Source organism: Furipterus horrens, unplaced genomic scaffold, assembly GCF_987537825.1.
Source record: "Furipterus horrens unplaced genomic scaffold, mFurHor1.1.pri manual_scaffold_1, whole genome shotgun sequence".
In the NCBI taxonomy this organism is placed as follows: Eukaryota; Metazoa; Chordata; class Mammalia; order Chiroptera; family Furipteridae; genus Furipterus; species Furipterus horrens.
The window spans coordinates 62,500,823-62,572,911 of NW_028327171.1; the positions used below are offsets into that span (position 1 = coordinate 62,500,823).

General features: G+C 40.5%; 1 protein-coding gene and 1 non-coding gene across 2 annotated transcripts; one reads left to right on the plus strand and one right to left on the minus strand.

Annotated features, from left to right (window-relative positions):
• Window positions 1-12,401: 12,401 nt before the first annotated feature.
• On the minus strand, window positions 12,402-49,457 carry CLRN1 (clarin 1). The gene is made up of 3 exons (XM_090286749.1): window positions 49,205-49,457; window positions 24,931-25,110; window positions 12,402-12,667 (listed from the first exon to the last, which is right to left on the minus strand). The coding sequence occupies exons 1-3, from the start codon at window positions 49,455-49,457 to the stop codon at window positions 12,402-12,404; spliced, it is 699 nt and encodes a 232-aa protein (XP_090142875.1).
• Window positions 49,458-65,996: 16,539 nt separating this feature from the next.
• Window positions 65,997-66,130, plus strand: LOC150021228 (small Cajal body-specific RNA 11). Its single transcript, XR_016513768.1, has one exon.
• The last annotated feature ends 5,959 nt before the right edge of the window (window positions 66,131-72,089 follow it).

Here is a 72,089-nt window from a genome sequence, read left to right on the forward strand (position 1 = left end):
ATCTGTCATAAAATTATTTCTTGGACTTGAAAATAAGTCTGGGCTGACATTGATTGATTGGTAGCTTCTCAATTGTCAGGATCAGTGGCTTCTTCCATTTTGTGCCTCTGCCATCCTACTTGGCTTGCTTCTCAGGGTCCAATAGAGCTGTTTTACTCCCTGCCATTAACTCTGCATTCGAGAGTGTTGGAACGGGAAAAGGGTAAAGGACACTTCATTTAAGAGTCTAACACAGATTTTGCATATGTCACTTCTGCTCACATCCCATAGGCCAGAATCACATGGCCACTAGTTGGAAGGGTGGTTTGAAATGTAGCTCTTAGCTGGGCAGCCATTCATTCTAAGAGTGTTTTTACTTCATTGTAAGGGGAGAATAGCTATTGGGGACAATAAATATCTTCTGTCATGGATGCCTTATAAATATGTTTATGTGTGGATCCCAGGAGCCTCCCTCTTGATCTGTTTCTTGCTTTTCTCTTTCCTCCATCTATATTCTGGTCCTTTTTCCCCTTTCCCTGCCTTCTTGTACAAGTGGTCACATTTCTTGAGTTCTGATGGTTCTGATTCAGACACCCACAAACCTATTATTTATAAATTCCTACACATGTAGTCACTCACCTCTCCCACACCTACACTCACATATTTCATTTTGTAACTGAGGAGACATGCATTTAGGTCCTCTCTCCTGCGCTTAGTCTATCTGTGATCATGGGTAAGTCGGTAAGTCAACAAAGCTTTGTAAGCCTCATCTTCCTTACCTAGAAGAAGGCATCACTGCAGCATAGAAAAGTCTCTGCTTAGCCTACTTTATGTGATAATTGAGGATGCAAAGAGCTGTGGGGAGGTGGTTGGGCTTTATAAAGGGTAAAGCCACTGGCTGGGGAGTCATGTGTGAAGCGAGCCCTGATGCACTGCACTTCCCTCAAACCTGACGCATTGTTCCTCTCACAGTGGGCACAGGTGTGACCCCATCTTAGTCACAGCTGGTTGAGCAAGGCATAGAACCTTATCTCAAACAGGTTTAATGGTCTATTTTGGGAATATGTATTTGGATTCCTGGATCATATGATAATAATAGAATTCTAACATTGGTTGACATCTGTAGGGACCATCTGTACCACTGGGGTCCTGGAGTTTTGCCTGAGCCTTGGAGGTCAACTAGTTCTTGTATTCTGCGAGACCACTTAGTTCTTCAAGATATTCCATTTCTTTGCTCCAATTTGTTAGTTTCTTTTTCTTACAAAAATCTCAACTAAGTAATTCTATTTTTGGCAAATTTGGCAAAGTTTAACATTTGATGCCATCTGTGCCAAAGGGCACAAATCTGTGCTCTTTCCCTCTCTCAAAGTGAAAGGTAAATTGTGGTTTCTTCCTGTTTCCATGTTCTTTTTCAATCAAAATTAGCCAGTAGAAAAGACTCCAACAGCAACCATTGCCATTTTTAAAATAATGCAGATTTATAGGTATATACCTCTTCCAGAGTGCCCATGTAAGCCTTAATTCTTAACTACATAATAAAACTTTTTCTTTTTTTAAAAAATTAAGTTTATTGGGGTAACATTGGCTGATAAAATTGTATAACTTTCAGCTGTTGATAGATATGTAAATTGGTACAGCCAATAAACTTTTTCTTAATAAAACCATCATGTGAATCAGAAAAGAAATGAGGAGGTGAACTTTCTGGACAAAGGTAAGTGATTTCAGCCCTCTCCAACTCCACTTAACATTGTACTGTGAAGGGGGCTACCTCGTTAGCTTGTGTGGATTTCCACACTTGCATATGCCCACACCGCACTCTGCAATCACAGGTGCACTTAGCTCTTCTGGATTGGGAGACAGAAGCCCTGACTTCTCATATTTGCCCAGCTATTTCTCAGTGTCCCTAAGATACCTCCCAAGCATTTAGACCTCTTGCTACAGGTCCCACCTCTGAAGCTCTAGTCCTGCATTCTGTCTTCTCACTCTTCACTCACTTCATAGCATTTAGGTGGCTTGTCTGTTGTGTAAAAGAAAAAGTTCTCCCCAGAGACTTGTTTAAAATGACAAGAAAGATTTTATGCAAAGTATTGCAGTAGGGGAGAGACACTTCAGTATAGAACTGAACTCAATTCTGAATACAGCAGACAGCTATTCTTCACTTTACACATTTGATCAATGACCAAATTCTGACTGCTTTGCCTCACAGATATTTCTGCATCCCTCTACTACCTGAGTCAGACTCTCATCTCCTGGGTGAGTTTCTGTAAAATATTTGTGTTGGTGGACCAGTCTCTGTTCCTATCCCCAACATGGTGTTCTTCTGTCATGTGAGTCTAGCTTTGCCATTTCCCTTCTATGACCTGCTGGGGAAACTTTCAGTACACAGGCTTCTTCCCAGGATCTGTGCTTGCTTCCCTCACGCAGCCTCCAGAGCTGGCCTCCCCAGGACACTGAGCATCTCTCCCTGGCCAGCTTGCCAGGTGAATCTAAATCAACCTTGCATATGCTTTCCTTTGGTCCTGTCAGCTTGCTAAGCCAACAATGTCCTCCCTGCCTTTAACCGGTGCCAGGATGATACCTCGGCTAGAGGCAGTGATTAATTGGACTTGGACTCAGGAGTATTTCCAACTCACAAGGTGCTGAAGATAGGGCTTTGAACTTTCTGAGCATGGAGCAAATTTGGAAAGCCCCCAAGTTTTCCTACATGGAAACTTTTAATTTCCAAAGTGAGCCATTTACAAGATATGATGTAAACCTTTCACTGCTTAAAGAAAAAATGGAAAGTAGTACTAATGCAAAGGAAGATAAATAAAAGGGAATAAACCTCAAATAGTAGATGAGTTAGGAATACCAAGGGCTTAAAATACTGACTGTCCACCTGCTTGTCTCCTTGTTATGCATGGCCGGTCCTGCACAGATTAGACCCCCAAATGCATGTGGTGTAGGGCCCAGGTAGCCTGTGCTCACCCTGCATGGCTGGAGTCAGGGCTCCCAATGCTGCTTGGTAGGACTGTGCTCTTGAGGAAGTACTGAATTCCTTTACTCATAGGCTGTTATAGCCACGATGGATTGTAGAGACCTTTTGGATGGATCATTTTTCACGTAGCAGAAAATCCAGCTGTGGATTAGATCCTGAATCTACAGAAAAGTCTGGGGAACCTTTCTGGATGCATTGATAAGACATTAAGAAGAGCAGATGAGCATGAGGCTTCTCCTTTTGGGCATGAGAAGGAAATTCTGTAGCTGGGTACCTGGAGAGGAGAGGAAAGGGAAAGAGAGGAGAGGAGAGGGATTTGTGACAGAAGAGAATTCAAGCATGTGACATTTGTATCTCGCTCAGCCTGTGGGTCTGTTTCTGAGCTTTCTTGGAAGCTACATGACAAACCAGACACAAACAAGGCTAGCTGAGGGCACAGATGACTAAGAGTGCAACAGACTTGGGGAGGGGCTCTTCTCCATCCTGTTCCCTCTCTGTCATAGACCTCAGTGCATTCTGGAGCCTTAGGGTTGCAAAGCACATCTCAGGGAGCAATTTCTTTGCCTTGAGAAATTGACCCCCTCACAGAAGCCTCAGAGCTATGTAAGCTGTCAGCTGCCTTGGTGTGGACAGACTTGTTCCTAAGGAAACAGGACTTAGAAACTCCCGGAATGAAGTGAGAGGCACTGAGGGAGAGGGCAGGGATTGAAAGCGATGCCTTGGTTCTCAATTTGGCAGAGGGCCATCTATTTAGAGCTATTGAAATTTGGAAATAAAGTAGAGTATGATTGTGATTTATGTTCATCTACTGGGGAAATCTGGGGACATTTAGATTAGTTGCAAATAAGTAAACACAATCAGGAAAAGTTAGGTGATGTCCCAACATCGCAGAACTGGTAAGAGGAAGAGTCTGGGCTTGAATCCAGTCTCTTTTCCACTCCCACAAGCTGGATCAACTTGAATTCACTTACTGAGAAAATAATCCTACATTTTAGTGGCAGTATAGTTTCTGTGATTTTAGGAAACTGATTTAAGTTCTAAGAGCAGGGGCCAGGCCCTATACTTCTCTTTCCTGTAGGACAAGGTTGAAACTTAATCAATATCTTATAAGTCATTTGATTCACTCATTAGAACCAGCATCAGCATTTTCTCTTGAGTGTTGTGGGCAGTTACTGGCAAAGGATTGGGAAGATATGAAAGTACAACAGACCTTATGTCTCAAAATAGTCACCCTCTTCAAAAGGAGGGAGTGAAAGCCCCACTAGGATTATGGGTTGATGGAAACTAAGGAAAAGGGTACATGCAAGATGATAGGAAGGGGACAGAGTTTAGGGACTTCAGCCAAGATCAGAAGAAGTCAGGTCTCTAGGACAGAAAGAAGGATTGAAAATGGCCATAGTCATTCAGCAAATATTTATTGAATGCTTAGCACATGTCAGGCATCGTTCCAGGGACTGGGGATTCAGCAGTGAACCAAACAGAATTAATTTACAGTGAAAGAATTTTGAGGATAGGGTTATATTTTATTTACATCTCTCCTTATGCTCTTGTGAATGAAAATAGGGGGTTCTATGGAAAGTAACCTCCTAAGGTGATCTGATTATAAATTTGTAACTGGACAGATCATGGTGGGCAGTAATGTCCCAGGCCTGTAACTACTTTAGTGAAAGGTTTTAAGTAAGCCCTGTCCATTGTTCTTGGGCATCTAGGTTAACACACCTCTGAAATACTAGAGATAATCACCCCCAAAGGAGATATTAACCCTTAAGAGAACACATAACCTTGTTAACTATCCTATAATCCAAAATATGTCTTGCTTTCTCCGGTCTTCCTTACATTCCCTCCTTAACTTCATAACCATAAAAGGAACTGAAGACCTGTTATTCTGTGGACCACTTTGGATTTTGCTCCCTGGCCTATGTTGTCATGTTACCTAACAGCAATTTTGGGTCCTGCTGACTGCTGCCACTCTCTAGGCAAAATTCCAGAGGCAAAGGTTTGGTGATAAATGAAAGGAGTCTCTATTCAAAAGCAGTCACTTAAGTCTATCCTGTCACAGCTTTAATCACTTAAACTATCAAGCAAGGCTAAACTCTAACACCTGGTTTCTCCTAGCATTCCTCCTATTAGTTTTTAGTTATCTTATTTCTATAGCATTAGTTCACAAAATAAAACAACATAAGATACAAAAGCTACACAATTTTGGAAGAATGGCAGGCTTCTGTCTCAGAGGTCATCCCCTCTAGAACACCCAAAAAAGAATAACCCTGCCACCCTCTGCCAGGCCAGCCCGATCTTAGGCTATGCCTGAAGTTCCTTGCCATCCAAAATGCCATTCACTTGGAAACATGGGCAGCTATAGCACAATCATCTGGGCATCCTCAAGGAAGAAGTGCCTGTGAGTCAAAGAGAGCCCCTCAGTCCAGGAGCCAGAGAACCCATGCCAGCCCGAGAGCCAGAGAGCTAACTAACTCTCTTTTATTTCAAGTCTTCTAGCCCATAATTCCATGGCTCTGGAGACATTCAGTTTCTCAGCCAATCCCATCCTGGACTCTTTACCATGGTCTCCTACTACAGTCCCTCATACTTCAACCCAGTGATAGGAGCATATCTCTCTGTATCAGTCAGTTTGGCTTAAATAAACTCATAAAAGTTCTCTACAGTTTTGAACATTTCTTACATTGAAACCCTTATAGTCCTAGGATGATGGAAAAACTTAGATTTGTAAAATTTATATTCCACCTTGTTTGAAAAAACCTAAAGTGACTTATAAAGTAGTATATAATTCACAAAAAGATTATAAAATAGAAGAACAGGTAGGTAAATAAGTTTTTTAAAATTTGGATAGCATCAACACCCAAAACCAACCCAGGAATAAAGCTAGTTACTAGGTTACAACGTGCACCTTGAAAACCCTAGACATCTCAGCAGGTGGGTCACAGATGTGGCTTTAGGCTTTTCAGTGATTCAAGTAGAGTAGGCAATGGTACCACCCTTGGAAAGAAACAAAAAAACAACGGTTTTTGGAAGAAGAAGAATGTATTTTGATACTCCAATTGGAAAAACATTTGTTTTAAAAATCCTCCAGAAGTAAAACATCCCGTGGGTGTGCTGTAGGACTACATCACAAGCCAAATACCCCTTAGATGAGACTGGGAGAGCTGTCACTTTAAATCCCATGGCTGAGACTTTCTGAGTTCATATCCCTTCTCCGGGCAGTAACTAGAGGCAAGAATGCCCATGGTAAGGCAATCTCTGAAGCTGAATTCAGCAAAGACATGAAACACGGTAAAGGTGTGTTTATTGATCTTGTGTCTCCTGAGATAAAGAACTTAATATGATTCACAGACTAGCTGGAAGCAAGGCAGAAGGGAGATAAGACACGATGTCAGCATTGTGCATAGAAATGTGTGTTTGTAAACATGATCAGAGCAATCTCATTTTAGGCTATTTAGCTCCACTGGCTCTTTCTATCCCTATGGGTTTGGCCATAGGTATGCTGTGATGTGGGTGACAGAAGACCAGGGGAAGAATAGAAACATTGTCATGTTAGAATACAATGAATAAGCCTAGAAATAAAACTGCTTTGCCTATTCAGTAGAAATCATCTAGAGAGCCTTTTTTTTTTTTTAAAGGAAGTTCTGTTCAATTGGACTATTTGTGAATGAGATACACACACTAAAAACAGTTAAGCTGTGATTCCATCTCTTTTTCTCAATGTATCTCAGTATCTTTCTTTCTCTAATTTTAGCAAAAAATAAAACGGGTTAGAAATTGTGAAGGAAATTTGGTCAGTCGTTATAAGGCTAGAAATTGGACCAAAAGATTGCTAGGAGTACAAAACAGAAGTATGAGTAGTTTTTTGGTGGGGGAGGGTGTACCTACCAAACTCACATCTTCTGTGAGAACTCCCCTCACACACACACACACACACACACACACACACACATATACACACTAATCCTCTGTACCCATCCCTGCAGCCATGACTCATCCCTACCTCCTCACTTTAGCTGTGTGGGTGGGGGTGGGCATCTGACCAAGAAGAGCTGATCCACAGGGTGGGCTTCACCATTCTGATTTCTCTCACTTAATCGCAGTCTCTCTCTCTCTCTCTCTCTCCTCTTGCTTTTTGCTTAAGTTGTTTCAAGAAGGTTTTTGTTTCTCTGACCAAGTTATTAAGTAAAATAGAAAGCTTTTCTTTCCTTTAGAGGGTTAAGAATCTTGAAGGATACAGCATAAACAAAGGTGTTTATTTACTCTTCATAAACAAAGGTGTTTATTTACTCTTCAGAGATTTATGCAGAAAATTCACTCTCTGGTCTTCATTTCAGCAGGTTGTGGGCAATATGGCCAGAGGACCACAGCTTCAAGGACAGTGGCACAGACAGCAGCTCAGTGATGGTGGTGGAGGGTATACCTGGCCTTGAGCTACACCTTGAGAGACCCAGAGAAGTGTCTCACTAGCATGAAGCAGAAGAGCTATCCTGGAGAAGAGGACCTGTTGGCTAGGCTATGACAGGCAAAGATGCAGTAACAACCACCCAAACTTTGTGGCTTTACAGAAAGTTCATTTACCACTCTTGTCACACTCCAGTGCAGGTCACAAAGTCTGCCTTTGTTTTGTAGCCTCACCATTGCGATCCCATGACATCCCAGGCTGCAATACCAGGAGCAGATAGAACTGAGGGGTGGCATGGGGTGTCCTTCAGGGCTGGGCTTGGAAGTAGCACAGGTCACTTCAGCCTACATCCCACCAGTCTGTACTTACTCACACAGCCCCATCTGCAAAGGAGGCTGGGAAATGTAGTTTAGCTGTGTACCTAAGAAGAATGTGATAGGGAACACATAGAGTCAATGGGGACAGGATGACAGCAAAGGAGTGCAAGGGATCACTGAAACGGCAACAAATAAAAGGGAATATACCAGCTTCTCTTCGGGTGTCTGGCCTAGGATGTCCAGCAGACACTGTCCTTCACTAAGCTGGGACATACTCTTCATTGTACTTGGTTAAATGGAAGGATAGCAATTCATGAGCTGTGGCATCCCAGAATGTATACCTCAGACAAATACCCTTCTTTTGCCCAGGTTAAAGACATGGCAAATAGGAGATGAGGAAACTGTAGGACAGGTGAGCTGCTTGTGTGCATGGGTTTGAGTTACTTGAGGGGCCCAACCACCCACTCCATGTGCTCCTTACCAACCAGGCTGGAGGAGGCAGGGAATAAAGACTTTTAGGAGTGCCTGAATCTCTTTCCCCCAGATTTAGAGTCATGACCCACAGGGGCAGGAGTGGACTTGGGCCCAGTGAGGGCAAAAGTGCCTCGCTGCTCAATCTGCTCACTCTTGGAAAAGAAACACAAGCCTTTAAGACACTTGCGTTTAATGATGGGGTGGCTTACACAGCACCATACCTGTTCTTCTCTACTGCTCCACCCTTTTCTCAGGTCTGATACTGTCCTTTAGGCCCTGCAGGGAACATTCTCTGGAGATTTCTGACTTGACTCATCCAGTCAGCTCTGGGCTCCTTTGGACTTTCCAAATAACCCAGTGATCTCTGGGTTATGAAACCGTAGGTATGTCCACTGACATAAATGAGTGTGGGCAGGGGGAGTCACAAAGTCTATAAATCAAAGCACAAGTTTATTGAGTTTATATTAGCATTTAGATGAACAGGAAGGCTTTTCCCTGAGGGGGAATTTCATCCCAGAATCTGGGGCCCCAGACTTGCCCAGTCTTTCTCTCTGCCAGTTAGCATGGTTCTGTCCCTTATTGTTACAGAACCCCTGGGCTGCTCCAGTTGAAAACAAACCCACGGGCTCTTTAGTTAGGGGCCCGATTGCCCGCCGCCAAAATTATAACTCTCAATACCAGAGTTTGGTGAAAAGAAAAAGAATTGTTTATTTAACAGTTATATAGATTTAGTTATTTGCGGATTTCTGTTGTTAAGTCTTATGCTCTTTAAAATACCCACAAACACATATCCTTGCCCCCCCCCTTCCAGACCAGGCTAGTTTTAGGAAAGTCAGAGAAACCATTTCCCTACTTTCCAAACACAGTTCAGCTTTACCAGCAGCTGCCAATCATTCAATCTGATTGGGGAGGTCCTTTCTGTGCTGTGGTGCCCTCCAGCTCTCAATGCAGAACCACCTGGATTCTCAGCCTCCTTGCAAACTGCCTTCTTCCTGCAAACCGTGTGGATCTTCTCTCCTTCTCAAAACTGCATGGCAAGAGCCTCTTAAAGCAGCCTGGAGACCCCTTCACCAAGCCACGTGGAGGGAGCACACGAGAGAGCGAGAGCCCGAGAGCTAGAGTGAGAGCCCGAGTCAGAGCGCGAGAGTCTCAGAGTGAGAGCACGAGCGAGAGCCAGAGAGAGTCTCAGAGCGAGAGTCTGAGAGAGTCCGAGTCACAGCGCCAGAGCGAGAGCCAGAGTGCCAGTGAGAGCCAGAGCCCGAACGAGAGCTTGAGAGACCCTGAGCTAAAATGTCTGCAGCTGCTTATATATCCCTGACTGCGTCATCTGACGCAGTGGGCGTTGCAAACAGTTCTGACCATTCACAGAACCTTACGTAGGCTCTGTGTGCTTTCCATACCGTCCCCTGGTTCAAGACTCCTCCCATCTGCCTGAGGCTTTGAATGCATTAAAGCCATTTGCATAAGAAAGACAGTAGCCACCAGCCTCAGGCATGTGGAAGCATTTGAAAAGCTGCTTACTTCTCCCCATCCCCCAGCAGCAAACTCTGGGGATTTTTGGACTCCCCTGTTTCTGTAACATTATCACTTGGAGGAGGGGGCTTATCTGCCCTGGGCCGTGAACAACTGCCGTGGTGATCAAACCATGCTGAGCATCCAAATAGCACAAGCTCCAAATATCTAAGTAGAAGCAATCAGGGTCAGCAGGTAGTTAGGAAACCAGGGCGGGTGGCTTGGGACTGATCTTGAAGCAGCATTTCTATAACAACCATGCTATTTTTACCCATGCTGGATCTCACTGGAAGGGGAAAGGTTGAGGGAAGTTGAGAGAGAGGGTAATTCTTCTATTGTCCACACCCCCTCCCAGTCACCCCTTTGGTTCTTGTTCAGGTGTTGATAGGTAAATGGTTGGGACCAATGTTCCTTCTAACAGCAAGCTGGGGAGCTGGTGCACTCTAATGTGGCTAGTGTGAACCCCCTCTCCCTCCACCTGCTGCCTCTCTCCCTGAAAATGCTCAAAGGGAGAGGAAGGGATGTGCCCTTAGGGTTGTGTAATGTGTGAGCCCAGCCAAACTCATCCACATCAAAAGCTTGTAAAGTTACTTGAGAGGGACTGTTCTGGAGGAGTAGCTGGGACCGCCAGAGCAAAAGACCTTTGTAATCTGTAAAATGCCCCCGTGCTTCTCATTGTAGCCTGTCCTGTCTGCAGTGTAGTTCCGGAGCTTTCTCCCGTTCCAGGGACCGTGTCTTGCTAAGTTCACCGAAGTGTCTATACAGGACTTCAGCCGGCTTTCATAGCTTCCTGCCATTCTTTCGCACCGTATAATAAGCGCTGATGTTCTTGGTGCTGAGGGTGTCTGCCGACCACCTGGAACTGAGCTCCCAAACGTGGCCTTGTGTTTGTGGCCCCAGAGCCAACAGGGGGCCCCCATGTCCCCCGTAAGAATGTGGGAATGGTGGCCGTCACCTGGGTTGGAGATCCGATACAGTGTAATGAATGAATGTACTTCCCCAGCCTTTGATCGTCACCAAGAGAGCCACAAAAGGACATGCTGGCCAGATCCCTCTTCTAAGGGCTACCCTTAGGCCACTGGTGACCACACATTTCATCTGAGAGAAGAGAGGGAGACAACTTACGTGCACTCCTCTGAGGGCCAGATTGTATCTTGTTTTATTTTTCAGGAATCAGCAGCCCAGCCCCTACTTCCCACCAAGGAAATATTTGCTAGTTTGCTTGTTAGGTTCTCATTGCATTTTCAGCTGCTGCTCCAAGTTTTCTCTTTTTACAGAACACAGAGGCTTGTTTTCTAAAGAAGAAACCTTGGTGTGAGAAGTTTTTTAAACTTCTGAGAAAGAGAGAGAGAGGTCAAATGCAACTGTGGGGAATCTGGCCTTTGGGGATCTCAGGCCAAGTACCCACAGGGTGGTGTCTTTATTCTCCTGCCCACTCCTAGCTTCCAAATACTATGTATTTAACCATTTTGACTGAAGGCTTCTGAGTGGGCTTTAGCTCATTACTAACCCAAACATCTCCTTTGTCACTAGATTAATTTGCGGTCTTCTAGAAATTCTCCAGGTATGTCTCCTGAATGAAGAAAGAGGGATTAGCACCTGGAAGCTAAGGGTGTGGCCTCAAATCAGCTCGTGGGCTGTAGGTCACCACCAGTGAAAGTTGTTTCCCAAGAATACGGATGGTCTTTGTTTCTTGTATATTTTTTCAAAAGGGAAAAAGTATTTTAAAAAAAGCACTTTCAAAACCCTTGAATGAGCACTAAGTATTGAGAGACAATGGTGAGTGGCCTGGTGACATGTTCTCTGTCATTCTCTGCTTCTTTTGTGTTTCCTTGAGGACAGCAGGTTGAGGAGAGAGGAAGAGCTCATTTCAGGCTCAGTTGGTCAGCTGCCGATCAACTTCATGGCTAATACTGGGGGACAAAATTGACCTGGGTCATGCTTTGTGACAGCCAGACCAAAAACCAAGAAGACACAGTGCTACCATCATAATCCCAGAATGTAATATAAGAAGTTTCATAATTGAGAATTTAGTGCTTAAGAAACTAAAGTTAGAAGCAACCACACCAATGTGTCCTTTTGTATCAAGTTTACTAGGAAAAATAATTTCTCATGGTTCCTCAGTGGTCCTCGCGGTTATCTCCCTTTTAAGTATTGTGTGAAATGTAGTGGGGTCATAGGCACAGGAGGGAAAATACCCTTAGCTTTGTCTTTTCTTCTTTTTTACTTTTAGAGATTTGCAAATTTAATCAACAGGCATGGATAATAAGATTGCTTTAAATAAACTTCTTTTTTTAAAGCTCATTTAACATACTATCATTTTAAGAAAGTTATTCCAGCTCTGTTTTCTGGTGTCTGTAGCAACACATTTGTGGATATATCAAAAATAGTGTTTATTTCTATTAAAATATATTCCCCATGCCTTCTGATTTCTCCATAATAGAAAAGCATGTTGCACATCGATATGTATATGGACTAACAATTTGTCCATTCTAGTCAACTGCTTTGACAACCGGAGAGAAGCTATTTCCCACCAGGCAACACAGCCTTCCAAATCCTTCCTTCTGCTCCCCTCCCTTACTTTCCAGCCTGAGTCCTTAGTACATAACTTGTAAACATTATCACTGAGAATTTGGGTGCTTTAATTGGGGCATCTAAAAGGATGGACAGAATGAACCATGTCCAAGTGACCAAAGCAAGTCCGCTCACTGCCTTGGAAAACCACAGAAATGTTTGCATCTCAGTACATTAGATCCGCAGCTACATTCGTCGTCTCTGTGTCTTTAGATTTTGCAAAGGGGAACTGGAATCCAGCAAGTCGTATTAGGAGCCCATTCAAAAAATGAACAAAAAAGCAAATGAAAACGACCCAGAATGAGGTGGTGTATTTTTCACTTTGTGTTTTGTAGGCATAAGTCCCTTCTTTATAATTTGCAATTTTTTCTGAGAGGTGGTGAATTTTCACTTCAGAGGCAAACAAAATCATGACAAGACAACCGCAGGAGCCTGCAACAGAAGGAACAAACAACGTGTTAGGACAAATATTTCCTGATTGTAAGGAACAGGGAAGAGGATGGGTGTGCAAACTAAAGAAAGCCTTTTCCCATTACCCTCATTCGCATTTTTCGCAAAAGTATTTAATTCAAATTAGTAGTCAAGAGCTTAATCCCCCACCTGACAGGCAGTAGTGCCTGGGTGATGGCTCTGAGTGGGAAGACTCGTGGGGGTTGGATAGAGCTGATCTTACAAAGGCTGGGAGATGTGATGAGAAGGCTGAGTTGCTGGGCACCTTAAAAGCACAATGGTGCTCAAGAGAGCAAAATTTCTCTGAACAAATTTCTCAAGATACTTCATAGGTCAGAAAGGATAAATGCCAGTCACACAGCATCCCATGGAATGTGGTAGGGCTTCCTTCTGACGGTTACACAACTCCTTCTCCAGCTCCCACCTGGACACAGCTGCCCAGAGGAGTCCTTGAGCAAAACGAACCACCGATAAGATGCTAAGGCAGAGAATGTCTGTTCTCCTTGTTTGTAATGGAATTCAGGATTTTTTTTCTGGGCATGTAGCCTGGAATAAAGACTACATTGTTTGGCTGAGAGTGACTGGGATGTAAGGGCAGAAAGGTCTCCTTGAAGTTGCATGTATTAGGGCCTTCTGCCTTCCTGTAACTGACATAGAGAAGCATTGGCTGGAGCTCCAGCACACATTTTGGACCAGGTGGCCTCAGAATTGGAAGTCATGTGCTGTGACTAAACAAGAAAGGAGGAAACTGGATCCCAGAGGCCTGGAGCCACCAGATCAATCCTGGACTTCTACCTCTAGGATTTTATGTGATAGAAAAATAAGCGCTTATTTTGTTTAATCCACTATTTTCATTTTTCTCTCACCTATCACTCAATGGTAGCCCAATCTAATCCTAACTGCTGCAGCTACCCTCTGAGTGAGACCTCAGCTGGATGGGGCATCTGTACCCATTGGTGCCTGAACACTCTGATAAGGCCCCTCCCCCTGAGGATGGAGAACAGGGGACCCCCAGGTGGATGAATGGCACAGGGGCAGAAGCAAGTGGCAAGGGGAGGCAGGGTCAGGAGCACAGTGGAGGGTGTGTTCCAGACCACCTCAAAGGGGTGCCAGTTAATAGGAGACTTGCTGAGATGGTTTTCTGACATAGGTCAAACCAATTTGGGTTCATAACCTGTGAAATTAAGCAGTTTAAATCACCAAATCTCAATTTCTTTATCTATAAAATGTGGATAATGAGACAATACATGATTAGCATTTGGCGTTAGAACTGACACACATAAATGCTTACCAATTTGTAGCTTTTCCTTTGAGTTTTGTATTACTTTCATCTCAAAAGTTTTTACCATAATTCCTTACCCCACCACACACCAAAAAAACCTAACTACCTCAGGTAGGCGACCTAAAAGAATGTACTACAATGCCTTGTTCCTCCAGATACCCTCCAATTAGGTTTATGACTCCTTGGTAGGGGTAAATGTTTTTGGTTCTTTAATCACAGTTCATTCAAATACACTGAGAGCAGCAACACGGTGGCTTAAGCTCCTATTGATTGATTCACTCATTCATTTATTCAGCTAGATTTATTACATGCCAAGCATGGGAATAGTGATGGAGAATTAAACACTGAGAAAATGCATGTGGTTTCTGCTCTAACAGAGTGTAAAATCAGGCAGGGAACACAGATAAAACAATGATTAAACCACTAGCAATGAGTGTAATAGTAAGGGAGGTACAGGCAAGAGTTACCACTGAGAGGGTGGGCAACATCACGGAAGGTGCCTTACACGTAGCTACAGGAAAAGTCAGCCAAGCAAAGGGAAAGCTGGACTGTGCAGGGAGAGCATCCCAGATGTGGGAGCTACAACGCACGTGAAGGCCCCCATTCCCTTTCCAGAGCCAGGTTTGAGTTGGGGTGGAGGTCCAGGCTGGAGATCATGAGGGGTGGGGGATGGAGGTGAGCCGGAGAGGGGAAATCACATTTCTTTATTAGGATTCACCTAGAATTGGCCCCATCAGCTTGATCATCCTCATTATACCCCCCAAATTAATCAAATGATGTAATTTTCTTCAAATTTCACTTCTCACGAGCCTCAGAGTGGAAGCTGAGAATATTCCTTTGTAAGATTTGTCAGCCTATTTTTGTATTCTGAGCTTAACACCAAAGCTTTCCACTGGCAAAACTGTATTATTCCGTTATTGTTAGATCCAACAAAAAGGCAGCAATGCTGTTTTCTCTTTATCTTTTTATTTGAAAATGGTGGAGAAAATACCTTTGCTTTTACCATAAGAGCCTTCTTTGTCTGAAAAGATGGTGAATTTCAGACAGAAGAGAAACCCTATTTCCTTAGTGCTTGAAAGGAAAATTCAAGCTTGGTTTCCTTTTCAAGTTGTTAAATATTTTAAAGGTACTACTTTGTTAAGGAGACAGTGTCCTAGTGAGACTGCATTTCAAATTCCTACAGTAAAAGTTGCTTGGGGTGTCTTAAGCTCAAAGCCTTTTGCTGTAGCTGATACTTTAAGAGCATAAGCTTTGAAATCAGAACACATGGTCCAGTGGTTGAGAGGATGGTCCAAAATTCTGCTCTGGATTCTGGGCTTGACCAATGTGGTCCACTTCATCATTTCCGAGTCAGTGCCTAGAAGCCCAGCCCGAGTATCTGCCAGCACTGCTCAGGGATGTGAAGGGGAACAACTCAGTGTGAGTTCAGAATACTTTTGCTGTTCTCTGCTGATGGCTCTAAAAGGGACATGAGGCCTAGGATAACTATTTATGACTTATGAAGTGTTTCTTTTGGTGGCCTGCTAGGGACATGGAGAGAGGGTTTGTAAGGGATGTGAATGATGGTGAGAACAGGGCCTAACACATTTCCAGTGTGGCTCCTGGGCTCCAGCAAGGGGGTTCCTGCTTAGGGTCCCACACTCAGAGGGTCTTGCTTTCTCTCTCTCTCTCTCTCTTTTCTGGAGAGCACCCCAGCATGGGGTAAGGAATCCTTGAAGTCAATGGGACTGGCACATCTGGAGTCCCCAGCTCACATTCTAGATATACTTCTGGGATGAGGGAATTCCTTCCCCAAACAGCCTGAGCACTTTCCAGGGTTACATGGGCATTCTCTCTGGGCAGTCCTCCCAGAGCAGACTGTGTGCCTGGTACACAGCCCAGAGTCCAAAGGTGTGCAAAGCACAGCTGTTTGGGGGCATGGTCAGGGCTCAGAGGCACAGTGGAGCGTTCACATGCATATACTAGAGGCCCTTTATGATGTGGATGGAACCAGACTTGGGAAGGAAAAAGGACAGACAGAGGCCAGCCCTCCTCCCATCACTACATTCAAGTGGGGAATTCCCAGGGCTCAAGAATTCTAAATTTGAATCTGGCCTTTCGGGTCCTGTGGAGAGATGTTTGTTAAGGCAGGAGGCTAGAACATGTTTCAGTGAATAGTTTATTAGCTTTTAACTTTTAAATGTTTAAACATAGGGTTTGTGAGCTTTCGTTCATACTTTTGCCCAAGGCCTTGTAAATGTTAAGATCAGGTCTGTATGCTTCCCTCTTCCTTTTCTCAGTTTTCCGTGTACACTAAAAGCCCAAACTCAGCCAGGGCCATTTGGACAGATTCCCTACATGTCTGTTCATCTGACAGGCACTGTTCCTGCTCACAGAAAGGTTAGAGTACACTAGACTTAGAAAAGCCTGCCAAGCCTTGCTCAACCTAGAATTTGGAATAGGACCAGGGAGAGGACCCAGGTTTTGCTGCCCAGTGTTTTACTCAAAAGACTAGCCACTTTTCCTTCATGTGTTTGATTTCTTCACCATCTGGCTGGTATTATAGTGTTGTTGTTGTTGTTTTTTAATGACATTGATTACTGAGTTAATTTCTGACTGAATAGGACTGCTGAGTGATAAGGCTGTCCCACTATAAATTATCAGTCAATTACCAAACGTTTCTAATGTGCTAGACACTGCACACTCATGACTCTTTCTGGCAGCTGTCTGAGAACTGGGCACCTCTCTCCTCCAGTCCTTAAAATATAGTGAACAAAGGTCACAGCCAACAAGAAGACTGCTCCTTTATTGTTGGCTGACTCCTGAGAGTGGCTGTGCTTTTATGGATGGGAACATCCTGCCAGGATCTGGGGGAGTCCAGGGAACCATGGATTTTGGTAGATAAGTGTCTTCAAAGGTAAAACTCTATGGAACAGTCTTTCATTAACATTGAGATTGTATTTTTGGAAATAATACATTAGAATTTCAATCCCATTTAAAGTAATGGCCAACACTTCCAGAAAGCTAACACATCAGCTTTAAACCCTCTTATAGATGACAAATGTTAGAGGTATTTCATTTCCTCTACAGAATGAAAACCTGATAACCTCCTTCTTTAAGGAGTCTTGAAAGATGATAAATGGGGGTGGGAAAGCCACAGCTTTGCAGGTGTAAATGCTAATTTTCTGTGAAATTATGCGACCTCACGAGAAAGCGAGTATTAAAGGTCAGATCGCTAGCAATGATTTGTTCCTGGAATGGAAGTAGTTCTGGCATTCACTGCTTTTGGAGACCAGTGGCTCCCAACCAGAAAAGGGACAGAAGCTAACTAATACTTAAGAGTCAATTTTGAGGTCATAATGGAAAGCAAGTTGCTCATACGGTTCCAAAGAGCATGTCTGGATGAAGGAGTAACACCAGTTAGGCTCAGCTTTTCCTCTTCCTCTTCTGTAATGGAGAGTGAAAGAGGCCACATCTAACTTGAGCTTCACAAATATCATGTTAGTGAGAAGGATGTTTTGTGCAAAGAAGAAATGGTCTAAAAACATACTCTTTTTCTAATTTGAATTGATTTCCAGAAAAGGAGAATGTGATATGTTACCAGGAAATATGCCGGGCTGCGCCTAAATATTTACTGGGTGCTCGCACACTGTTCTGGGCACTGGGGATACAGCACTGAACAAAGCAGACAGAATCCCTATCTTCATGGCTTCTTGAAGCTGGGGATAGTGGAGAGAGAGGCAATGGCAAGATAGATAAGTATATTCTTTAGTTTATTGGAGTGAGATTTGTACTAGGGAAAATAAAATATAGCAGGGAAGGGGGATGGCATAGGGAGTCCCCAGAGAGAAGATATCATTTTAGAGACCCTTGAAGGATGTTAGGGAATAAGAACATAGATTTTTGAAGAGAAGAGCACTTTAGGCTGAGGGAACAGCATGTGCAAAGGAACCAGGTAGTGAGAGCAGAGAGAGGAAGAGAGCCAGGCAGGGAGGTGTAGGAGGTGAGTGCACGCATGAGTGCATGCGTGTGTGGGTGCATGCGTGGGTGCGTGCATGCGTGTTTGTGTTTCTGGGGTAGGCACATCAAGTGGTGTTTTGGAGGTCATAGCAAGGACTTGGGCTTTGACTCTAAATGAAATAGAAGAGTAAACATATGTGCACATTCTGAGCAAGGAAGGGGTCTCTTTGCAATTGTGATAGAACAAGACTGAGCATCTCCTTGCACAAGGTCATGGCTGGGACCTTTGCAGAGCGAGTTGAACAGCCTTTGTCCTGGGTCTTTGGCAGGAGTGACCTGGTGAGCAGTCCTCTCACAGCGCTTCTGCCCCTTCAGGTCTGCCTGCATATCCAAACAATTCCTTGCCCATTGCCATCATGTGGCTGGCTAACTTCTTTTTTCCTGTTGTGGTCTCCTTTCTAAAATCTACGCTGATAAACTGATAGAATATTTTTATTGCTGACTTTTTCTACCCCAGTCCTTATCCTTTCTTAGATCCTGTGGCTTTGAGGCCAGAACATCCTGTATATCTTACACGGACTCTGAACAGCAGCTCCTCCACAAGGATTGAAGTGTAACAAGGTGCGGATAGTTGCAGAATAATGTGTCCTAGACATATTACAGAGGCCAGAACATTAGTGATACTAAAACTGATATATTGTGTAAGCCTTCTTTTATTTTTGTCCTGCTCTTTATTTTCCAGTCTTCATGTTTCATATATGATTGTGCTTATTTATGTTCCCTGCCACAGTAGTAATTACCATAATCAATTAGACCCATATTAGTAGCATCCCCTTTTTAAAGAAAGTCATTTTATTTGTTTGTCTTGCTTGGTATAACTCATAACATGGTGCTCTACGTAAGAGAAGACATAATAAATGCAATCTGCAATAAGGCCACATTTTGGAGTTTTTCATCATCTCCAAAAGGCCTACTTAAGCCAATACATTTTCATATCATCCTCAGAGAGTATTCAATGAACTATCCAGGATGTTCTACCATTGATTCATGGTGAGCCTTCCACCTAGACCACTCTCTTTTACACACAGATCTGAGACTCTACCATCAAGTGGGAAACTTCTAGAATGGAACATATAAATGCATACATTCATATATCAATGCTCTAGTGTGAAACTATGGGTCCAGTTTCTTCTATACTGAGCTCTCTCTCTTTCCTTTTTTGCCTTTCTTCACCTCCTTAATTTATATATATCACTCCCTTTTCCCTACTGTATTCTAAACCTCAGGGGAAGTATTTTTCACCCTTTCCTCCCATTCTGCCTCCTCCTGCCACTTTCCCTCCCCTCCCATTTACTCTCCCTTTGTTTCACAAAGCTCACTGTTGACAATTACTTCTGAAATATCCCCTCCCTCAGCCTCTGGTACACCGTGGTCTCCTCATTTCCTTCCTCCACCTCTGGACATACCCCGTCAGTGTCCTCTGCTGGTTCCTCCTCCTCCCCCACCCAGAACTAACTGACAGTGTTCTTCAGGGATTGGTCCTAGACCAATTTTTTCTAACTACGTTCTCGCCCTAGATGAGCTCATCCACTGCCATTGTTTTAAATAATATCTATATTCTGACAACTTCTCAATTTATATTTTAAATCTAAACCTCTTCTCTGACCTCCAGGCTCATATATCCGACTGTGTTTGACATGTCCACTTACACAGCTCACAGGATCTCCAACATGACGTGCCCCCAATACAACACCTGAGCTCCTCTCCCCACTTCTTTGTTGCCCTAAGCTCTAAGCCTGTTCCTGTCCTATCTTATTTATCTTGGTTAATGTCACCACTGTCCACTAATTGCTTAAGCTACCTGCAAAATGTTTTGGATCTACTTTCAAAATGTTTTTAGAATCTATTTATTCTTCTCCATCTCCAATACAATAGCTTAGTCTTTCATCAGACATTTCTTTGAAGGTAAATCAGTCATGGGACATCATCTTCTTAAAGTCTTTCACAAGCTTCTCATTGCAATTAGAATCAATTCTAGAAGACTTACCATGGATTCAGAGATGATATTAACTAGTATCAACTAACCTCTCCAATCTAATTTCCTTTCCATTTTCCCATCCCTGCCTACTCCCTGGCCACATAGGCCTACTTTCAGTTGCTAAGAAAGGCAGCCGCTTTCCCTAGAGTCCTCTGTGTTTTCCTCCTGTTCTTGGTGAGTTCTCTAACAGACCTCAGCCCCTTTGTAGCTTTAGAACTCAGCTATTTGGAATACACTTTGCTGACCCTTCTCCTTTCCCACTCCATTTTCTATCATTGTAGCCTGTTTATTATCCTGGCTGTATTTATTGTGATCTTTAATTATTTGTGCACACTTTTGTTTGACTATCCCACTATATTGTAGGATCCACAAAGGCAGGACTGTGTGTCTGAATCACTGGAGTATCACAATGTCTATTATAATGGCTGGCACTTAGTGAGTACTCACTTGGAGTTTGCTGAATAAATGAAGTGTATGCACCTGTATCAGTGGTTCCCAACACTCATCACACATTAGAATTACTAAGAGAGCTTAAAAAATACCAATGCTCAGGCTCCACCTCCAAAGACTCCAATGAAATTAGTGCGATATGGGACTTGGCAGCAGTATTTTTGAAAGCTCTTCAGGTGATTCTAATCTACAGTCCAGGAACAGAATCACTGCCCCCAAACTGTAGGGGACCATTAAGATATTACTACAATCCTAACTAGGGAAATGATTTCTCAGACCCAGTTTATAATTGACAGGTTAAGAGAGAGGAAACTGACTTGCATGTGTTCCATGGAACAGTGAGAGAGGTCAGGAATGTTATATAAAGAAGGTTGAGGAATATGATAAGCCAACTTGAGGCCATGAGAAGTGGAAGCATATCTGGTCCAGGAGGGCCATAGTGTGAGCAAGCTGTGGGGACTGAAACCATTGGTGGCCTCATACAAGGGGTTGTTCCTTTTCTTTTCTATGTCCAGGGTCCGGCATGCACCACATTAGGAAACATAGGAGGTGCTCATAGCATTGTTACTCTGGGCAGCCTGGAAGGTCCTGGCTAGACAGCAGGACCTCTCTTCCCTTCCCTTCTCCTGTCTTCATGCCTCAGGGTGAGATAGCTGGAGAAATGGCCCTGCAATGACATCAGCACAAGGAAAGGGAGAATCTACAGGGAAAGTAGGAAAGGAAGGGAGAGCAGACCAAAAAGGAAGACATTTTCTCTGCTGACTGTGAGGGATGCCACCTGGGCAGAAGTGGAAAAGAGCTGCCCCCTGAGGGGTCTCCATTGAAATGACTAGCACTGGAACTATAGGACCTCTTAATACAGTCTCTGGCCTCTGAGTGTGTCATTTATTGGCTCACATTCAGAGGGTTTGAGATAAGGACTGTAGAGTCCCCACCCTTTTACTTCAGGGTTTAGAGCTGGGGTCTCCATGAATATTACAACTTTAGATAAACCTTTCCAAATCTCCAGGGGCTTCTGGGTACTGTTTGTAGACTGAAGGGGAATGAGGGTGTCTGTGATTCAGGAGTGACTGTTTATCCCTAAAGGTAACAAACTGTGAGTCCGTGTGACCCTCAAATATGTTTTTAAATGCTATTGAAAATTTTGGTGTTTAAAAATAAGGACTTGGGGCTTAAAAAACCAGATGATCTAGAAACACTAGGCCTTTATCTCTGCAAGACACAGATCTGGAACTGACTTCTTCTTTTCCTTTCTCTCGCTCTCTTTGTTTCCTCACCCAGGAAACTTTATTGAATACCTGCCTTTGCAACAAGTTCAAAGATAAGATATAGCGTAAGCACAGGGTCAGTGTGTTCCCACATATATTCTGTGCTCATGTTTTCTTTGCATTAGGCTTGGCCTGGCTGGTTTAGCTCAGTGGATTGAGCGTCGGCCTGCGAGCTAAGTGTCGCTGGTTCGATCTTCCAGTCAGGGTACATCAGAGAAGGAAAACTCTGACTCCAAAAAACCTCCGCTGCCTTGCGGCATACCTCTTCAGGGGAAAGGCTAAGGGAGTAAACCCCGACAGAAAATCCGGAGCCGGAGTCCCTAAGGCGGTTTGACGTTGTAGTCAACACCGGCAACTCCTGCGGCGCACCTGAAGCCAAGCTGTATTGACTCCGTCTTTCCCTTGGACCCTTCAGCTGCGAAGAGAGGGGGGGTCTGCTGCATGGGCAACAGCAGACCCTCCATATTACCCTGCCCAGGCTCTGTAGCTTCAGCGTCATCGCAAGATGTCGATTCAACACGGGAGGAGACAGATACGATGTCACTCCCGAGTCGGACTGCACAGCCATTCTCGGCGGTGCAGATAGACTCTTAAGAAGCTACACCATCGTCTCTCGAGACGGACGGCTGCCGACGACGACGAGGCTTGGCCAAAGGCCAAGATAAGATCTGGGACTTGGATTAAGTTCCGCATTCTCTGAGTCACCTTGCTCTTCAAATACTGTACTGTTAGTTTGGTTGTCCATTAGAACTGTCAAATTAATTTGTCTTCCAAATGGGCTGTTGCTCTGAATTTTATTCAGAAGCTACTGTGAGATGGCTATGCCAGTTAATAAGCTGTTGTGTCTCGGCTTCAAATCAGCTCTTCTTTTTTCTGCTTTGTGATTCTGGGTCAAGACTCCCTAGACTCCAATTCTGCCTCATGAGCTGCTTCCCTCGAGGCTCTGCTAATGGAGAGCAGGGGTATGGGCAGGAGAGAAGGGTCTGCTTCTTCCCATTTTGCTGCAAGAAAAGCACCTCTCCTGGTGGGCAGGTGGGAGTTCCCCAGGCCTTCGCACACTCCCACAGGCACCTCACGGCATCCTTTGACAGTGCCTTCTCTTCAATGCTCTGAGACCCAGTGTCCTGGGCTTTTCCTTAAGCCTCTAGGTCCTGCTAACTTCAGACTCTCTCCTTGCTTCTCTGAGCCATAGAGATGATAGCTGCTTTCTGAAACTATGGTTTCTGAGTTACCCCAGTGTCTCCTTTTCTTTTTTTGCAGTTCTCTAAAACCTGTTTAATCAATTCTCTACTACCCTGGTTCTCAGACTTGAGCTTGCATCTAAATCTCCTGGTGGGCTTTTAAAGCACAGACTGCCAGGCCCCACCCCCAGTGTTTCTGAATCAGTAGATCTGGGATGGGGCCTGAGAATTTGCTTTTCTGTCAAGCCCCCAGGGGTGCAGATGTGCTGGTCTGGGGACCCCACTTTAAGAATGACCCTAACATTATATGCCCTCTGTTAAAATAGTATGGACTCTGTTTTTTCACTGACTCGATTGATTCAATAGCCTTCACTAAAAGAGCACCCCACACAGCTTGGTTTGGTATGTTGGATGGAGGGAAGTAGTGACAACACCCACTTCTGACCTGGACCATGAGATTGAATCACTATCTAGGCCTGTCCATCCACACCTGTAGCTGTGCTCTTGCTGCTATAACCTGGTTGCAAAGCCCTTGGCTTTCCGGTACTATCTTCCATCCCCTCCCTCTATGGCTCATGTCCCACCATCTCTATGGGCCTGCTCAGCTAATTCCAAACCATTTGAATTCTGATTTCCCTAACCTGTACTGTACTAAGTGACCAAGTTAACACCTTCTTTCGGGCTTGCTTTTTCAAGTCCACAATACATACTGATCATTTACTGTGCGCCAAGCCTCGTGCTAGGTACTTTTGCTAGAGATACAAAGATGAGAAAGACTTAGACTCTGCCCTCATAGGGTAAATCATTGCTGCATAATTTGAAAATAGTATTATTTGCTTGTGAAAGGCCTGGAAAAAATACTAGTAGAACCCCCACCAGAGAGGGAACTACTTTGGTAGGGGGTATCATTTGATTATTAAGATGATGATGGGATAAAACCGAAGAGATGACCTCAAGCAATGATGGCTAGAGGCTTGAATACCTGCTAATGACCAGGCTTTGCTGCATAAAGAGGGAGCTATGCAGTTTGTGGCTGGAGTTGAATTATACAGAGGGAAGGGCATGATGTCAAGAGAAAGAAGGGGCCAGGGGCCTGATGACAGTCAAAGGAAAACTTCAAAGGGGAATGAAACAGAGGAAAATGGGAATTTTCAATACACCCTTTGTTGGTGTGCAATGTATCTCTTGCATATCTTCATGAAATTGTTAATAAAGCTGCTTGCTTCCTGGGAATATGACAAGTATTGTCTTTTTTGCAACTTTGGAGTGGGTTGAAATCAGAGACATATTTTATTTTCTCATTTTTTTCCTTCTTGTAAATATATCTTAAGCACCGTGTGGCCCTATTTAGATTTTATATTCTTTTTTATCATCCTGGTTATCAGTAGCACATGTTTATTGATGAATTAATTTCTGGGTTTAGACTATATCCTTGCCCAGATACACCCCATTAGGCTACACCAAGTGCCTGCAGGCCTGAATATGGCAACTCACATGTGGGTGGAACACTGGTCCTTTGCTTTTTTCGATGTTTTTAATTTATTTTTCTGATTATGTAAATAAATGCACATCATTGAACATTTGTAAGTATTAAAAAGTATGAAAAAAAGGAAAATCACCTATAATTGCACTGCTCAGACATAACTACTACCAACAGAATGGCCTTTCTCTATATCTTTATCTATATATCTATTTATGTAACATATATGGAGGCTATATATAGAGAGTATATGTACAATATAATTTGTATATATTCTCTCTATATAAATCAAATTTGTTCCATGTTTATAAAATTTTATATATTGCTTCTTTTTCATATAACTTTTGATATAAGCATTTATCCTTTTGATTACATTTTATTCAAAAATATAATTTAATGTCACCATCATACTTATTCATACAGACTACCATAACACATTTATTGAAATCCCTACTGTTGGATAGTTATATTTTTCTCCACTTTTTGCTATCATACATAATGCTACTGTGAACATTTGTGTACATACACAGTAACTCTATATTTGAATACACCTGCCTTTTGACATTGAAAAACATATTTGTCTTCAGGGGTAGAATTTCGTTCTTACCTGAAATGAATGTCAAAAGATATAATCCTAGTGGACCATGCAGAGTTTCAAATGGCTTGCCAAAAGCATTGTACATGAAGAAGGCTGTGCCCACCATGGTTAAGATGATCAGGATTATGGAGAAGAGGATGACATTGACATGGATGCTCACGGGGATTGCTTTGAGCAAGTCGGGGAAAACTGAAGATAAAACAAAGATTAAGAGACATCTAATTAGCAGTCATCTGTAAATGGAATTTAAAAAATTAAATCCCTATATTTTTAACTTTAAAAAATCACTGTAATCCTTCAGACCAATAACTCTTCACTTACTAATTTACAAGGGATTTATAATAAGACTTACACATGAGATCGTTTTATAGAACTCACCAGTAAAAAGTAGCACAGGAGAGATTTGAGGGAATTTTTTTTTTTTTTTGCTTTGGTCATGTGTAATTACTTAAATAAACAACTGCTGGCTTTATAACCAAAAACTGAACGTAAGTTTGATGACCAAAATTTTAATCACATTTCTCAGTCATCTTTTTTTTTTAACTCTATATTAACTTACAATGACATTTTCAGTTTGAGGATCTTTGGGAGGGTTTAAATAGCAGGAGGTTTTTATATTTCATTTGCTACAAAAAAATTGTTTCTAGTCCATACCAACTTTAAAGAACAGTATATTTGCAGTCAACTTCAATATTTTGATGTAGCACAAGCTGTGGGAAAATAATTTCTGGTGATACAAGAAATATTTTCCGTTTGGAAAATGAGCCAAGTCTATTTCTAGATTTTGTGTTCAGGGTATGTTTTTCTTGTTTGCAGAGGAAATAAAATGCTTTATAAATGCAAGGTATCTCTTATCTGGTGACCTATGAGTATCTTTAACATCAGCAAACCTGACCAAACCAATCTGGGGAAGTTTATTTCAGTCCATTTTAGTTTCCTAAACATTTATCAAGTGTTTAATTTATTTACTGAGCATCTATTCTGTGCCAGGAATCCTTCTAGTTGCTCAAAATAGAAGCATCAAACAAGATAGGTGAAGTCCCTGTTGTCTGTGGAGTTTATAACCTAATAAGAATAGATAGACAATTAACAAGTAAACAAACAAATGTGAAAACTGATTGCCAAAGATGGCCACCACGAATTCCTTTCTTTATGCACATATAAATTCCCCTTTAAGAAGTAGAATTCATTACTCAGTCCCTTGAACTTGGACTCATCTATGACTGACCACCTGAATATGGCAGCAGAGTACACTGTGCCAGTTGCACACCTAGCCTATGAGGGGACCAGCAGCTCCCACATCTTTATTTTGGAGGCTTGAGTTGCCTCTCAGGAAACCCAAGCCACTGTGCAGGACAGAGGGGCCACCTGGAGGAGTGCCAGATATGGGAGGGAAGAGTATTGGATGTTCAGTCCAGCAAAGTCTCCAGAGGGCGTCAACCCCAGCTGCTATTTAACTGCAACAGCACCAGAGAACTGTCCAGCTGAACTAATAAACTTTTCTTTTAAGCCCCCTGAGCTTTGGGAGAATATTATGCAAGTGATAATAATAAGACACTTTCCGATGGTAATAATGCTATGGAGAAATAAAGCTGGATAATGGGATTGGGAGTGATTGAGTGAGTGATGGGGGTGGCCAGGAAAGTAACGCCTGAGCTGACACCTGAATGCTGAAAGGAAGTGGCTGTGTAAACATCTGGGGAAGAGAATTCCAGGGGAAAGGGACAAAGGGGGTCAAGAGTGAGCAGGGAGCCTGGTGAATGAGGGGAGGAGGAAGTAAGATGGATATGCTGAGCTCAGACGGCTGCCCCCACTAGATCCTGGTCTATTGACCATGGATATGAGTCTGCTTTTAATTCTAAATTTATTTGGAAGCCACTGGAAGTTTTTAAGTAGAAGAGTGACACCATCTCCTTAATGATGTAAAAATACCACTCTGGCTGCTGAGAAGAGAGCATAAGGGGAGGGAGAAGACCTGAGGGGTGGCCAGATAGAAGAGCCTGGCCTAAGAGAGTAGGAGTAGAGATGGTGAGAGGTTGTCAGATTTGGAATATATTTTGGAGATAGAAGACAGGACTTGCTGAAAGAGCAGAATCAAGGGTAACTGGATTTTTGACCTGAACAACTGAATGAATGGCGATTCTATTAACCAAAATTGAAGCAAAATGAGCAGGTTTGGGCATAGGAATAAGAAATGGTGTAGGAGTTCTGTTTTAGGTGTTTTAAGTTTGAGTTGCATTTAAAATTTTCAAGTGGAGATATCAAATAGGATTTATGTGTTGAAGGTCCAGGGAGAAGGCAGGAATATGTAACAGGGAGGGACTAGGCTATAAACCTCAAGGAGGCAGTCACTCTCTGGTGCCAGCCCTGCACCACAGAAACTGAGAGTGAAGGTCTCCCTAAATTTTATGTCCTAGCTGCCTCAATGGCCTCACCATAGTCCTGTCCTGCACACTTAAAGCCATGAAAAGGTTATCCCCTATGGAGAAGCTGTATAGTTAGAGGAAAGAAAGGCTGGGTAGGAGCCCTGGGGCTCCTCCGTGTTTTCCCACACAGAAGACAGGAGAAGTCAGCCAAGGACGTGAGAAAGAGAGCTTGTTAGGAATGAGTGGGACAGTGGAGACACTAAAGGAAGAAAATGTTTCATGAAAGAAGGAGATAGCTGTGCAGATGCGTGGCCACGGGCTACTGGCCACATTGCTCTGCTCTGGACTGTGTGTCAGAAAGGGACCAGGTGAGGGAGTTGCACTGTCTCAGAACAAACCCTTCAGCACTGCCAGATGGAACTAACTACCTATGTACATACATAAAATATGCTTCATGCTGTCAGATAGGGAGAACCCTCTTCATGAATACAAACAAGGGCATTTGTATCCTGATGGAGTTCACTCAAGGTCCACACTGAGGTGTCATGGGCGGGCCATTTGACTACTGTAGTTTAGTTGCACTATATTTCTTTAATCTTCTCACAATAAGAGAAATAGGCATATGTTATAAATCTACGAGATACCATTTTTCACAAATTATAAATACAAATATCAAAACTTTTAGCAATGTTCAGTTAACTGGGGTGTAGAGAAATGGCGACCCTTGTGCCTTTTTCTTGGGCAATACCTATAAAGCATTAAAATGCACATATTTTTTAGCTGAACAATTTTATTTTTAGGAGTTGATCTTATGGATATTTTTGCACATTCATCCAATAAAATATTGCAAATATATTCATTGTAGTGCTTTTTATGGTAAAAACAAAAGATTAGAAATAACACGTCTATCAGTATGGCATCCATACAATGGAATAAAAGTCAATGATTACAAACAATGAAACAAATCTATAAGAAAAGTTATGGTATTCTCGTCAAAATGTGATGTTAGATTTAAAAAAAACAAATAAAGAGAAATGTGTATCATTCTATCATTTAGGGATAAGCCAAAGGGAAATGTATTAACAAGTAGTTAAAGTACTTTACTTATCTGATTTAATTCTCTCAATAACCCTGTAAGATAGGTACTATTATTAGTCCCACTTCCCAGAGGAAAAAAACAATGGGTCAGAGGAGATATAACATGCCCAAGATTTATATTTAGTAAATCCAAACTTCTTCAAAGAACAATATACTTAGTAAGTGACTGAGTGGAGATTTGAACTCATGTCCTCACTCTTAACCACCAGGCTACATCAGCCTCAGGGACAAACATGCTTGTGTAGACAGACTATTTCTAGAAGGTTACATGTGAAGCTGGTAACCTTGCTTCTGGGGAGGAAAACAAAGACATTTCATTGTGTACCTTTTACCACTATTTGGGGAAAAAAATTTTTTTGCCACCCTGCAAGCATTAGGTACTTAATGAATATATAAATACTTTTAAAGATTAATTCAAAGAATTGATGAAGACAAAATATTCCTGTAATGGTTCTAGATTAAAAGAATTTTAACAGACATATTAACCAAATGAAGTGTGTGGATGTTGCTTGTGACTTAACCAAACCATGTATAAGAGACATTTTTGAGGTAACCAGGGAAAACTGAACATGAGCTGAATATTAGGTGATATCATATAAGTATTGTTGATTTTGTTGCCTATCTTAATGGTACTGCGGTTGTGTTTTTCAAAGTCCTTATCAATTAAAAATAATATGGATGAATTGAGAGAAAAGAGAAAAAGGATGGAAGAGAGAATAAGAAAAGTCCTCAGTTCTGTTTGGAAGAATGCATGGAGGTAGTGTAGGTCAGAGCTCACAGGTGCTGAGCTCCTGCTGCCAGTGATTGCAGTGGTCCACACTGCTGCCCATGTTCTGGGGGTGCACACCGAACCAGCTAGTCTTGTGCTACAATTGCCTGCCCTCTGGAACTTCCAACTGCTGAGACACCTCAATTAATCCAACCTGCTGTTCTTGCATTCAATCAACTTTCAACTTGGTTTTTACTAGCAGTTCCAAAAACTGCTTCCTCTATCTCCCTGTCTGTAAAAGAGGTAGCAACCTCTTCATTTCCAACAGGGTAGCTAGATAGAGCCGGTCTGGAAATTGAGGGCTGTTACCACACATTGAAACAAATGCAGAAAGAAGTTGCACTGATTGGCCTCCTGGAAAGAAAAGCCAGAAGCTAAAATAAATTATGTGCAGCATTTTAATTCTTATGAAGTCTCTTAAAATTCCCACAGTGGTGAGAAAGTCACTCAGCAGGTTAAAGTCATCCCTGCATGTCATACTTACATTTTATCCAGTTTCTCTTTTAATTTCCTTTTTTTCCCCCTTTCCTTTCCTTTCCTTTCCTTTCCTTTCTTTTCTCTTCCTTTCTTTTCCTTTCCTTTCCTTTCCTTTCTGTTCTTTTTATCATCTTTTCTTCTTTTTCTCTCTTTATGAAAATTTTCTGAATCTGTAATGACCATGTAGAACTCTGGTAACAGCCCTTCATTTTGTCAATCAACACTGATACGACTTTTCCTTGGTTAAAGCTGAGAGCAAACCATCTGAATAAACATTTGGGAGATGTCACTTTAATGTCATTGGATATTTTGTATCTAGAAGGTAGATTTGTTTGGTCATTTCAGTCCTTTTTTTTTTTAAATTTAATCTTTAATGTATTTTTTCCATTACCACTCAGTCCCCTTATACCCCACCTCCTAGCAATCACCACACTCTTATCCATGACCATGAGTCCCTTTCTCCTTTTTGTTCAATCCTTCTATCCTCTAACCACCACCCCTACTAGCTGTCATCTACTTTCCATCTACGAGCCTGTCCCCATTTTCCTTGTTAGTTCAGTTTTGTTCATTAGATTCCACATATGAGTGAGTGAAATCGTATGGTATTTGTCTTTCTCTGACTGGCTTATTTCACTTAGCATAATGTTCTCCAGGTCCAACCATGCTGTCACAAAGGGTAAAACTTTCTTCTTTTTTATGGCTGAGTAGTATTCCACTGTGTAAATGTCCCATAGTTGTTTTATCCACTCATCTATGGATGGACACTTGGTCTGCTTTCGTATCTGGGTGATTGTAAATAGTGCTGCAGTGAACATAGGGGTGCTTATGTTCTTTCAAATTAGTGTTTTGGGTTCCTTCAGATATATTCCCAGAAGTGGGATTGCTGGATTAAAAGGCAGATCCATTTTTAATTTGTTGAGTTATCTCCATACTGCTTTCCACAGTGGCTGCACCAATCTGCATTCCCACCAACAGTACAAAAGCATTCCCCTTTCTCCACATTTTTGTCAGCACTTGTTTGTTGATTTACTGATGATAGCTATTCTGACAGGTGTGAGATGATATCTCATTGTGGTTTTAATTTGCATTTCTATGATGGCTAGTCATGTTGAGCATCTCTTCATATGTCGATTGGCCATCCGTGTGTCTTCTTTGGAGAAGTGTCTATTCAGGTCCTTTGCCTATTTTTTTAATTGAGTTGTTTGTTTCTTTGGTGTTTCTTTGGTGTTGAGTTTTGTAAGTTCTTTATAAATTTTGGATATTAACCCCTTTTCCCATTTTGTTGGTTGTCTTTTTATTTTGTTGATGTTTTCCAAACGTGTTGTGCAAAACGTTTCTAGTTTGATGTAGACCCATTTGTTTATTTTTTCTTTGTTTTCCTTGCCTGGGGAGATATATCCAATAAAATGGCCTTTTAATTCTTTTAGGTTTAGGATCACACTAAAAAAGGGTTTGAGCATTTTTAACCTGTGGAGGGCTTTCATTAATCCAGCAAGTCACTTCTGGCCTCCAGGAATTCTCCAGAAATTACTTGATTAGATGTTGACAAGTGAAATGGAGTTATTTCTTAAGATAGGCAGCTGATGTCACATTAGTAGCACAGGACTGGGCTGTGTGTTCAGAATTACATACTCTTTCATTCTCTTATCACTGATTTCTTCCGCTTTGTTTGAGTCAATGTGTCTAGGTGTCCTCATCCTCAAACCACCCCAAGCCTCTCATTACCCTTCTTTTCTCTCCGTTATTTCACCACCCAACTTCTTCAAAGAGCAATACACAAGTGGTAATAAGAAGAATAAAAATAACAGTCAATAATTATTTAGCATTTTCTATGTTCCATGTACTTTATGAACATTACATAAATCAACACATTAAATTCTTACAGCAATATACAAATAAGGAAGGTACTATTTTATTTTCAATATATAGATTTTTAAAGAACTAAGCCACAGAGGAGTTAAGTAGCTTGCCTGAAGTCACACAGTATCATTGATGCCTTTGATTTTACTTTTTCCTATTTTTAAGATTAAAGTAAAATTAACTATAAAAAATTCTCCCTTTCTGGTGTATAGTTCTGTGAATTTTGACAAACTCATATAGCTGTGTAACCACCACCACAAAGAAGATATAGGACAATTCCACTTTTCCAAAAACTTGTTTCCCATTTGTAGTCAACCTGTCCCTCACACCCCCTGCCTTCAGCTGCGATGTGTGTGACTTTATAAGAAACTGCCAAGTGTTTTCCAAAGTGGCTGTACCACTTCACTTTTCCACCAGTAATAAATAGGAGTCCTAACTGCTCCTAATTCTTGCTGCACTTTGCAAGTTTTTAAAAATTGTAGCCATTTAATAGATGGGTAATTTATCACATTATAGTTTTTATTTGCATTTGCCAAAAAGCTAATATTGTTGAGCATCTTTTTTTGTGAGTTTCTTTGCCTTTCATATATCTTTTTTGGTGAAGTGTCTGTTCATGTCTTTTGTGCATTGTATTACTATTATTATTGAGTTTTGAGAAATTTTTATGAATGCTCAGCCCATTATCAGATAAGTAACTCACAAATATTTTCTCCAAGTCTGTGGCTTGTCTTTTTATGTGCTTATCAGTGTCTTTTGAAGAACAGTTCTTATTTTTATTAATTCCAGTTTATCAGTTTTTTTCTTTTATGTATTATGTTTTAGATGTCAAATATAAAAAGTCTTTGCTTAGTGTAAGGCCACAAATATTTTCTCCTATGTCTTTTTCCTCGAAGTTTTGTTAGTTTAAAGTTTATATTTAAGTCTATGATCCATTCAAGTAATTTTTTTTGTATGTGGCCATGGTTATTTCTTTTTTATATATAGATATCCAATTGTTTCACTGCTTAGAAAGCTGAACATAGATTTAACATAAGAACCTTCAATACTATTTCTATATTTGCCTAAATGAATTAAAAACACATGTCTACACAAAGCTCTGTATGCAATGTTTAAAGTGGCTTTATTCATACTCAGCAAAAATTGGAAACAATGTAAATAGTCATCACCTGGTGAAAAGCTGGATAAGCTGTTGTCCATCCGTATGATAAAATACTGCTCAGTAATAAAAGGGAACAGACGATTGGTGCACACAATAACATGGATGGCTTGGAAACGCATTAAGCTCAGTGAAAAAAACTCAAAGGCTGCATATTGTATGATTTTATATATATGACATTCTGGGAAAAGCAATTGGATAAGGACAAAAACACATCAGTAGTTTCCCAGGATTGGGGATGGGGGAGGAAGACTGACCACAGAGAGGTACAAGGGAAATTTAGGGGGTGATAGAAGTGTTCTACATCTTGATTAAGGTGGCATTTATATGTCTCTATGCATTAGCCAAAATTCATAGGCCTATGCACCTGGAAAGGGTAAATTTTTTACTGTATGTAAATTACACCTCAATAAACCTGACTGCAAACAAAAGAGAGGAGGAGGAAAAAAGTCTGGGATGAATAGGGTCTTGCAGATTTGAGAGAGCCTCAGCAAATGTGGCCATTTGGCACGGAGGAAGGGGGATTTTAGGAAAAGACATGAGCATGGGGCCAAGAGTCAAACATCCAGGTCCCGGTCCACTGTGGGACCTTCAGCAGGTGAATGGGTCTATTTTCCTGCCTGTAAAATGAGAGTGTTCCAGGGACAGCTTGGGAAAGAGACAAGCATTTGAAATCAGAGGTTTTCATTATAGCTTCTTTTCTAACTCTGTCAACTCCCTAAACTTTGATTTGAAACCTTATCTGAAAAATAAGACTCATTCTACCTCCCTCTCAGATTTGTGAGAATTCAGTGACATCCATGTAGGAAGTGCCTAGCACATAGCATGTACCCAGCAGAGGTTCGCCGCGGTGTGTCCTGTTTAAGGCCCATTCCACCACTGCTCATGACCTCACATTCTCAAAGACACTGCTGAGGAACGCCCACCTGTGTCTGCTGCACTGTCAGTTTCCCCCGTCTGTTGGATCCACCCCATCAGCACAGAAACATGCTGTCATTTTCTCATCCTAAAAACAAATCTCATGTAAGTCCTCATCCAGCTATCGTTCTTGAACGTGCTGTACAAATATGACATTTCCCAAGGCAACAGTGAGCTTCCAGCTGCCCAGCCCAAAGGTCAGTTCTTTCCTTTCCTCTTGCCCAGTCCACATTTGGCACAGCAGCTGTATCCTTGCTCCTGGAAATGCTTTGTTCCCCTGGTTCCAGACACTGTACTTTCTTCATTTTGTTGCTACCTCACCAGCTGCTATCTTTATCTACTTGTTGGTTCATGCTCATCTGAGTCACCTAGGGGCTGCCTCAGTTCACATTTGTTTTCTCCCTCTTCACTTGCTCCCTTGGTGCTTTATCCAGTTCATGACTTCCTAGAAGCACTCTCAAATGGGGATTTCCAGCCCAGACTTCCCCCTCAATGCATACTTGCATGTCTTCCAATTATCTTTTGAATATCTTGACTGGGATATTGAATAGGCATCTCAGTGTATCCAAGACTGAATCCATACTCTTTCTTTCCTTATACTTGCTTCCTTTAGCTCTCTTCATCTCAGTAGCAGGCAGGTCCATTCTTCCTTGGCATCATTCTTGATTCTTCCTCTGTTACTCTCACATTTAATGTGCAACCCATCAGGAAAACGTGTTGACCCTACCTTCAGAATCTGGTCACTTCTCACCATTGTTACTGTCCCACCCTGGTCTGAGCTGCCATTGCGTTTCACTTGGGTGACTGCAAGAGGACCCTAACTGATCTCCCTGATTCCACCCCTCCTTCCTACAACCTGCTGTCAACCAGCACCCAGAGAGATCTTTAAAAGATAAATTGCTTTATATCAGTCCCCTGCTCAAACCCTTCCAGTGGACTCTAATCTCAACCAGAGGATAAATCAAATCATTACAATGGCCTATAAGGCCATACATGATTGGGCCCCTTGCCAGACCCCTAACTACCTCTGCTACCAATTCCCTTGCTCATTGGCTCCAGCCATTGATCTCCTTACTGTACATTAGACATGCCAGGGACACTCCTACCTTAAGGCCTTTGTACTTACTGTTCCCTCTGCCTGGAGATTCTCCTAGATATCCTCCTGGCTTGCTCTGTCACCGCCATATCTTTAATTAAATGTCACTTTCTTAGGGAAACCTCCTTTGACCACCTTATCTAAAGTTGCAACCCCCTGTCTGGTCACTCCCCACTCCTAAACCTCCTTCCTTGCTTAATTTTCCTACACAGCAATTATTGCCCCTGACAACTTCAATATTTTTATTTATTTGTTTATTCTTTGTTTCTCCCATGGTATGAGGGCAGGCATGTTGGTCTGTTTTATTCACTGCTGTATTCCTAGTACCTAGGGATGCCTGGCACAGTGAGATCAGTATTTCTCAACATATAGTTTTATCGTTGCTTCCCATCCCAGGAGTCTTTGTAGACATTTCTTCTAATTACTCTCACCCAAGGAAATTTTTAATACCACAGATGTATGGTATATTTGTTTCTGTATTGAATTTATATCTGTGTTTTAAGTACATGTATACTTTTTAAGTAAGGCTTTCTTTTTTCTCAAAGAACCAGTTTTCACCCCATAGGGTACACTTAACTATTGTTAAGAATGCATGATGTAGCTGTTGGACACATATTTGTGTGATGGATACATTTTGCTTTAAGTAGGATGCAAGAATGGAGTCTGACGTGGCCGGCAGGTCTCGGGTTTCTTGGTGGAAGCCACTCATTCAGGCTGAAGGGAGTTAGCATCACACTGGCAAGGAGGGAAGGAAGAAGAGCAGCAAACAGTCCAGTTAGCAGCATGGGCCAGAGAAGTAGAGAAGGGTTGGCAGTGTTTAGTGTGATGGGAGTTGTGGTTAAGAATCAGAATTTGTTCATTGAGTCAGGAAGTCACTGTTGACCTTGATGTAAGCAGTTTGGGGGCTGGTGGTAATAGAAGCTACACTGAAAGTTTTTAGAGAGAATCTGGGGCAATGGGGATAAAATAAAGTAGTCACCAGAGGTGGATGATAGAACCCAGTAAGATTATTTTTGTTTTTGTTTTTTGTTTTAGCAGTTGAAAAACCTTGTTAGCAACTGGAATGGAATTTCAAATCTCTTTATTAAAAGAAAACCTTTAATCCAACATAGTTGGGTGATTGTCAAAATGTTACATAGAAACTGACTGCTGTTTAATAACAGGTTTAAAGTTTGAGATTTGGGAAAAGAGTTCATCTCAAACCTGAACATGACAAAACTCTTTTGTTAGCAGGGCCAGAGGACTGAGGAAAGATAAATTTGCTCCTCACCCTGTTTCTGTTAGATTGTCCAAAGCTCAAACTATTTAGGGAGAAACCTTTCTTTTTAATGGAAAATATTATAACAATGAAATGGAAATTAAGATAAAAAATTTCACCCACAATCCTACCAACATAAAAAGAAATGTTTTCCTTTATTTTTGTTCCTTTGAAATCTTTGTCAGTCTTAATATTTATTTCCTATATTACTATAATCAAAATGTAGTTTTGAGATCACATTCTGTTTTTGTTCTCAGAATATAAGCATCTTTTCATGTTATAAATATTGTCTTCAAAACCATCATTTAGATAGCTACATAGATTTTCCATCAAACTAGTATAAGACAAACTAATGTCTTCTGCTCTCAGTATTCTAGCTAATGCCTCCATGAACATCTTCAAGCATATACCTTTTTTTCTTACTGTAGGGTAGATGATGAATGGGAATAACCTTTTTGGATGAATTCCCAGGAAAGGAATTACTTGGGTCAGAGTGCTTTCTAAAAGAATTTATATATATAGTGACTTAAAGAACATCGGTTATATTTTGTAACATACATATTACACTCCACTGTTCCACTGTTTTTGAACCCTGGTTCAAAGCTCAATTCCTCTTCCTTGAAGTCTGGAAAGCAGAGATTTCTGAAAAGATTTCTGGTCAGAAACAGAGAACTAGAAGAAACTAATCATTGGCTTCAATCTCCTAGTAGGAGAAGGTGCCCAAGTCACAGGAGAGAGAGGAGAAGAAAGGTAATTTACATTGCGTAAGTCGCTCAGTGTGCAGAGCAAGGCTGTCATGCTCTCATTAGTATAGACTGCTATTATGAAACTGAGCTAAGTCACAATAATGACATGGAGTGAAAACGCAGTTTCCAGGATGCTCTCTGTAGGAAATTTACCCTTCCGCAGTCAACTGCAGGGGACTCTATTCTTTGGACTGGGTCCCCTGCCTCTGTACCCTCACTCTCCTGGTCAGATGGTGACTCCTCAAGCCTCTGAGCTGTGGTACCCCCTTTCTGCAAAGCCTTTTTCAGTCTTTTCATCTTCTGTCCCTTGTCAGATATTCCAAACTTCCCCCACTCTGTTGCACTCTCATATCCCCACCTCCATTTCCCTTAGTCTTACGTGCCTGGCTTACAAAAGGCTTAAAAATCTCTAGTAAACTGAACTCTTCCATTTCACAGAGAAAACACAGGCTAGCAGGGGAATTCTTTCAACTATTCAGTCCCCTACTGCCATCCACCCACAGCTTCTCTTTGGTCCATGTCCAACCTTTCCTCCATTCTTAGTTAAAAAAATTTTTTTTCTCTTGTCCAAGACCTGTCCTTCTCCCTGTACTCTCTTTTCCACCTTCCCAGGGTGCTTTCCAGATCTAATAACTACTCTCTTATCTGTCTTCAGTCTTTTCTTCCTACTCTCTTATCTGTCTTCAGTCTTTTCTTCCTACTCTCTATTCCCTCAGAGTAGAATCATGCTCAAATTTCAAGATCTTCCCATTGTAAACACATACACATGCACTCATGCACGCACGCACAGACGAGCACAAAGCCTGGCCTTTCTCTCACACATAATCTGTCCTGTGGACACAATACTTTTCATACCTTAGCTCATGCTGTTCCTTTGCTTAGAATGACTTCTTCAATGCCATCTAGTGAAATCTAGCCTATCCTTGAGAATTTTCCTCTGATTTCTCTGTGTCTTGCCCTGACAGAGAGTAATGCTTGTTCTTGGAGCTTTCTGAGTAAATACAATAATTGTGATAGTAATTAGTACTCTTCAACCATCTATGGTTCTGATTCTCCCCCATCCTGGGCCCATGGTAGGACTGCACATCTTTCCTCCTCTGAAGTTAGGTGTGCTTGTGTAACATGACTTAACCAACAGAATATTGTATGAGAGGAAGTGGCATGTGTCAGAATTTAGTTGCTACTGTGAAATGCTCTACAACTTTTTCTCTCTGTTACAACAAATGGCAACATTTCAGATGGTGGCTAAATCCTGGACTGACCTACAGCTGATCTCTGAAGAATATGTACCTTGAGCAAAAAGTAAATCTTTGTTTATTTAAACCTGTGACATTTGGACTTGTTACTGAAACATAACCTAGCCCATTCTGACAGATGCACCTGTATAGCTGTTAAAAGTAGTTGGTTATTTAAAAACACTTCTACCAGCATCTGAGTTGTCTGTGAACAAGTACCCTCTCTCATTCCCTGTGTCTACTCAGTCTAGAAAAATGCTTAGGCACATAACAAGTACCCAATAATCTTTTATTGTTGGGGAAGTGAAAGCATATATGAGGCCTGTCTGGAAAAAGTCTAGCAATTGTTAATATAATGAGAATGGTTTGCACGACATCAATATATCCTGGCAGCCAAGAAGAGTGGACTGTAATACACATGTGTGGATAAGGATAACTTCACTGAACTAGTCAGTAGGGACAGTAGATGCCATTGAGTGAGCATGTATACTGTGTGGCCATCGCATTCAAAATGACTGAGTGAATAGATAAATGAATCTGCATCAAATTTTGCCTTAAACTTGAACATTCCTTCACGGAAACTATTTGGATAATTCAGAAGTCCTCAGCTATAGGCAACTGGTGACTGGCAGCTTCATCACAACAATGCAGAGTTTTTTTGTGAAACATCAAATCATCCAGAAGACTCAGCCCCCTACATCCCAGATTTGGTACCCTGTGACTTCTGGCTTTTCCCAAAACTAAAATCACCTTTGAAAGGGAAGAGATTTCAGACCATCGATGAGATTCAGGAAAATATGACAGCGCAGCTGAGCTGAGGGCAATTGGGAGACCTGCGTGAGGTCCCAAGGTGCCTCCTTTGAAGGGGACTGAGGCATCATTGTCCTATATACAACGTTTCTTGTATCTTATATTTTCTTCAATAAATGTCTCTATTTTTTATATTATGTATACCCTTTAACTTACAAAGAATTTGTGTCTTACATGACAAGTCATGATGTTTTCAATAGATCATTGTAGGATAATAAGAATAAGATTAAAAAAAAACATTTGCTTCTACTAATTGCTAAGTATGTTCTTTATTGCTTGACATTAATTAATTTTTATTTGATACCTCTAAATGTGTGGCTTGCATTTCAGTTGCCTTAAAATTTATTTTATTTCTATCTGCTGACTTCTTCTGTTATATTTTATCCTGAATATATACTTTTATATGTTACTGATTCCAGTCTAAAGATCATATTTTTTATCTTACAATTTTAAAACAGGAATTAGTAAAGTCAATCTAAACCTATAATTAACCAAGAGTATTAGGCAATTGGAATACAGTAGTCCCTCTCTATATTGCAGTTCACTTATCGTGGCCTCACTGTATCATGGGATTTTTAGAAATATTATATTTATTTATTTATCGTGGATTTTTTGCTATATCGCGGGATTTTGCGGTCCTGTATATGTATGTTGTTAAAGTTAAGTAGGTTTAAGAGTGTAGAATATGTTTAAGAACATAATTAATGTTTATAGAAGTGTGGAAAAGGTTAATGAGGGAGTGGGAAAGGTTAATGAGGCACTGGAAACAGTTTATAAGTGTGTGGGGAGGGTTTATAAAGCCTTAAAATATATATAAATACTAAAATAAATGTAAGTTTCCTACTTCGTGGATTTTCACTGATTGCGGGAGTGTCTAGAACGTAATACCCACTATAAGGGAGGGAATACTGTGTCATTCACTACCAAACTGAGAAGAATGGAGGAATTAGTGGGAAGGGCGACAAGCGGTGAGGCATTAACAGGAAAGTAACATGGCAGGTTGAAAAAAGCATAACTTTTGGAGTTTTAGAAGAGTTTGGGATTAATCTGGTATGTAACTTACTGCTCATGTGGGTCTTTGTATGCCTCAGTTCCCTTTTCTGTAAATGTAGATGGTAATAGAAATAAAACCCAGAACTTTTGAGGTTTTTTTTTAATATTCATCTGAGGACATGCTTATTGATTTATTTATTTTTTCCAAAAGGGGGGAAGAGAGAGAGAGAAGGAAAGAAACACTAATATGAGAGAGAAATATTAATTGGTTGATGCCTTCATGTGCCCAGACAAGGAACTGTATCTGCAACCTCAGCATATGCCTTGACCAGGAATCAAACCTGCAAACTTTTGGTTCGCAGGATGACTCTCCAACCAGCTGCGCCACAGCAGCCAGGGCAGAACTTTTGAGTTCTTGATCTTACTTTCCCCTCAGCCCATCTGCAGCCAATCATTATGAAAATCCAGTAAAAGACATTCCCTGACATATACTCAACGTATTCAACCCCTTTAATATCACCATAATCTCATAAGTGAGATAGAAGTGAGATCGTTTATGTGAAAGCTCTTTGTAAATTTTAAGTAATTGCCTAAATATTTTTTTAACATGATGAAATTTGTATTCCCCCTGAGAGGAACACAGTGCAGGGAAAGCGTCTGCATTTTCAAATCTCAGGATCCATCATTGTGGGTAGGAGCCCACAGGTCGTCAGAGCACATATCTGTACATTGGGACCAAAGATCCCCCCACAGAAGTTTTTAGGTTGCATGGGTTTCAAGAGAATGTTCTATCTTGTAGCTCAAATTTTTACTTATTTTTTCCCTGACCAAGTGAGTGACTATTGCCGTAAATAATACAGGAATTTTGGATTTATAGTTTAATTACTTAATTGATACTTGTTTTCCCAGCATCTAATATATTGTTCCCATTCTCATTTCTATTTTCTTTGTGCAATTTCTTGGAATTTCCTGTAATGGTTTGTCTCAGCTGATGTCTGGGCTGGTGGCACACCTCTAAAGAGGAGCCTGATAGTCTCTTTGGAAGGAGCAAAGCCCTTTCACAGGCCACAGGCAGATGGAGGTCAAAATGTTAGCTTTATTTCTGATAAAGCCAGTGGAGAACAGGGCTTACATCACCCACCAAGTGCTGCTGCACTAGGCAGCCTCATCCACCTAGCCATAGGCAGGGCTGGCCAGCCAGAGGCCTCCCATCCAGGGCAGAGCTGGCTCCTTCGCCCTGACCAGGTGGAAAATAGGCTCCTGTCACTGGTGGACAGACATGGAAAGAGGGGAATCCTAGGGCGTGAGAGCCAGGTATGCTCAGGTTCTTATTGCAAAGTTATATCAGTTAGATCAATCTTTCCCTCTGAGGCCAGGTGAGTGTAGATAAAGTCTGAGACTCTTCTCGGAACAGCTAAAGGAATGAAAACCAAGGAATCCAGCTTGAGTTTGACCAGAAAACCTCCCAACTGTGTGGAAATAGTGCTAAATACTACTTCTCCCTCTGCCTGCCTTCTGATGCGCCACGCCCGCCCCCTCCCTCTAAAAATGAGGGTTCTGATGTAGGACCTCACCTGATTCCACCTGTCTTGGCCACCATCCAACTTGGTAGTTCTCAGCCATGGCTGCACATTAGAATCACCTGGGGAGTTTCCAAACCATTCGGTGCTCAGGCCCTGCCTCCAGAGAGCCCGATTCAGTTTGTCTGGGCTGCAGCCTTCACATCCCTAGTTTTAAAGACTCTGGGTGATGGTAAAGCACAGCCAGGGTTGTGGGCCACTGATCTAACGGTTTGGGGTCTCATCAGCCCTTTTTGCCTTCATCTGGCCAGATGTAAAACACAGGTCTGTGAAGTTCTCAGAATGAAGGCAGCCTCTGACAATGATGCCAGCAAAGGAGCAGCAACTTTTCCTAGATTAAAGCCATAGTGGCAGCTTCAGAGGTCCTGTTTTCCTTCGCAACTTGTCCTTCTTCATAGAAAAGGTGGGTTAAAAAAAGTTGTATTTGGCCCCTTGGTGCTCAGCTATTCATTTTCTTGAAAGAGAATAAAGAAGGAAGGTTTCTTTCTTCTTACAGAAATGTTCTTGATCTGACTTTCCCCTCAGCTCCTCTGCAGCCTGTCATTATGAAAATTCAGTAAAAGGCATTCCCTGACATACGCTCAATGCATTCTTCTCCTTTAATGTCCCCATAACCTCACACCCAGGTATTGAGCCAGGCTTCTTCTGATGGCTGCGTGGTCAGGGAGAATGAAATCCATGACCCCAGCACTTAAAAGAGGGAGACTTGATGGCCTGATAGAACCATTTAAAATACAATTCTCTCAGTACCTCGCCTGAATTCCTCTCAGCTCAAGTGTATCTACCTGACTAAAGCCTGTTTGGAAGCAGCCCCATCAATGAGTCTTAATCACCAGTGGTGGCTTACGGATGACAGCTGCTTTGGCACATATGTGCCTCTGATAACAGAACCCATTTAACTGCTCCTAATCCACAGGGTCTGATTATGTCAGGGAAATGACTCCCGAGAATGGCTTTGCCACAGTTATAACATGCTGGGAGGGAGCAAAATGTGAATCCCACGTAAATTAGTCTGCCAGGGACAGTTTGCTGTTAGTCAGTCCTATCCCACCAGGAACAACAGTGTATCACACCACAGTCAGTTTGGGTGTTCAGCTGTATGACTAGCTCAAAGGCAAATTTGTCATTGTTTAATATAAGCTAATTCTGTTTTTAAAAGTATGCCTTTAACTATGAAATTTCCAATATACTTGAGCTATAAAAATGAGCTTTTTTTAAAATTATTTTTTTAAGATTTTAATTTTTACTCTAATTCTTCACTGGCTTTTAATGATTTTTCTCTTTTGAAAATCTGTTTGAAAGTGAATAAAATGCTATGTATCTGCTTTTCTTTTTGTCCCTGCCTGTGTTTTGAAACTGTTCATGTCACCTCAGGAAAGAAACTACCATTTTGGTCATTGCTATGGTGAAATAATTGCTGTAGTCAAAGTAACTCTGAAGATTGTACCATGAAGAAGTCTGTTGACAGTGATCATAAGTCAGCTAACCATATATGCAATCAGATATCTGTGCCTTAAACATAAACAGTCAACATCATGGCAATAAGGTTACAAAACCCAAAGATTAGCAATTCGTGTGTGACCTGCTCAACCTAGATTATTAAAAATGCTTTGCTTGGCTATTTTACCTTCCAAAGAAAGGTCAACAATGGGACTGAGACATCAGAGCCACTGAAATATGAGCAAAAGAGGCAGTAAGTAAACTCAAGTCTTAAGGCCAAGTGCCATGACATGGATTTATGAGAACTAGCTCTTGTGAAGTCCTGACATCTCTTTTTAAATAAATGAAATTGAAGGCTATTCTTACATTTTGTGTCCCTTTGGCATATTTTAAAGAGGCCAAATGTGACAGAGCAATGAGCATGGTCTATCAGATGCATCTGAATTTCAATCCCAGGTCTGCTCCTACCAGCTCTGTGACTTTAGGAAATTTTTGTGATCTCTCTGAGTTTCCCATTTCTGTGTTTGTTTAAGAGGAATAGTATCATAATACCTTCAGGTAAGGGTTGGAGATAATACATGCAAGACACTTGGCACCCGTGAGGCACCCAACAAATGGGCAGCTGAAATACTGGTAAGTATTTTTTCTTCTGGGTGTCTGGAAGTCCTTGGGGAAGAACAATCACCCTCAGAGATTAGAACACAAAGAAGAGCAGCAAATTGTGAGAACAATTTTGGGGTCATCCTCCAACAGGTAAAGTTCACACACCAGGGCTAGGTTCAGAAGTCCCTCTTCAGACCTGCCATGCAGTTTCAGAAGCAGCTTGGTCAGCCTCTGCTTTCTCTCTCAGGTAAGCATAGGTCAACAACTTTACTGGCTGTTATGGTGAAATGTAATTCAACCATCCAATCACTCTTTGCCTTTTGAGTGGTGAATTCAACCATTTACCTTTAGAGTGATTATTGGCACACAGGAACATATTACTGCCATCTTATCATTTGCCTTCTGGATGTTTTGAAGTGGAGGATAATTTAAAAGGAAGAAAGGTGTGTGTGTGTGTGATAGGCACATGCACACTTATGTTCATATACAAAATTATATTCTCAAGGTTCATTGTGTCGAATTTTTTTTTTCTGGTAAGGACATTGTTGATAGTTGTTATGTAGGAGAGAGAAATGAATGTTATCTTCCTGGACTAGGCAAAGAGAACCAGAAATTTCTCTCCTCAAACACATTTTTCCCATTTTTCTCACCAATTCTAGGATAATTGCTGCTTTAGTTCCTCCTCTGGGGAAAGAATACCCTTCAAGTATTAAATATGTTGGTCATTGCTAACTTCTTGCCATTATTGGTTTAAGAAGTCAAATTGAAGAAAGAGGAATTTTTCATTGAGGATGGAAGAAGAGTTTCTAGGAAAAATGAGAAAGAAAAAATTGGTGGAAGTAGGAGAGCAGCCTCTCACTACCTTTTGACCTTCTTGTTTTATTTTCTCAGTAGTACCATCTAAATCGAGCGTTTTTGGCTGCTCCTGCTCTCTGGAACCCGCCAACTCATTTTCCTAGATTTCCAAAGCATCTCATTTATTTTCTTCTTTTCTTAATCTGCAATTTTCTACACAAAAAGTAAAAGGTCATGACAGAGGCAAAAGAAGCATGTGCTTTGATAATAAAATTCATTTAGGTCCTGACAACTGGTACGTATTTCAGAATACTTTAAGAATCATGAGCTTTGAAGACCAAAGAGCAAAGACACACAAAACTTACCTTGTGTTGATGGGCTAAAAATCTGTCAGCAAAGGCTTTATGAGGCTGACGCTAGAAGGGCTGTGCAATTTTAAAGTTGGAATTTTAAAGTTGGACTAGAATAGCTAGTCCCATATTATATAGATCATAGAGAGTTTGAGCTGGAAGCAATGTTAGAAATCACCTAGTTTTACTTTCCAGTCTATAGATGCAAGAACTGACATGAAGTGACATGATTTGCTAAAGATCCAATCCTCAGTGAGTGCCAGAGACCAGCCTCAGACCCAGATTGCTTAATCTCAATAGTGTCATTCACCAAATATTTAAAATACTAAGTACCTCTTTGTGACATGAACTGTTCTAGGTCCTGTTTGAGAGTGCACCAGGATGAATAAAACACAGCCTCTGCCTTCTTGGGGCTCAGGATCCTTTTACAGAAAATACACATTCTCAAATACTTATAATACAAGGTAATTTGAAATAATAGAGTGAACATCAAGATCTGGAAAGGACAGCAGAGGAAATAATTATTTGACTGAGAGAGATTAAGGGTTTTTCTTTTACACCAGTGCTTCTTAAATATTACTCTCTTCTGTTCACTAACCACTTTTTTTTTTTTAATGAGAGGAAAACAAAGTCTCTATTTGCTGGACAGCTATAATGGGTGAGTGAGACTAGATATTAGGGCCCTGAGCTAAAAGGCAGGCGGGCCCAGGCATACTAGGTGAAATGATGCAAGTCACTTCCTTTCTTCATCCCTCTCAGCAGACAGTCTTTTAGCCCACCCCCACCATGCCTGCTTCCACACAGGCTATGCACTAAGGAAAGGAGGAAAGACAGGCACTATTATCAGAAGAAAGTACATCAAAGAACTTTGCAGCTCTGTGTGGTTTGGCAGGGTGATGGGGAAAGTGCAGGGTGTGAGGATAGTGACCAACAGACCACCTGGGGCGGGCAGGTGGGGTTAACAGGAGACAGCAGCCACTCTTGCAGGAGACCACGAAGACAGTGTCAGAGGTGACAGAGATCCTGATTACCAACTCTTATACTTCAAAGTATGTTTGAGAAGCCACCTACCTAGAAATAGTTTCAACATTCCCTCTGCAGTCTGGACCATATGCTATATTTGGTAAAGAAACTCTGCTTATCTGAAATATGAAAGCTTTTTACAAATTTCTAATTTTTTAATTAGAATGCTTTGTATGACAGAAGTTGCAAGCTGTGATATACGATTGGTTAAATTTTATTTTTTAACATTCCCCTCTCCTCAAAAAAGATTCCATATGTTTTTACCAGCTCATTCTACTGTCTTGGCAATGAATAGATTGGCATATCTAGGAATGATTGATTCCATATGATGCTTGGGTATCATATTTTGATGATGTTCTGCAGTGTTTCAAACCACCAAAACAGAAATCTACCCACACACACTGAGCTCAAAACTGGCAGTTTTTGTCTTGATGTCATATTTAGAGTTTAAACATCATCATTAAAATTTTACAGGTGACATATCAGGAAAAATTAACTCCAACGCTTGTGTTGCCTTGACAGGAAAACGGGTCTTCATTATAATGAATGAAATGGTGACCTCTAGAAAATGAACCACTGACCCATAAATGGATGAGAACCAGCCAGAGTAAACAAGGCAGAAGTTTCCCAGCATATTTGTGTATGCTGGCAGGGAAGAAGATCCTTGTTATAATTAAAAGAGATAGAGCAGTCAGTGGGAACAAAAATGACAGCATTGCCTATTTTCCTGGCCTATTCTTCATCTTCATGTTATACTATATATCTGCGTTTTAAAAGTTACACAAACATTGCACATAAAAGTAACACACATAAACATGTAGAGAAACAAGCAAAAATTCATTTAGAATATGGAGCCATCAGTGCCCACTTTATTCAGAGTAAATCTCCATCTAAATTAGCCACTTTGAAATGGCTAGTGGACACTTGAACTGTGGCAGGTCTGAATTAAGATGTGCTATAAGTACAATATATACACTAGATTTCAGAATTAGCACCAAAAAAAAAGAGTGCAAAATATCTCATTACTTTTTTATATTAACAGTTAAATAGACAGTATCCTGGACATCTTGGGTTAAAGAAAATAGGTCATTAAAATTAATTTCACTTGTTTCCTTTTACTTTTTTTTCTAATATGGCTACTAGAAAATTAGAAATTACAGATGTGGCTTGTATTTATGGCTTACATTACATTTCTGTTGGCCAATGTTGATCGAAGTGAAAAGTTTCGTAAACAAGGTAGCATTTAGTAATCCAACCAAATTGAAATATAAATTTACACTAACTGATGATAACATGACAACATGAAGAAAACTGGCCACAAAGTTATTAATACTTTGATGAGTTATCTTTTCCATTCTTCCTATACTGGGAAGTTTCTGCAAATCTAAATGTTTGCCTAATAAAGTCCTGGGAAGTGAATTGTACTCTAATTTTAAGTTGGACTCAGAGCTTCACAGTGTCTCTGGATTTTGCTCGATGGAAGCCGTTATTGAGAAGATAGGGTTAGGTCTCTTATTCTCTTATGTGGACAGGGCTATATTTTTCTATCAGGAAGAAAATAAGAGAGCTCTCTTCCCCCAGGGTACATTAATGGAACCTCCTGGACAGGGTGATGGCATTTTGAATGGTAAGATGTAAATCACTAAGCTGTAGTGCAAGGAGAGTGTAAACCGAATGTAGTGTGTCCTAAGGTGCATTATTAGGAAGTGTTTTTAACACTCAGAAGAGGTGTTTATTTAAATAAGCAATGTGCTTTTTAGGGAGTCCATTGATTCTGTTTATTCTACAGATTTCCCAACTTGCTCTCATATTCCATTGAAAAGATACTTTAATGCTTAGGCAGAAAAGGTTATCCTGTAAGTACACTCCACTGGGCCTCAGAAATAAATGAGGTTTTAACATGTCTAGAATATTATATGGAAAGGATTGGCACCACAGAACAAGCAAGCAAATGTAAAATTTTCTTAATGAGGCTGGGAAAATGCTGAGTCTCATGGGGATTAATGTATTCAGCGAGATAGGTGAGGGTATTGTTTGAAGCCCACCAGCTCTGTGCATCCTCACAGAAAGCAAAGGGACAGGGACAGACTGGATCAGCATCATACACAGGGCCAGCCTAGGACACAGCTGTGAAAACCCTTTTGTTGAACCACAAAGGAATGTAGCTCTGGATGAGAAAAAATGTGCATAGTGCTTAGTATCTACCAAGTGTTCAGAAAATATTGTTTTGAAACATTTCACTGTAGAAAATGCAAAGACTCAGAAAATGCACTGTACGCTTCCTACTTTTGTCTAAATTCATTTGTGAGAAGCATTTACTCATGCGTTAAGCTGCCAATGACTCATGATTAAATCATTTCACTGATCTTTTTCCCTTTTTTAATTTTGTAATAAAGTTGCAAATCACATGATATTCAGTTTTGTTCTTTGCCCCCTCCTGCATGAAAGCTAAGCAACTCTAACGGTCCTATTACCTTAATAAACTGAAGCCATTCAGAGAAAAGAGTTGGTATCCACTTGATAAAATCTAGTGTATGATAATTTCTTGAAAAGCTGAAGACTAATCCTTGGGGAATCTCTGGTGCCCTGTGAAAATTCATATACTTATGAACTCACTATTTGAGTTGAAGGTTGGTGTCTAACGACTGCTAAGAAGATATAGGAATGTTGCAGAAATGTAAATGGGCCAGCACTGAAATTTAATTAGACACTGCATATGTTAATAATAAATTCAATTAATTTAGCCTTCTAACTATGCTAGAGAAAAAAAATACCCAGACAAAATAATAACTCATTTTAAATGCCTCAATTGGTAACCTCCTTTCCTGAAGAGTGATTTATGCACTAATTTACTGGTTGTGTCTTCGTAAGATTGTTCCAAATGAGACTTTTGAAATAATAGTAATTTCTGAATGTGTGTTGTGAGAGATATAACAAATGACTTCTTAATTTTCATTTAATGAGTTGCCTATTCACATGATAATTTTTAAAGATCTCCTTTTAAGATAAACAAGTTATAAATATTGAGGGTAAGACTTCTATTTCACAAAAATTGTGACAGGAAACCTATCTCACGTTCTCTACCTGATTTGAAGGTCAATCACTTACACATTTTATATAAAATAGGTAACTATTTCTTTCCCAGTTAGCACAACTGATTGTTTTAAATTTCCATAGTCAAGTGATTCCAAGTTGCTTTAAAAGAATATTTATCATCAGGAGAGGATCTAGCAAGAGTAAAAGGAAGTGGACAGGAGACAAATTCATGCACAAGGTAGAAAAGCAGCTAGGGCTGGTTAAGGAGCCCACCACACTGACTGACCTTTTTATGAAGAACCAAACAAGAATCATCTCTTACTGCTGCTTTTCTATTCTCCATGTCCCTCCCTTTTAAAAAAAAACCCATACTTTCTTATGCAAATATTAATATTCAAGAATTTTAATATTTTTCTTTTCAAAAAGTATAACTCCATAGCAACTAACTACATGTTGCCATATAAAAAATAGCAAGGATGAAATAATTAATAAAATAAATACAACACAATAAAAACTAGGAAGAGATTGCTCAGAACTGTCCTAGATATTTCAAATAGTTCATACCTGTGTAAAAAAAGTTCTGCAATAGGGCAAGGCTCTTAAAAATAATTTGTTGCAACACTTGTAGGAGTGCTCCTAAGATATTAAAAAATTAAAATGCAGTTGCTACTTACATGAGAACTGAAAAGGCCTTGTTCCTAATCCACACTGCCTCACGCCCTCTCCATGGAAAAGACCATACTGGATCTCCCCCATGAACTTGTCCAGCTCCTGACCCGAGGCATTGACTAGCAGAGCCGCTGTTTTGCAGAGGAAGGTGGCTTTGATCCACAATGGTGTCCCCAGGGCCGTCACAACTCCGAGGGCACACACGAAGCTTAACACCCCGGCCATGCAAAAGATGACTTTCTTCTGTTGGTTTGGCATAATGAGAAGTGGCTTTTGTGAGGGTGAGGTTCAAACACAAGACCTTTGTGAGTGATCAGAAGCAACTGCCCCTTTGACAGCATTTATTACAGAAGCTGAACAGACAGAACCAAGCTGAAAAGGCAACTTCATCATCGTTGGAGGTTCTGGCTGGGTTAAATGTCAGTAGTATGCCAGGAAGGGTTCTTCATCGCACTTACTTGGCTTTTCTTCTTTTTTTGCTTTTACTGCTCTCTAATTTGAAATCTTTGGGCTAAGAATTTGTAAAATAAAACTCTTTCAAACTGCCTTGAGTATCTCCTCTTGTGTCACTTGGTAACAAAGGTCTAAGATAACAGATGGAGTCCTCCGTGTAACTTGATAAATGCCTCCCCTTTCCTCAGCCTTTTGTCTGATTGGGTGAGTTGAAACTTTCAGAAACAGGCTTGGCTTCTGTGGCAAATTTTCAGCAACTTGAGAAGGTCGTATGTTTTTATTTTTATGTTTTCTGGGTTTTTTGTTTTGTTTTGTTTTGTTTGTTTGTTTTTGTGGGTTAGAAGAGGAGTTTTGGCAGAAGTGGAAAGAATATTGGTATGAACTAATTTTGAAAACTTAATTGTAGCAGGACAAAATATTAGACTGAATTATTGGATCCTGCACAGAGGGGACGTGTCTTATACCAACCACCAGGGCTTGCCCTCCTAACTGCTTTTCTGCCAGATCTATGATTTAGAACCAATGTATCAATGGAGAGTTTGATTCAAGTTTTCCCTGGCAAACAGAAATATAGAGATTCAGGTGAAAATATGCAGGTTTCTAAATGCTTTCCATTAAAACATTTGGCTGCTTCAGGACAACAGCAAGAGAATGGTATTCTGGGTCCAAAAAGTGCCAAAATGTGTAAAGAAGGCAAAGGCATTGTCACGGGAAGAAGAGATTGTGGTCAGACAGAAAGCTCTAAGAATTTGCCACAAAAAAGCAAGGGTCCCAGCAGAGGTGATTCATTAGGGAGACAAAGAACAAAGTCATGAGCAAGATTAAGTTGCAACGTGAGTTTGGTTAAATTGTCAAGATCTGAAAACTAAAGTTCAGAATTCAGTGACAGCTTTTCAATTCTGCATCTCCAATGAGATTTCTCCTCTTGCAGACATATACTGGACTGGAGTGTGTGTATGTGTGTGTGTTTACTGTTGTCTATTGTATGCCACATTATTGTGCTAGGTTCTGACCTGCAAAGAGTTCTTAACTTTTACAACAGAAGTTCTTAATTTTTAGTAAAAAACTTCATATGTCTGGCACCTTACACAGTATTTCACCTAAATTATCTTATTTAATTCTCACAATTACCATATAAAGTGGTAATGAAGATGATGATGGTGGGGGTGGTAACAGGATGATTTCCTCATTTTAATGGACACTGAGACTCAGAGCAATCAAGCAACTTGTCCAAGAGAGTAGTAGAGCTAAATTTAAATCCAGGTCTTCTAATTCTGAAGTTTATGTGCTATTCTAAACAGTCCATGACCTCGAGGAGATGGCAGGCTCTTCAGTTTGGGTTGCATTAACAGGGAATAACAAGGACAAAGTAGCCCACTATTAATTATACATCTTGGGTGCTTGGAGAACAGAAACATCTGCAAATAGAACTTCTCCAGTCAGTCAAAAACACATGTTTATGCTGGAATCTATTCTCTTGGTCCACCTTGGAGTGTAGCAACTTAGAAGAAATTAATACATGAAGATTTATTTCACACCATTGGCAGCATAGATAAGTCTAGATTGTGTGTGCTTTGAGGGGAACTTAAAGGTATCATCTTGGGCTTTGGGGCACAGCTGTCCTCTCTTGCCAGAGGCTATCTTGTTAAAAGTAGACAACTAAGTATAGAACTGATTCAAGAATACCAACGTCCCTTCATGGGAGGAGGGACCACACAAACCATGGCCTCAAAAGAATAGGGTGTACACAAGATTCAAAAGAAGAACTCAAAATTAGGTTTACAGTAAAAGTAATTCTTTATTTCATGTAACTCATCACAGGTTATTTGGCTTCCTAATGAATTTTCCACTGCATTTAGAGGAATTTTACCACCATCCACTAGAAACAAGGGGGCACCAGCCGAGGGTATATGTGCCGTGCCCATTCCAGAAACTTTAGTTTAAAATGTCCAAGGACAGTACAAATTAAATCAACATATTCTGTAATCAGAAGACACAGAATATTTCCAAGTCTGGGAGCAGAAATTACCTACAACTTAGTCAATACCATTATTACCTTTTACCTTTACAGAAAGGAGAAGGATGGGGTTGTAGTTAGCACAGAACAGTGGTCTAATGAACCAAAACCTAGCCACGTGTCTCTACAGCCGTCCTGGCAGACAGGCCCTGACTATGGGTGCAGAGAACAATTAGTTCACACCTGTTCTTAAGTTTGCATTCATTTCTAGTGAAGCTTTCACTGATCTGTAGAAATATAACAGAAATAAACACAACATATTGAGTTCATCTTTTATCCTTCCTGATCTTCGTTGTTAAGATCTCTTTTCTTTAATGAAATAATGGTAACTTAATGTTTAATGTCTTTGCTTGGCAAGTTAAAAAATTGGCAAACCTTTATCCGTTCCCAACTTGAAAATACTAAACAAAACAAAACCTCGCTTTATGTCTATAACATACAAAAGTGTGGACCCCTGTGTGGGAAGGATGAGGCCTAAAGACTCCAGGGGGCCTGGATAACCTCTTTGCTCTAACCGGTGGATCCCAGCCTTGGCTGCTCAATGGCATCACTTGAGGAGATTTTAAAACTATTGATGTCTGTGTCTTAATTCCTGAGATTTAGACTTATTTGATTTCAGAGTACGGCCTTAGTGTTAAAGCGCCCAGGGGACTGCAACGTGCAGCCAAAGCTGAGCACTGGGACTCATACCGCACTCCCCACAGCTGCCTGTGATTACTAACTAGGCTTTGCAGCTACCTTCGTGTTAGAATGTGAGGAGACCTGAATGTCTAGTCACTAGAGGAGAGTATTCTCGTTGTAAATTAATAAATTTACTTTATCATTTATAGCTCAAACTTTCCTGAATTCTGTTCAGCAGCAAGAGCATGATCTTGTTGAAATGTCCTGATAAGGTTAGACTTCAGCATATCCAAAATGAAAGACCAGGCCCTGGATCATTGATTCACCCTAAGTCACCATGTAAATGTCACCAGTGATGTCTCCCAATTGTAAGGCAGCCTCCTTGGGTCCTTTGCCCAACTTACCTCCTCTCTGTACAACTTCTTTTCAAACTTCGGTATCAACCACCCACTGCATAGTAGTATACATGTGATCCACCCACTGGGAATGATATAATAGAACCTGGCAGTCATTATGCCTGTCAGCCTTTTTTTGAAATTTCATCTTAAATGTCCTGAATGACAGTGATGACACCATTTTTCTTGCAGTCTCTCTGAGAATTTGAGTCATTAATGTCAGCAAGTTTTCACCAAGTATGCTACTGAAATCTTTACTTCTCTCAGTCTTAATAGCAATACATCTGGTGACATAAGAAAATGGAACTAGACCTTTCCATCCTCCCCGGTGACCCCTTTCAGATTCTGGATGATGATATAATTCTTCAGTGTGAGTAGGAAGAATACAGAGGAAGAATACAGAGAAAGAATACAATGATAGACTGTCTTTGCTTCCAATAGATCATTTATGCCTCTTCTTGCACTAATTTGTCTTCATTAGTTTTTCCTTATAGTCAATCAAACACAAAATCCAAAGACATAAGAATTCTCATCTGATCTGCTCCTCCCATGTAAGAGACAGCATAGCATGGTGTGAAGAGAGCACTGGGAAAGAGCTGTGATCCAGGGTCTGGGTCCAACTCTATCACTAAACTAAGTATTCTTCAATTTTTCTGGCATATATTTAATTTGTTCATGGAAAAAGTGGTCTTGGCTACATAGGTGATTCTCAAATTATTTTTACCCAGAGAAACCGTTTCTTCAACTGAACTCTTGGGTGGATTAAGAGGTAAAAATTGAGCTTCTATACTGGAAGGGGTGGGATTAAGAGGCTCTGCCACTGAGGCTCCCTCACTTCCAACCCTAAAGTCAGCTCTAAGAAGCACAATGATAAGCATGGACCAGATGATCCTTTAGTTCCCTTCCAACTAAAAAAAAGAAAAAAGTCTTTGCTAGTTATGAAATTAAAATTTGTCATTTTGCTGGATTATTTCCCTTGTTTTGTTTTGTTTTTTTCTTTGCTATACTAACATGTTAGCTGTCATAAGATATTGTATTGACTAGAAATACTAGGTGGTTCATTATTCTTTTTTTTTTTTTGAGAGAGTTTCTGGGTTTTGTCTGATTTGTCATTGGTAATACTGACTGATTTTCTTCCAAATGGATCATTATACTCCAAGGCCTCCCTAAGAGAGATTTAGCAAGGGTTTATCAAGCTTCCTATTTTAAGACAAGAGGTCTTTGTGAATCTATCTCATTTTTCTCATCTTTAAAGCAAAATCTGGTAGGCTTGATTGACATTTCTTGACTAATCTGAGTTGCTGGTGATCCTCAGTAGCATTGTAATTCCCTAATGACTGTAAGGAGGGAAAAAACCACACTCCACGGAAAGAATTGATTGATTTATTAGGGGGAAAATTACCATGTGTGCTAGACCTTGATTGCAGCTATTATTTGTAGAGCTAATTGCTTGAACTAGAGAATTAAAAGGGATGAGGGAAGGGAAGAAAAAGAAAACAAAGTTCTGTTGGAATACAGATGAACCCACAGCATATCTGAACTGGGAGGGAGAATTCAGTGCAGGGATTTTCAGTTGGAATATTTAGAGTAAATGCCAGAGCTGGGCTTTCTTCTTTGACAGAGCAGTTACAGAGCGAGAGCCAGAAGTGGAGGAAAATTGCCGCTGGGGTGATCTGTCAAATAAGATGTGTAACGCCCTCAGAGTTTTCTGGGTTTCTCATTGGTATCTTATACCAAGGCTGGGTTGATAGTTAAACCTCAGCCCAGCAGTATGTCTGAGCTATTACAGGAAGGAGGAAAAAGTTACCCTAAAGAAATGAAGAGGGTTGGCACCGTTTGAGACAACTATGTTAACAGTAATAGATGGACCAGAGTCCTGTCCTAGTACAGAGAAATCGATACTAATTTTCCTCATTGCTATAACTGGGGGTAGATGTGTTGAGATGGCAAACTTGGAAGTAGTGTGATTCTGTCATTACTGATTATTTTTGTTGTGTACTTGTTTTCCTTTATATAGGTGTGTGACACTTAAAATGCTGATAATTTCCTTGATGACTTGCAACAAAATAATAGTAGCAGTATTCACAAAAATGTGATACATATGGTGACTTACTCAGCTCTATTCTAAACACTTTGTGTGTATCGATTTCTTTCTTTTCAGATATACTGGGGCCGTTATTAAATTTCCTACCTCTCCTCTGTTAAGATGTCCCAGGTAGTAGGGTAGCATAATTTTCAGTCAGACAGATCACAAAGTCTCCCAAAATATTCTTGTGCTGAAGAACTGGGTATTAGTACAATTAGGTGGATTTATAGCTTGTCAAATCTCCATAAACAAGGAGTGTTGGCATTTGGAGCAATGCCAGCTAGAGTGATCTTTAGACTAATTCCCCCATACATTTGCTTAGAAACAAACATCCAAAATTTTAGCTTCATATCAAACCTTTATTTGAGCACTGACTAGGGACAGAGACAGCTAAAAATAATAGAAGATAAAATGGAGATTCAAATTTATCTTAATATTTTATAAGAATGGGACCAAAGCAACAAGACGTCTTTGGGTTTAAGAATGTAATTGCCTGGGAAAATCTGAGTTGGTGGGCAGTCCTGTGAAAAGACCATTAACTAGACAATGAGCTCACAGCAGCCATTTGTGACATGACTGTTACAAATGCTAAGACAGTGTAACATGTGTAACATGCGCATTTGGGGTGTCTGCCCAGCCCTTGACTCTTTCTCTGAGAAGTTCCTTCAATGCCCACAGATGTAAACTCTGCAGCAGCTGCATTTGTGCTATGCAACCCATCCTTTCTAGCCTGCTTTGATTGAGAATAGACAGGGATCAATCAGATACTGTCTCCTGAAAATAGAGCCGTGGTGTTGAGAGACGCGAGTCAAGGCGCTGCACATGGGTCTGTAGAAAGACAAGAAAGCAGAGCCTTTGTCCAGCAAGGCCTGGAATTGTCTTCTCCTGCCCAGTCTGATGGCTCTGTTTTGTTTTGTTTTTTTTTTTACCAGCTATCACCCTTCTCCTTCCTGGAAGTCAAATGTAGGTGTATGTTTTCAAAGTTTGCTTAGTCTTTTACATATTTGTTTGTTTCTAAAAGAATGCTCCTGGGAAACACTGATTGCAGCTCTTCCCACTGTGTGGTTCTTGGTGCGGTGCCCCAGGTGAGACTGGCTGTGGCAGCCCCCTGTGAGAAGGCTGTGCGATGGCTGCCTGGGCCCCCGTGTGTGGTGCGGAGCATGTGTGTCAGTGCTGCCTGCCCCCACTTACAGGGCCTCTGTGTCTAACGTTGCCCTGACTCAGGACCTTTCAGTCAGGCTGGTTTGCTCCGGTTCCTTCTTTGTCAGGGATGAGCCTTTTTTCCCATGCTGTCACTGCTCCTCAAAGTGTCCGAGGCCCCATCCTCCAATCCTGGAGGAACCACAGGGTCTCAGGCTGCTGAACTTCCTGGGATTGACTTCCTGGAGAGGAACGGAAGGAGGTGAGGAGCACTGAACTGAGCCTGGGAGCACAGACAGGCAACCCTGCTGTGGGTCTGCTCTCGGCAACACGCTGGCTGCTGTCCAGTGGTGGCCTCACAGGTAACCGTGACAGGGACTGGATGCCAGTTCAGCGAGGTACAGTGAACATTGCCTTCCACTCTGGGCCCTAACTCCAGCTCGGTCTCCCTATACATATAATTTAATCATTCAAATAGCTTTCCTTTTACCTTAACTCACCCACTCTCTCTCCCTCCCTCTCGCTCTTCCTTCCTCATTTTAACTAACAAAAGTAAGTATTTTGTTTGCCCATAAAAAGATCCTGAACGAAGTGCTTATATATGCACCTTAGAAAAACAATACCTTGGATGGTAAAACATAGGCTAGTCACAAGAGCAGTGAAAGGTTAAAGCCAAACATTTAAAACTAGTCACCAGGACAGTTTCATTAAACACTTATAAAGCAGGGAAAATTTTCTAGGTTAAGAGTCCCTTGCCAGGAAATTCAGATTGAAATAAATATAACATCTTTGTTAATTTTCTTATTTCTCTGTGTATAGTACTAAAAAATAGTAAGGGTAAATTGTAGACCAAGCAACCTAGAGGGCTATGAATGCCTTATCTTTAAAGTCTCTTTTTAGGTTCAGTAGCCACAGATGGGTAAGGGTGTTGTGAATTTTGGGAAACCCAAGCTGGACTGGGAACAGCCTATGGAATTGCTGTGCTTGGGAGACAAAACTCTTAGACTTGTCATGTGTTGAAAATCACCAGTAAGCCAGAGCAGACATTACTCTGTGTCTTTAAATGATGTAAACTGCCTGGGCACTGATCCATGGGCACTCCAGAGAATAAATGTAAATTCAATGAACCTGGGATCTCTATGGAAAGCCAAGCTTTACTTCATGCCTTCACTTCTCTTGGAATGGATGGTAGACTGGCCAATGACTTTTTCATATTAGTGACACAACAAATGTTTTTAAATTTTGCAAAAGATTATTTTAACAGAGATATTTAAAAAGGAAAAATGTACCTGATTCAAAAATTAATTAGAAGTATATTATAGATATAAATCTAAAACTTCTAGGAGAAAATCTTTGTGACCTTGGGTTAAGTAAAGATTTCTTAGAGAAAAGGAGTATAAATTGTAACATTAAAAAACATGATGATAAATTAAAAAATTCTACTCTTTGAAGAGACTGTAAAAAATGAAGGGGCAAGCTACAGACTAGGAGAAAAATATATATAATATATATATCTAACATAGCACTTGTATACAAAACATATAAATCAACAATAAGAAAACAAATGTCTCAAGAAAGAAAAAAGGTGAGCAAAATATTTTTTAATGTTTTAAATTTAATATTTCTTACATTTTTCCATTGCCCTTTAGTCCCCTGATAGCCCCTTGCCCCACAGTAATCACCACCCTGTTGTCCATGTTCGTGAGTCCTTTTTCCTTGTTGCTCAATCCCTTCACCCACTAACCCCCGCCCCGCCACCAGCTGTCATCTGTTTGCCATCTATGAGTCTGTCCCCACTTCCTTGTTAGTTCAGTTTGTTCATTAGATTCCACATAAGAGTGAAATTGTATGGTATTTTTCTTTCTTTGACTGATTTATTTCACTTAGCATAATGTTCTCCGGGTCTATCCATACTGTCACAAAGGGTAAAACTCTTTTTTCAATGGCTGAGTAGTATTCCATAGGGCGAATGTCTCATAGTTGTTTTCTCCACTCACCTACTGATGGACACTTGGGCTGCTTCCTTATCTTGTCGACTGTAAATAATGCTGCAATGAACATAGGTGTGCTTATGTTCTTTTAAATTAGTGTTTTGGGTTCCTTTAAATATAGTCCCAGAAGGGGGATCACTGCGTCAAAAGGTAGATCAATTATTAATTTTTTAAGGTATCTCCATACTGTGTCCAGAGTGGCTCCACCAATCTGTATTCCCAACAACAGTGAAAAAGAGTTCCCTTTTCTTCACATTCTCACCAGCACTTGTTTATTGATTTATTAATGACAGCCATTCTGACAGGTATGAGATGATATCGCATGGTAGTTTTAATTTTCATTTCCCTGATGATTACATCTACTGGCCATCTGTATGTCCTCTTTGGAGAAGTGTCTATTCAGGTCCTTTGCCCATTTTTAAATTGGGTCATTTGTTTTTTTGGTGTTGGGTTTTGTAAATACTTTATAAATTGTGAATATTAACTCCTTGCCAGATGTATCAGCAAATATGTCCTCCCATCCTGTGGGTCTTTTTATTTTGTTGATGATTTCCTTTGCTGTGAAAAAACTTTTTAGTTTGATGTAGTCCCATTTGCTTATTTTTTCTTCTGTCTTCCTTGCCTGAGGAGATATATCTGATAAAAAGTTGCCACGAGCAATGTCTGAGATTTTGCTGCCTATATTTTCTTCTAGGATTTTTATGGTTTCAGGTCTAACATTTAAGTCTTTTATCCATTTTGAATTTATTATTGTGTGTGGTGTAAGAAGGTGGTCTAGTTTCATTTTTCTGTACAGATCTGTCCAATTTTCCCAACACCATTTATTGAATAAACTATATATTTTAAAATCCTCACCTGAGGACATTCTTTTGTTGCTGAGAGAGAGAGAGAAAGAGAGAGAGAGAGAGAGAGAGAGAGAGAGGGAGACAGAGGCAGAGACAGAGACAGAGAAATATGAGAGAGAAACTTCAGTTGTTTGTCTCCCCCATACTCCCTGATCTGGGATTGAACCTGTAACCTAGGCATGTGCCCTGACAGGGAATCGGACCTGTATCCCTTCCATTTAAAGGACAATGCTCCAATCAATGGAGCCACACCAGCCAGGGCAGGCAAAATATTTTAATAGACACTTCATCAAAGAAGACATATAGGTGGCAAATAAGCCAATGAAAAGATTGTCAATATCATCAGTCAAAATAAAACTTCAATGGGCCCTGACACGTGTGGCTCAGTGGGTTGGGTGTTGACCTACAAACCTAAACTTTTCTATTCTGGGTCAGGGCACATGCCTGGGTTGCAGGCCAGATCCCTGGTTGGGGCTGTGCGAGAGGCAACCAATGGATAGCTGTCTTGCACATATATGTTCCTCTACCTCTCTTTCTCCCTCCCTTCCCCTTTCTCTAAAAATAAATTAAAAAAAATATTTTTTAAAAATTAAAAATATAAAATCACAATGGGATACCACAACCCACTATTAAAATGACTAAAATTTTTAGAAAACTGAAAATACTAAGTCCTGATGAGGATGCAGAGCACCTGGAACTCTCATGTACTCGCATCTTGGTGGGGATGGAAATGGCACAGCCACTTTGAAAAACAGATGAGCAGTTCCTTCAAAAGTGGAATACACACTTCCAGTATGACCTGGTAATCTACTCGATATTTATCCAAGAAAAAGGAAAACATATGGCCACATTAAAACCTGTACACAAGTATTTATAGTAGTTTTATTTAGAACTGTCTCCCAAATCGGAACAACCCAAATGTCCACCAACTGTGAGTGGTTAAGCAAACTGGTACATCTACATAATGAGATACTTCTCAGGAGCAAAAAAGGAACAGACTACCATCACATACACCAAAATGATGAATCACAAATGGATTTTGTCAAGTGAAAAAAGTCAGACTCTGTTAAATGAGTTCATTTACATGACATCTGGCAAAGGCAAACTGTTGGGAGAAAAATTATATCAATGACGGTTAGGGGCTGAGGTGGTATTAACTATTAATGAGCAGAAGGGTACTTTGTGGGGTGATGATCATGGTGGGGTTACATGCCTAAAAAGTATTTGTCAAAATTTTTAGAACTATTCCTAATAAGGGAGAATTCTGCTATATGTAAATTTTACCTATAAGGAAAAGGAAACAATTAAAATATATTGAAATGCTACCACTCAGCATATAACTCTCCAGATATTTTCTTATGCAAAAAGTTAAATGTGAACCTTGTTCTTAGAATAGAAAAACAGAATATTCTAATCAATTCAATATTTTGTTTAACAGAGTTGTATATGCCATTACATACAGGGATTGCTGCTTCTAAAAGAAGTATAATTCAAGAAATACTTCTTCCAAAATCTGTTCTACCATAAACATTGATATGATCTGGGAGAAGTGGCATAGCCAGGAGATCTGGGCTTGATTATAGGTCTTGAAACTAACTTACCCATGACCATGAGCAAGTGGCTTTCTTCTTTGTCTTTTACTTTTTCCAATTTCACACTGGTAGATTGGACATGATTCATGGTTCTCAATATTTTCTTTGCCCATGCAGGTACAGATAAGGAACACTGTTGTTGGCAAGAGTTTTCATCACAGATAGTGGGTTTCCATGGATTGGGGGAAGCAGCCAAGGGAGAAAATAGCCCCAGGAATCATTTCAGTATCTTTGAGGGTGGTGAAGCATTTTAAAAGTTCCCACACATCTGAAATTCTTGGGAGGTCACACCTAAGTTGCTTGAAAAATTATTGGATTTAATTATCTCTATGAAGCATTGTAGTTCATTGTGGTATTCTGTTGAGGCTATAAAATGTGTAAGGTAGTGTCTACCTAACACTACCCTTATATTACAGAGTGGGGGTCTCCAAAAATCCCCAGAGCCTGCAGGTTGGGGGATGGGGAAAAGGAAACAACTTTTAGGATGCCTTCACATGCCTGTGGCTAGTGGCTCCTGTCTTTGTCACACAAATGTCTTTGATACTTCCAAGGCCCCAAGAAGATGGGAGGAGTTTTTGGACCATAGAACTGTACAGAAAGAGCACACAGAGCCTGCATAAGGTTCTGTGAATGGTTAGAACTGGTTACCACACCCACAGCATCAGAGGATGCAGTCAGGGGTTTAAAAATAAGCGGCAGACGTTTTAGCTGAGTTCTCCATGTAGTTTTGAGAAGGGAGAATACCATGCAGCTTTGAGAGGGCAAAGGGAGAACCATGTGTGATCCAGTGCAACACAGCACATGTTTTCCTGGACTGTTATTCAGAGGCTGATGACATCATACCCCAGATCCTGAAGGAGAGAGCTGAAAGATAAGGGATGGGAAACTTCTGGGCATGTTTTTGGCTTCTAGTTTTGGGGGGAGCAAGGGAAGTGCTGGGTCCCGTGGGAGAACAGGGCTCTGAGCTGAAGTGCTCACTGCTCTCCCCAGGTTGGAATATTGTAAATAAAGACCCGTTTTCCTCAACATTAGTTGTTGGGTTTTACACCAAGGCACCATGTGAAAGAACCCCCTTTCATTCTGTAACACTTACACTGCACCCATGTTAATCTTCTGTGATGATTCAGAAGACACTCTAATACTCTGTGGTGACCTGGGGTCATCACCACTGCCACTTGGACCATCATCTATTGGGCAGAGAAGGGGTACAGTTAGCATAGAGGATTAGGCTGAAACTGTATTGAGCCTATGACATGCTAGAAGTTCTTTCTTTAATTAATCCACTTTGGTTTATTTGTCATGTGTTTCTTTTTCATGAAAATAGAAGGAAGAAAAAAATTCAATTATTTGATTCTTCTGGTTCTTTGCATTATGGGGCAGAGGGTGGGGGAGTTCCAAAAATAATAATGTGAGCTGTGTCTCCCCAGAACTCTGAAAGATGAACCATAAAATTATAGTAATTGGATAAATCATTTAACAGGAACAAAACAAAACCTACTTTCCATCCCCAATCCTGGGCTTTTCCCATCTTGGTAATGGCAGCCCTGTCCTGTGTCAGCACAGGCCAAAGCCCAAAGAGTTGTTCTTAGTTTCTGCACCCCACTGACACTACTGCATTCAATCTATCAGCACATTTTTCCAGCTCTACCTCAAAAATATATCCTGATCCTGACCATGTCTCCCCTGGTATCACCCTAGTCCTATCATCATTATCTCTGACCTGTGCTCTTGTAATTGCCTTTAACTTCTCTCCCTTGAGCAATTCATTCTTAACTCAGCAGACAATGATCCTTTATAAATGTAAATGCAAATCCAGTTCTCACCACTTCTGATGGGTGAATTCTGGTGACTTCCCATTGCAGTTATAATACAATTATATGGATTCTACTGTGGCCTGTGGTCCTGCTTGTCTACTCCATGACATTTCCTCTTATCTCTCTCTTGCTGGGCTCAGCACCAAGCCTGCTTTCTATTCTTAGGACACTCATTGCTTGGGCCCACCTCAGGAACTTCACTCTTGCCCTTTTCCATGCTGGCAATGATTGTCCCTGGGACCTTCCAATAGCTAGTCCTTTCTTTCCATGCAGATTTCAGCTCAAATATTACCTTTTCAGAGGGTTCTTTCTGGACCATTCCACCTAAAGAGCACACCTTGAATAACCATTCTCTATCCTATTGCAGTGTTTTATTTCCTTTATATTGCCACCTAAAATTGTATTATATGATTAATTACACAATTAAAATTGTATCATATAATCAATTTTTGGAGCCAACTTGAATAAGTACTTTGATCTGACTCTCTTTTTTCTCCTCTGATCTGCTGCTGGTGCTTCCATTGGTCAAACCCAACTGGATACCAACGGTCAGCGTTTCAGGGCATAGAGCAGGGTGAAGAAGAGTGGAACATGGATATGAAGGGGCAAATGTAACAAATCCTGCTTACTATCAATATCTGTCTATCTATCGGAAATAGTAATAATGCATATACATTGTTTACAAAACTTAAAAATGATAAAAGGGTAAACAATGAAAACTAACTCTTCTATCCCTCAAAGGTTCTCTCTCCCAAGGTAATTTCTTGTGGACCTTCCTGTTATATTCTCTGATCATCTTAGCATAGATTTAAATATATTCTCCCTCTACCACCTGCTTTCTAAATGAACAGTAATATGCCACACAAACTCTTACACATCTGGCTCTTTCATTTAATAAAATGTCTTTGTGAGCATTCTAATGGGAACATATATATGATTGTTTTGGTTGTTCAGATTGTATGACAGCAACAAAATCTGCTTCCAACAACTCTGTTTGGAGTGAGATCTCATTGACGATGTATGCACCCTGTCCATGCACATATCCACAGCCACTGGCTGCAAATTCCGAAGACATACACACCCTCTCCTTGATTAGATATCTGGAAGCAGTTCTCTGCTGTATCCACATTGGACACCCTATCCTGGCAAGATGAAAAAGGATAATGTTTCTAAGTTTGGACTCTGTTTGCCAGGGGTGGAACCAGGAGTTTAAGTTCCACTTTATATTGTAACCAACCTGGGCAATTTACTCCCAGTCACGAAGCAGCTCCAAATATCTGATTTGGACTTGGCTTCCTTGCACAAATATTTTTGAAATCATTGAATGTTTTGTCACCCCAAAGCACCCTGTTTAAGCATCCCTCAAGTCTATAATACTCAATATTAGAAGTCAGGAATGGTCATATGTTTAAAATGGGAAATAAGAATGAACTGCAAGGATGAAATAGAATAATGCCTGGTACATAATAAATGCTCAATAAATGTTAGCTATTCTTTATTATAATAATTATTGTTCATATTATAATTAGGGAGATGACTCAGTGGAAACAGTTAATATATTAAGCATGTTTTTAAAAAATCAAGAATTAAGAATTAATTTTTGCTAATATTAGTTTCTTTTCTCATATTAAGTTAAAAATACTAAACATAAGACATAAATTCTTGACAAATTTAGACTTAAATATTTTCTTGCCTAATGTCCTAGTACATGTAGTTACCATTCAAATATATTTTTTGATATGGGTTCTCTCTGAAACATAACTTCAGAAAGACTTAAAGTTCTTAGATGGGTCTATTTTATTCCATTTTAATCTTTGAAAGCAGCTCCCAACCAGTGAATTCCCTAGAGAAATATGCAGAATTTAGTATGTGCAATATGATTTATTTTATCTCCATAAAAATGGTAGACTTTGTTTTCCCTCTGAAAATTCTAATGATTTTTATGTACTGTGTGTGTGAGAGAGAGAGATTCCATTCAATTGCAAAGTCGTCTCTTCATGTCCTTATGACATTTGCCTTATTTTTAATTTGTATAAGTAATATTATCAAGGTCACAGGAAAAAGAAAAATTGCCATGACTAATTCTTCAATTGAAAGCTAATATACATAAACAATCCTGTTGGCATTTCCAGAGCATTGACTACCAAGGAGAATATATCTTATAGTTAACTTTGGAGATGAACATACATATATTATAGAAGAATTGTTAATTTTAAATGTTTATTGATTTTATTACTGCTGTGCTACACTTGGGCATTACACAGCCATTTTGGGGGCCTATGAATAACTGCTATAACAAGGGCTGAATCTATGACATAGCCCAGAATGAGCTTCCGGAGATGTGTCTCCCTTCGGGAAACTTTGCCCCCAGCACTGATATGCATGGCTGACTGCACACATTTGCTCTGGAAACTTAAATGATCCAGTAATATGTCTTTGCAGCAGAAGTGCTCTTTGTGTTTAAAAAATTAACTGAGTTCGGCATGGATATAGAGAATCATCAGAAGGGATCCAGGAAAATATTAACAGTGTCTGTACCTTGCGGGGTGGCACTGGGGTAAAGGAGGATGAAGGGAAGGGAGACTTACACTTGTTACTTCTTTCAGCTCTGCATTATTGAATTGTTTACAACCTGCATGTATTGTGAAAAAGAAGTAGGCTCGGTTGGAGTGTCCTCCCATACACCAAAAGGTTGCAGATTTGATTCCCAGTCAGGGCACATGCCTAGGATGGGGGCTTGATCCTCTGTCAGGGTTGAAGTTCGGACATGTGCAGGAGGCAATAGATGGATGTTTCTCTCCCACGTCAATGTTTCTCCCTTCCTCTCTCTTAAAAAAAAAAAAAAAAAAAGTCAATGAATATATCCTCAGGTGAGAATTTAAAAATGAAAAAAAACAAAAAACAAAAGAAAAGCCGGAAGCTTTACCATCCGCTTGGTCTCCCAGCTCGGAAACCAGGGAAGCAGACTTACCTTCTTTTCTTTTTCACTCCCTATAGCTGATCTGTGACCAAATGCCTGTGAGTTTACTTCCGAAGGCACTTCTGCCCCCCATCTTTGCAGCTCTGCCTAAGACGGGTGCTCATGAGCTCGCCCAAGACTATTGCAGTGGCCTCTGACCCTGACTCCCTGCAACCTCATTCATGTTCCTCTCAGCTCCTTAGAGGCAGCCCCACTTCGCCCCTCCAGCAAATCTGTCCAGATCATTTTCATGCTTAAAATCCCCCATGTGGCACGCCTACCCAGCTCTAACCCCTTCTCAACAGCCTGTTAAAATTTTGATTTGTTTCCAGTTGCAAATCTGACCAGGAATACCTATGAACCCCACCCTCCGAAGAATTATTCCTCAGCCTGGCATGAGCAATCCTCATGACCCTATCTGTCCATCTTCCTGGCCACACCTCCTGCAACCAGGCCCCTGCAGTCCCCAGACACTTCACTTGCCATCTCCTAACTGATCTCACCTTCTCTCCTGGATTGTTCTTCCCTGTTTTGGCTTTTGAAAGTTCCTGCTCTTTCTCCCCTATAAAGTCCTGCTGGTACCCCCAGGCAGATTTAGCTGATCAGTGCCTTATCCTGTTTTTCCCAACACTACTGTTTTTTTGAGAGCAAAGAGCTTACTTACTTCTTTTGCTTATATGTTTACATTTTAATGTTGGCATCACCAACATCTTCCATGTGCAATAAATGATTTTTTTCTATGGAATGCTTATGTTAAATAAATAAATAAGTGAGTGAATGAGTAAATGCAGAGAGCACAAACTGGGAATTATTAGGTGTGTGGTTCTAATTTTATTTCTGATATTCTGGCTGGATCTCATTTTTCTTTCATTTTAATGGCACATTGGACACTTTGAACTTCTGTGATTCTAAAATAATAATTTCAGTTGTAACAGAAGAGTCTGGCAGCAATCTCGCTCTCAGTTTAGGAGGGCTGTCCTGAGTATAGGGCTGGCTCTTAAAGGCACGAGAGGCCAATTTAAGAAAAAGAAAACAAAATAATAAAAAGAAAATAAAGTAATAATTTATCAGGTCCCTGATTTCATTAAATACCAAGCTGTGATTCTTAGAGAGTCATCTTGGAGGAGCCCTGGAAACCAATATCACCCTGATGCCTCTGACATATTTTTGCTTGGTGGTTTTCTTCAGCTTAGTAATGGTGACACTTTAAATAGTTACTTAATTTCTCTGCACCTTAATTTCTTCAGCTACAATATGAGATTTATAATGTGGTTACCTCCTAGAGTGTCAGTGAGGATTAGATCAGATAATGTGAAGTCCTTTAAACAATGCCTCACAGATGGAACACATAATGTATTCAATAAATATAAATACTGGTGATTTTTGTTTTGTTTTGTTTTGTTTGATGTTTCTGAGGGCAGTTTGCACCTTTCTGCATAAGAGGAAGGTAAACTGTGAGGTTTACTGTGAATTGCTGCATTCTATAATTATTAATAAAGTACTGTATCATTGTGTTATATGACCAATACAGACCTATATGAGCATAGACAAATTCATTTGTCTGCAATGAGTTAGACTTCAAAGACAGTACTGTGAACCAAGGCAATTTAACATTTTGTTTATGACTACTCTCATGTCTCTAAAAAATTCCATCACTAAAAGTGTTATTCATTAAGACACTTTGTCCCCTTTTGAAATGCAGATATTCTAACAAGTAGGAACATATGAGTCATGTAAACCTCAGAGTGAATGAATTAATTAAATTTTTCCCTGAGAATAGTGCTGGTGGGAAGAAGAGAATTATTCCTGGGAATCTAAGGAATAGAAGGATAAGAATGGAAGAGTAACCTGTGAGGATCTCTTGAGTGTGTTGGGTTTGAAGACAGTAGCAATTTTTGCAAGGCTGGCAAGCTGGCCAACCATTTGAATTGCAGACTGGCCTCCACCAGGAATTAGATTCTGCTCAAGACGCAGTGTTGTTCTGGGTGCTGAAAGCTCATGCCCAAGACTGCTGGCCTAGGTCTGGCTGCCTGGTCACACACTCTTTGAAAAAGTGTATTATTTTCTAAATCAGTGAGGATCTTGAGTGCAAATGACAGAAATGTCTACCCAAAACTGGTTTTGGCATAAAGGGAACTGTTTGGGTTCATATAACTAAAAAGATCAGGAGCAGTGATGGCTTCAGGGCTCAAAAAAAATTATCCATGCTCAATATCACTCCATCTCTTGTCTCAGCCTTTAACTGTATTGATATTCATCCCAGGCTTCATGGCTCGGTGGTGACAACAGCTTTGGTCTCTACATAGTCTCAGGTTCAAGGCACATGAGAATAGAGCTTGCTTTTGCTTAAGAAATCTAAAGAAAAATTTTCTTTTATTTCATTGGCTCTGAAAGGAGAGTGTGCCCATCTCTGAAGAACTTACTGTGGCAAGGGGAAATGCAAGCTCTAACAGGCCACAAATATATGGGTAGACACCCTGCGTTCATGAATTAAAAGACTCATTATTATAAAGGTCTTCATACTACTCAAAAAGATCTACAGATTTAATATAATTTCTATCAAAACCCTAATGGCATTTTTTTTTCAGAAATAGAAATATTCATCCTAAAATTTACATGGATTCTCAAGCAACCCTGGATAGTAAAAAAATTTTTCAAAAACTTAATAAACCAAATTTGGAGGACTCACCCTTCCTGATCTGAAAACTATTACAAAACTACAGTAATCCAAAGAGTGCAAAATTAGCAGAAAGGCAGACAAAGAGATCAGTGGGAAAAAATAGAAAGCCCAAAAATAAATCTTTGCTTGTATGATCAAATGATCTTTGGCAAAGGTACAAAGACCACTCAATAGAAAAAGGAATGTCTCTTCAACAAATAGTGCAAAAATAAATCATTCAAGTTGGACCCTTATACCTTATACAAAAAGCAATACTAAGTGAATTAGACACCTAAATGTATAACCAAAACTATAGAACTCCTTGAAGAAAACATAGGGGAAAACCTTAATGATGTTGAATTTGGCAATGGTTTTACTTCAAACTTAACACTTTTATGCATCAAAGGACACAAAAATCAGAATAAAAAAGTAATCTTTGAAATGGGAGAAAATATTTGTAAATCATATCTCTGCTAAGGGATTAGTATACAGAATATAAAAGAAAACCTTTGACGCAACAACAACAAAAAGATCAAAAACCTGGTTTAAAAATGGCCAAAGGACTTGAATAGCTATTTCTCCAAAAATGATCTATAAATGATCAACATACATATGAAAAGATGCTTAACATCACTAGTAAGAAGAGCTATCCAGTCCAGTCAAGATGGTGGTCTGCCTATGCCACCATCTTGACAACCACAAAAAAAATTACAACTAAATATAAAAACAAATAACACCCAGAACTGTCGTAAAAATTGAACTATATGGAAGTACAGCAACCATGTATTTAAAGAAGCCACATTCATCCAGACAGGTTGGAGGGGCAAAGAAGCAAAGATGGGCAGAAAGGCAAGGAGATGTGGTATGGTGGGGAGAGGTGGTGGCCATGGCAGAATGGGAACAGGTGGTCGTACACTCACTTGTGATGGATAAAAATAGGGAGGGACACCTTGAGAATGAGCAATATAGTAGCCCCAGGCCAGAGCGCACACCCTAGGGTACCAGTGCTGGGAAGATAAATCTCCATAACTTCTAGCTGTAAAAACCAGTGGGTATGGGGGCAGGGGAAGAAACTGCTGGATTTTCAGGAAACTCTGCTTAAAGGGTCCACATGGTCTTAAAATGTATGCAAATTCACCTGTTCTGGAATTCAACACCAGGCAATGACTGGAAGCATGCCAGTCACTTAAGGGGGATAGGTGAAGTGACTGCAAACAGGGTGAGTGCCGGCAACCCCCTAGAAGCCAGGCAGTGGGAAGTCCCCTCTCTGAGCCCTCCTCCCAACACAGAGCCACCAAAGTGGTGAAGCGGGTAACTCCAACCTGGCAATTACCTAAGGTTCCATCCCATACAATTTACAGGTGCCCTTATACAGGGAGTCAAAGCAACTCTACCTGATACACAGAAACAAATGTAGGGAGACTGCCAAATTGAGGAGACAAAGGAATTTGGCTCAAATGAAAGAACAGAACAACTCCAGAAAAAGAACTAAATGAAACAGAGATGACCAACCTATCAGATGCAGAGTTCAAAGCACTGGTGATCCGGATGCTCAAATAACTAATTGAGTATGGCAACAACATAAAGGAAGCAATGAAGTTTACACTAAGTGAAATAAAGAAAAATCTACAGGTAACTAACAGCGAAGAGGAGGAAGCCAGAATTCAAATCAACAATATGGAACACAAGGAAGAAATAAACATTCAATCAGGACAGAGGAGTATGGAGTCAGAAGTTTTTTGGACCCTTCGTTCAGAGCTGGGTTGGGGTGTAGACTCTATATGGGCCATCAAAGAATTCCAGTAGATTAGAATCAGGTCCCCATACACAACTCTGTGTGTAACTTCTAGGCAGGCAAAAACAGGAGATGCCCCGAGTAGCTAGGGTGGGGTTCCAGGCAGAGCCACACCTTTATTTAGGGTCAATGAGCAGAAGGAGGAACACAAGGCAGAGAGGAAAGAGACACAAGTAGCCCAGGATATGGCCAAAAAAATGGAAAGTCACAGTGGGCAACAGGAGGAAAGTGACCACATACGATGGGATGGTTGGGTAAAGACAGAGAGGAAAGTCCCAGAAGCCAGAAACAGAGAGTTGAGAGAAGGGAGAAGGAGAAGCAATATGATTTTTTTTCTAGACTTGGATTCATGTGATTTGTTTTAAAATAAAATAAAAACTGCCAAGGTATGGGGTGGGGGAAAACTTTATTCTTTATTAGGAAGAGAGTTGGGAGCAGGTAGTGGAGTTTTTATACAAGGAACAGGAATCAATATTCAAAATCTTCTCAATACATGGATGGATTGAATCCAGGCTTTAGCATAATTTAATTAAATGGACTATTGTTTTTCTTTCTCGCTGGTTTTGGGGAGAGTGCTGTGAGTATGAGGTGAGCAGGATTAGGTTGTGATTGAAGCAGACCTATCTGCCTCAGCGCCAGGTAGGCTTGTATAAACAGACTGAGATGGCTTTCATATCAATTCATATTTACAAGATGTTACCTCCTTGGTTTCCAATTTTAGAAAAGGTGGGGATCGAGTCAGTTCAAAGTGTTTAAAAATTACTCTTGAATTTCTTCATAAAACATATTAGCTAGATGTTGTTAGAACTGTATAATTTGTGCTTCTGTAACACTTTTCACCAGAAAATGTGTTTAGGTTCTATTTTCATTTAAAAAGGGAACCAATATTTAAGTGCCTCATATAGTAGTAGCTGAGGCGTTTTAAACATATTATCTAAATTAATTCCCCCAATGACACCCGTTTTACAGTTGAAGAAACTGAGGCTTGGGGGGATTTTATAAATTTTTTTCAAGGTCACTTAGCTAATAAATTGGAGAACTGGGATTTGAAACCAGTTATTTTTGGCTCCAGAGCCAATGTTCTTTTTGTCACTTAAACCAGGTTTTGAAGGAAGTGAAGCTAAGGTATATAATTCCTTTAATTTTATTTTCACAAAGCTGAACTTAGCAGATACAAATGCAGGGTGGAGCAAAAGTAGGTTTACAGTTGTTGGGTACATGAAACATGGAGTTTTTTTCTGGTTTTAGTTATTTTATTATTTTCCATATAAACAACTGTAAACCTACTTTTCCCTCACCCTGTATTAGTTTCCTTAAGTTTGGAGGTCCAAAAATTTTTATCTTTTAACTTGTTTAAATCAAACTTATCATAATTTTAGGCCTCTGTACTGCTAGATGCTCTACTAATTTCTCTCGCAGTGTTTGTGCGCTGTCCCAGCCCAGGTTTTTCCTTCAGGTCTGCATGCAGCTATTTCTACACCATGCTCTGGCCTTGCTGATCTTAGCACATCTTGGCTGCACCCTGGAACCGAGCCAATATGGGCTGCTCCAGTCCTTGGAGATTTATTCTGAGAAAAGTCCCTCCTTAGTTAGTCATGCTTCCCAGAAAAGTATTCATCTCTCACCTCAAATTTTGGTCTCAGCAGTGGGTTTAGACTTTTGAAAATAAAAGCCAGGGAGAGAATAACAATAGTGCCTACCTCAAAATATTGTTTTGAAGATTAAATAAATTGTCTATAAAGTGCTCAGCACAGTGCCAGACACATAAGACATGCTCTGTAAATATCAGCTGTTATTACATTATCTTAAAATATATTTACACACACATTTTTCTTGTTTTACTTCTGTGACTTACAAAATACATAATAAGATACTGAATTTCTAATAACTTGCATATAAACAGGGTTGATGTTAGTTTATGCCCAACTGGCACAAGAATTCTACCATTCTACTTCACATAATCCCCATCAAAAAAGGGAGGCAGAACACAATGCTCTTACAATTGTATGCACTGAATTATACAGTATATTCTTGCCAAGTGAGAACTTCCATTTTGCCTAGGCATCAATGAGTATTTAATCCTCCTCTTACAATTTTATCCATCTAATGATTGAAATTTTTTTCAGAGACTAGCTTCTGGCTGTTTCTTTCAAATCTCATTTCTCTTCCACAGCCGCATATCCAGTACGATGCTCTGTAGGTCACTTTCAGATCAGGACACAATCCCTGGCTCTGAAACTTTGTTTCATGATGAATCAGCACGGTGGACAGAAGGAGTATTCCTGGAAGCCATTCCTAAACCAGGGTGATTGTAAATCACCTAAAAATATCCTAGAGAACCAAATTAACTGTAATCCTGACTCTACTTCTCATTAGCCAAATCAAAAAATTCCCGGAGATACTGAATGGCACCTGACAAGAGGGAAACATGATGGTAGAGAAATCTGAATGGAAAAAGACAGTCATCTTAATTAGTTAAAGTAAACATATATTACATTTAAAATTTTTCCAAAAATTTGACTG

What these genes read in the sequence shown, in the direction of transcription:
- CLRN1 (XM_090286749.1), bottom strand. Translation starts at nt 49,457, where the DNA reads ATGCCAAACCAACAGAAGAAAGTCATCTTTTGCATGGCCGGGGTGTTA. An exon ending in AAGGCCTTTTCAGTTCTCAT is followed by an intron (nt 25,111 to 49,204) that starts GTAAGTAGCAAC and finishes TTTTATCTTCAG; the next exon opens with TTTTCCCCGACTTGCTCAAA. An exon ending in TCTTTTGACATTCATTTCAG is followed by an intron (nt 12,668 to 24,930) that starts GTAAGAACGAAA and finishes CTTCTGTTGCAG; the next exon opens with GCTCCTGCGGTTGTCTTGTC.